This window comes from Euprymna scolopes, chromosome 46, assembly GCF_053919585.1.
Source record: "Euprymna scolopes isolate OS-2025 chromosome 46, ASM5391958v1, whole genome shotgun sequence".
Lineage (NCBI taxonomy): Eukaryota > Metazoa > Mollusca > Cephalopoda > Sepiida > Sepiolidae > Euprymna > Euprymna scolopes.
The window spans coordinates 172,553,529-172,618,363 of record NC_136527.1 but is presented as its reverse complement, the minus strand read 5'-3'; the positions used below and the strand labels follow the sequence as shown (position 1 = coordinate 172,618,363).

Sequence of the window (64,835 nt, the reverse complement as noted above, 5' to 3'; positions counted from 1 at the left end):
AACCGAGCAGACATACAGCTTCCGTAATTAACGCGCTAAAATGAACCAAGCAGAAGAACTGTTTAACATTTCACAAAAATTCTGTTTATATTTAGTGGGAGGCGGTGGAAGTAGGGGGACTGTGGGAACCGGTTGTTGTTGGTGCGTTACTTACGTTAAAACAGTTAATTAAACTGCAGAAGCACCTGTTATAAAACTATATAACTTCAATAATTGTATGTCTGTTTACCTTAAATTATTATAGAAAAGTGATCCTCCACTAGCAGTGTCAGAAATTTCGTGAAAATAGTGAATAATTCCACCCCATCTTTCCAAGCTTATAACTCCTCGAAAAATGTAATTCAAGCCCTAATTTTTTTTTCAATTAAAGGAGCAAGGACCAAGGTTTTATTAAAAAAAAAAAAAAAAAAAAACAATGTGTTTTTTAAAAAAAAAAAGGTTTTAAACTTCGGACTTTACAGGTAAATTTCTAAAAAAGCGATTTTTTTTGTTTTAAATTTGAATATATTATTTATTTACCTTTTCTCTTCAATTTGTGATATATAAAACTCCCCGATATAATTAATTATTTACTTTTTAATAGACATTTCAAAATGAGAGGCGTGAATTATTCGACCCCCTGTCTTTTCAAGCTTATAACTCCTCGAAAAATGTAATTCAAGCCCTAATTATTTTTTCAATTAAAGGAGCAAGGACCAAGGTTTCATTAAAAAAAAAAGACAAAAAAAAGACAAAAAAAAACAATGTGTTCTTATAAAATAAGGTTTTAAACTTCGGACTTTACAGGTAAATTTCTAAAAAAGCGATTTTTTTTGTTTTAAATTTGAATATATTATTTATTGACCCTTTCTCTTCAATTTGTGCGACATAAATTAATTATTTACTTTTTAATAGACATTTCAAATTGGGTGACACTTGGGTGGGGGGCGTGAATTTAAAAAAAAACGTTTGTCTAAAATATTATATTCGGTTTATTGGAAAGAACATAAAATTTCACATTGACCCTGAAAATATCGTAAAAATAGAATCAATAGAAAAATGTTGATAGATTTTTAAAGTTTAAAAATTGAAAAATATTGAGTTCGGAAAATTCATTACTGTTTAAAAAAAAATATTTCTATTACTTTTAAAACAACTGTAATAGTTTATTTTGGAAGTATAATCCATAAAGAAAATAAATAACCCACTTTTAACAGAGAAATTACGAGATTTTTATATTGTATTCGCAGTTTCGTGTTAGGGGTGTCAAAAATTCCTACAAAAATTCTAATACTGCTAATCCTCCACTTTTTTTAAACTAAGAGTTCTTCATATTTTTGAAACTACTCGTTTGCTGTAATTTTGCACGTTTGTTTTCTTTTCAGTCCCCCCCCCCCAAAAAAAAAACTATAAAAATGTTCATTTTAAAGGAATTTTCGAGAGTGGAGTGATTTACCGCCATTTGTTTATGTTTCTTGTTTTAATAGGTTTATCTTTTTTCATGTTTAATAAACGTGTGTAAAAAAGTGTATTCATTCTGGTTGTTTTGAAATGCGTTTATTTGACCGTCGAAATTTGGACACGTTTTCATGAAATGTTTATGCATCGCAATAATAAAAGTGTAGTATATGTTTCTCATTTATATACTCATAACAACTATGTCTCATATTATCATTATCACGGCAATTCAAAGGCATGCTTTGAATGCTGAAATCTGTTATAGTTTGCACGTACCTATTGCTATTGGGATTATTCAAGTGGTTTTCTTTTGTTTTTCAGTAGGGGATAACCAGCAACACATTGGATCCGTAGTTTTGGTGTTGCTAAGTATGGTTTGACTAATATTTAGGATTTTGTAAAGAGAAAACACAAAACCATTTATTAAAATTATTAAAATACTAGCATGGATACCCAGCGTTGCCAGGGTCGACATGAAGTTCGGTTTAGCCACACCTGCCATGCTACGAATATTGACCAGTTTTTCATTATTATGTTTCAGCTCAATCGTTACCCCAACAAAAATTTCAAAAATAAAAGAACGAATGAAAACATGAAAATGTAATCCCCCCCGAAAAAAGCAGAAGTATGTGACAAAATCTTCACCAGGTATTTCGGCAGAAGGGATAGAGAAGCTATTCTCCGGATATTGAGCACCTTTTATAACTACATTCCAGTTTAAGCGAATTTCTTTTATGCTCCCTCAGTCTAGAAAGATTTGTTATTACGATCTGTTGCAACTAAAACAAACTGTAAATAATTCGGTTTCAAAAATACCAAAATAGAATTTGTGTTAACCGAATTTTTATGTTATAAAAATGATGAGTTTTGACTTATTGTTTTTAAAAGGGAAAAAAAATTAGTTTCGATGCCAAAAAAATTGGTGAAAAAACATAAATGATTTTTTTGTTTTTGTTTAAAATGAATCGTAGTTGAATTGGATTGTTTGTTTATTTTAACATAAAAATTAATTGAACCAAAATGTTAACTGCGAAATCACGGAATTATTTTATTTGAACTGATTAAATAAATAATGCTTGAAAGCTTGTGTGAATTATTTTTAGTTTTATTATCCGCCGAAAAAGAAAAGAAAACAATAAGAAGAAAATGAAATAACTCAAAACTCAAAAAACTCAAACTGTTTTATAAAAAAATCGTTGTTGGTAAAAATAAATAAAATTAAATAGGTTATCAATATAAATCAAATTTAAATAATAAACTTAAATAGAACACTTAAAACAATTATCTCACTATAAGCAATAACTAACAAAACGTTATTTAATAAATCGATTTTCCTTAATATAATATGCAAAGTACGCCATCTCTCAATCGTCTATTTTACACGAATAATACTATATATAGGACTGAATGAAGCATTAAAGTAATGGACCTTTTGTATATATTAAGCAAATTGTGAACAAACAAAAAATAAATAAACAAACAGACAGGAATACGAATTTATATATATATATATATATATATATATATATATGTTTTACGAAAAATAGAAAAACCGAATGAAATTATTTAAAAATCAACGTTTCGTCCTTATTTAAGAGGACATCTTCAGGATAATTGAAATAAAAATGTAAGAAAAGAAAAAGTCATAGATCGTGCGAAAAAGACAGTTTTTTGAATACTACCCATGTCGGGAAGGACAAATATGTGTGCGTATGGGAAGGTTGGGTTGTTCGATGTCTATATATACACTTTTAAAAATGCATTAAAATAAATATGTACATTTTTTTTCTTCTGTAAAACTACTCATTTTCCTGAAAGATTCAAGGAAAAACGGCTAGCCAGGATATATATATATACATATATATATATATAGAGATTAAAAAATCCAAAGATCACTTAGCATTTCATAGTAACGGCATTACAGATTGGCTATTAATCAAATTCATCTGAAAGGAGGCCATAATGCATGGGATGCGTCAATTCATGAGACACTAACAAACCATAGTTCATGTCAACAAGCAAAACGTGCATTTAACTTGCAATAATAATAATGATAATAATAATAATAATAATAATAATGATAATAATAATAATGATAATAATGATAATAATAATAATAATGATAATAATAATAATAATGATAATGATAATAATAATAATGATAATAATAATAATAAAATAATAATAACAATAATAATAATGATAATAATAATAATAACAATAATAATAATAATAATAATGATGATAATAATAATAATAATAATAATGATAATAATAATAATGATAATGATAATAATAATGATAATGATAATAATAATAATAATAATGATAATAATAATAATAATAATGTTAAACATGGTTGTTATGAGTACATAAACGCGGCAGATATGACAGAACAAACCAGAAACAGGTACTACACTTTCATTTTAATTTAATGTCAAAATATAGTTTTTTTACAGACGAGTTATTGACAGTGATAAGTAAACAACAAAAACATGAACAAATGAACAGGGATTCCGCTTTGATTTTAATTTATTGTCAAAACAATTATTTGTACACACAAGCTTATTGATAAAGGAAAAAAAGCTATTAAAAAACGGAACATAAAGTTTTTATGAGTTTATGATGCTGTGAAGATTTAACACAAGTTTATTGATAAAGCAAAAAAAAGCCATTAAAAAAACGGAACATAAATAAGTAGTTTTTATGAGTTTATGATTCTGCGAAGATTTAACAAATTTATCGTCTAATACAAAAAATACTTAATGGATGGGGCACTCTCACATGAAAAATGACCGAGAAAGACACGTTGACATAACTTATTTCAATGAAGGAGTAAATGCATGGGAGAATGCAACTCATGACATGTAAAGATTACGTTTATCTCGCCAGAATATCTCGCCAGAATAATGATAACCCCAACTCAAAACAGGAACAGCTACTACACATTAGTCGTTCTTCTCCAGGTTCTGATAGTACGCCTAACAGATAATTAGCAGGATTAAGTTTGAAATCAGAAAAATATCGTATGTTTAACCTGTAGGGAAACATGCGACTTACCTAATTAGCACGTGTGCATAATTCAAGGAGTCGGTCGTGGAATAAACTGAATGAAGAAGAAGAAAGAAACAAAAATGGCTGTCTTATTTCGTTATGCAATGTGACCACCCGATATGCAAATGAGATGCCCCTGGTTGGAGATAAAAGAGGGTTGATTTTTTAGAGGGACGTTCATTTTGAAGTTGGATTTCGAATAAATAAGTTGAACTAGCAGAAGTTCGTTGCGAGTTGAGAGAAGGTGCGTTACGTATATAGAAGTTTGTTTTATGTAATTTAATGTCTTATGTAATACTGTAATACATAATTGTTTCATGTCTTACTTGAATAAATGCAAACTAAGATTGAGACTGTTTTTTTTATTGCAAATGACATTTTCTAATTATGTTTATTTTTTATATGTATCACTAAGCTTGATTTATAAGAGCAAGAATATTCACTTTTGTGCCAGAATATGGCTTTTCCCCAGTACGAGTTCTTACATGAAGCACTAAATTTGATTTGTCAGAACAAGAATTCTCATGTTTCACTAACGATGCTTTTTGAGAACAAGAATAATTACACACTTTACAAGAATGTGGCTTTTCTCCAGTGTGAGTTCTTATATGTGTAACTAAATTTGATTTTTGAGAAAAGGAATATCCACACACATTACAAGAATGTGGTTTTTCCCCAGTGTGAGTTCTCATATGTTTCAGTAACGATGCTTTTTGAGAACAAGAATATCCACAAACTTCACAAGAATGAGGCTTTTCCCCAGTGTGAGTTCTCATATGTTTCACTAAAGATACTTTATGAGAACAAGAATAATTACAGACTTCACAAGAATGTGGCTTTTCCCCAGTGTGAGTTCTCATATGTGCTAATAAATTTGATGTTTGAGAAAAGGAATATCCACATACGTTACAAGAATGTGGCTTTTCTCCAGTGTGAGTTCTCATATGTTTCACTAATGATGCTTTTTGAGAAGAAGAATATTTGCACACATTGCAAGGTTTTGTTCTCATATGTGCTATTAAATTAGTTTTTACAGAAAACGAATATCCACACACTTTGCAAGAATGTGGCTTTTCCCCAGTGTGAGTTCTCATATGTGTAACTAACGATGCTTTTTGAGAACAAGAATATTTACACATTTTGCAAGAATGTGGTTTTTCTCCAGTGTGAGTTCTCATATGTGCTACTAAACTTGTTTTTACAGAAGTGGAATATCCACATACTTTACAAGAATGTGGCTTTTCCCCAGTGTGAGTTCTCATATGCGTTACTAACGAGGCCTTCTGAGAACAAGAATAATTACAGGCTTCGCAAGAAGTTGGCTTTTCCCCAGTGTGAGTTCTCATATGTGCTACTAAATTGTTTTTTACAGAAAAGGAATATCCACACACATTACAAGAATGTGGCTTTTCCCCAGTGTGAGTTCTCATGTTTCAGTAACGATGCCTTTTGAGAACAAGAATAATTACACACTTTGCAAGAATGTGGCTTTTCCCCAGTGTGAGTTCTCATATGTGCTATTAAATTTGCTTTTACAGAAGAGGAATATCCACACACTTTACAAGAATGTAGCTTTTCCCTGGTGTGAGTCTGCATATTCCTTATTAAGTTTGCGTTTTGAGAACAAGACTATCCGAACAAGAATGTGGTTTTTCTACCGTGTGAGTTCTCATATGGATAACTATGATTTTTGAGAAAAGGAATATCCACACATTTCACAATAATTAGGCTTTTCCCCAGTTTTATTTCTCATATGTCTCACAAACGATAATTTTCAAGAACCAGAATATTCATGCACTTCAAAAGTAATTGGCTTTTCCACAATGTGAATGCTCATGTGTATCATCAATTTTGATTTTTCAAATAAAGCATATTTGACATTTTACAGAAACATTTTTTTCATTTTTTTATGCTGAGGATAGGAGTTTCTACCAGATCCAAAAGCTGTTTCGCTCTTTGTTCCTTTTTTTTCTTTGAAGATTGTGATGCTGACTGTGTTTCGTTTTAATCTTTTCTTTTTTTTTATTTTCTTTCTTTGAAGATTGTGATGCTGATTATGTTTCGCTTTAATCTTTTTCTTTTTTCTTTTTTTTCTTTTAAATATTGTGATGCTGACTATGTGGCAGCTAGACCAGCGGTCAAAATTCCCTATTTTTTACTGAAACTAGCCGAGAGCTCTTTTTTGCAAGTGTGTGTTTTCAGATGTATTAGTAAACCCTATTTTGCAGAAAAACAGAATTCCTTAATAGTGTGGCTTTTTTCCAGTGTGAGTTCTCAGAAATGTCACTGATTTAATAAAATCACATATTTTTTCTAAGTTAGATTTCTTCTTTGTCCCAGTTTGTGATTTGATTTCTTATTAACTTTTGAAGATTGGACACATTTTACAAAAAAGATATTTTATGTTTACTGAGCAATTTCATAAAATTCATAAATTTCTTGTATAATAAATCTTCCAAATAATATCGTTATAAAATCCAAATTAGATAACAACTGTTTATAGGATAATGTTTCATGAAAATGATACTCCGTAAATACGCAATTATAATCGTCAAATCAGGAACATCTGCAAAAAATAAATATTTTTATTATTAGTATTCTGTTTTCAGTGGCATCAATAAATTTACTTTGTTTGCATGTAAAATAAATATATAAATTACAAAAAGTGCATTAAGATATTTCCTTTACTTGCCTTATTCATAATTTATATATATATATATATATATATATATATATATATATATATATATATAATTTTACTATAATACTTAAATACCTACAGACACTAGTGTTTCATCCTTTTGGGAATCTTCAGTGCAGAGTATCATGATTAACACTAGTCGACAGATTTGAACTTGGCAACACATTAACTGCATGACATAACATTAGATTTAAATATTTTTCATTTCAAATGTTCTTTATGTCAGAACAGTGATCTAATCGTTATATGATGATCAATTCGTAAGAGCTAAATTGACCGACTTAATTACACTGACAGTGGCCAAGGATAAGCAATGAGTTTCTTAAAGGGGATGTCATAATTATTTTTTTACTATAATAATGAAATACCTAAAGACACTAGTGTTTCATCCTTTCGTATATATATATATATATATATATATATATATATATATATATATATATATATATATATATATATATATATATATATAATCTTATTTGTAGTACTCCGAATTTCACTAGGTTAATATAATTGAAACTTCAGTAATCGTTCATATACCAATAAATTTTAAGCCTAAAAGAGATCAAATATAATTATAAAATTTTGTAGACTGTTGATAATTTATATATATATATATATATATATATATATATATATATATATATATATATATATATATTATCAACAGTCTACAAAATTTTATAATTATATATGTTTAGCACCTCAAAATTTCATTAGTTTGATAACTTTAACAGTTAAATTCTATACATTTTATATCTTCTTTATTTACACTTTTTCCCTATATATTTATTATTATTCTATCTTGTATTAAGGAAATGTATCGATCCATCTTTAAGTAATCTGAATATAAAGTTAATTGTATCTGAAAAAATGTAAATTACTACAAATATTTAATATTTAATTACAATAAATATGTAATATAGGTGTGTAACTTATAAGCATTTTAATGTTTCATCTTTAAATATTTGAACAAAATATTTAAATTACTATACATAATTTATAAACATTATTTACAACAACAGATGTAACAACAACTTGTAAACATTTTAATTTTTCTTCCTTAAATATTTGAACTAAATATTTAAATTACAATAAATATTTAGTAAACATTATTTGCAGACACAGATGTTTAACTTATAAACAGTTTAATGTTCATCTTTTGATATTTTAACTAAATATTTAAATTACTATAAATAATTAATAAACATTGTTTACAACAACAGATGTTTAACTTATAAACATTTTAATGTTTCATCTTAAAATATTTGAACTAAATATTTAAATTACTATGAATATTTAGTAAACATTATTTGGTGCCACAGATGTTTAACTTATAAACAGTTTTATGTTCATCTTTTAATATTTTTACTAAATATTTAAATTACTATAAATAATTAATAAACATTGTTTACAACAACAGATGTTTAACTTATAAACATTTTAATGTTTCATCTTTAAATATTAGAACTAAATATTTAAATTACTATATACATGTTACATGTAATAAACATGTAACCTTGAATTCTCTAGTTGGGAACCCCCCGGGTTGCACTGAGAGTAAACTCCACATGCCTCCTCAACATAGGTTAATGCACAATACATTATAAATTGCACTGTAGAGAACTTACTGTTGTTTTTATAAGATTATTTTTATATAAAATGGCTTGAATTAAAATTTTAAATTCAAATGTCTAGTATTATGGTTTACTTGTGATCTAAACAGAAATATTCTTTTCGAAGCCGATGATGTCATGTCAAAAAACTACTTTTGATTTTATATCTGAGCATATCAACTTGTGTGGTGATAATAGTTTTAATTCATGTTTAAAATGCAAAAATCAAGTATCATGGTTCAATTGTGCTCTAAACAGAAACATTCATTTCGATCATACCCCTGTCAAAAAGCCGACAATTTATTGTCTATGTAGGGCCTTTTTTATTTTTTTATTTTTTACACAGTGATCACCACTTATAAAGGCCCGGAAGCCACTCAGGGATAAGTACATTACGTTAGTGTGGAGATTTGATGAAGTGTTTACTTCAGAGGGCGGTTCATTAGGAATTTGTTAACATTGGACTTGAAGACATCCAAGTTGTAGTCCGGTGGGAAGCAGGCAGACGGAACAGAGCCTTTCTGTTTGTGTGGTAATAAAACGCTTCAAATGAATGTTAGGCTGCATAAGATATTAACCTTTGTTCTATCTTTTGTCGGATTTTTCTATTATATGATAATTACCGAAGACATTTCCATACAAAACCTATCAAAGAACACTGCACAACTCATAAGGTACCTTCATGTAAAAAAAAGGAAACAAAAAAAACAAGCGCAGCTGTTTAGGAGTTCATAAGGAACCAATTCAAACAAAGTTGCATTTATATAAAAGTATATATATATATATATATATATATATATATATATATATATATATAAAAGTATATATATATATATATATATATATATATATATAAAAGTATATATATATATATATATATATATATATATATGTGTGTGTGTGTGTGTGTGTGTGTGTGTGTGTGTGTGTGTGTGTGTGTGTGAAAAATAAATCCATAAACAATGAATTAAAGAATAAAGCTTTAGAATGGGAAATGAGTTTCTTGTATGAATTTAATCTAAAATGATCAACCACTTCAGAACCAATTGTTCGCAGTTTCCTATTTTTTAGGTATAATAAATATATTAATTAGTAAAAGTTATCGTTCGATTTATTTTGTTTTTGTTTTATATAAATTTAATGTAAAATGAGCCCCCATTTAATGGCCAATCGTTTCAGTTTCCAATTTTGTGAGGTATAATAAATATATTAATTAGTAAAATGTGTCGTTCGATTTATTTAGTTTTTGTTTTATGTACATTTAATGTAAAATGATCAACCACTTCAGAACCAATCGTTTGCAGTTTGTCGTTTGATTTATTTTGTTTTTGTTTTATATATTTAATGTAAAATGATCAACCACTTCAGAACCAATCCTTTGCAGTTTCCTATTTTATAGGTATAATAAGTATATTAATTAGTAAGAATTTCGTTTGATTTATTTTGTTTTTGTTTTATATAAATTTAATGTAAAATGAGCCCCCATTTAATGGCCAATTGTTTGCAGTTTCCAATTTTGTGAGGTATAATAAATATATTAATTAGTAAAATGTGTCGTTCGATTTATTTAGTTTTTGTTTTATGTGAATTAAATGTAAAATGATCAACCACTTCAGAACCAATCCTTTGCAGTTTCCATTTTTTATGTATAATAAATATATTAATTAGTAAAAATTATCGTTTGATGTATTTTGTTTTTGTTTAAATGAAAATAGAGAGCGCACCGATTTTTTAAATTTAATTTTTTATCCATTTTATTTTCTGTTCTATTTCAAATAAAATGTCCACCCTCTTTACGAATAACATTATTGTTTTAGAAAACCAGTCCTGACATTGGGATGTCTTTGCCAACTAATCGGTACTTTCACCTAACAATTTAAAACACAAAACGCTCATTTTAAATTTCAGGCAGAAATAAATAAACCCAAGTAAAATAAAACAAACACATAAATGTTAATAAATCTGAAAAAATTACTCTTCTACATACTTGTGGTCATCGAGAGAGTCTGATAATTGTTCAAAATTTGAAAATTAAACAAAATATTAATAAAAAAAATATAAAACACTCAATGTATAAAACGGTTGCACTTTTGCCAAGTTTTGTTAAGCCCGACAATATTCTTACAGTATATTTCATTTATCAAATTCTTAAAGAAAAGTACAGAATAGTAAACACGTGAGTTCTAATACCTCCTAAAACGCAAGAAAGCAAAAATCGACATGAAAGTGATTCCCCCTCTTAACTCTTACATATATTTTTATAGTCCTTCTTTGCTGATATTTTAAAGGCATTTGAATGTCATAGTAAAACAAAAGTAGATTTTTAATTTTTATTGATAGTAAAATATGCAGAGTTAGATTATAAAGATTTACCAATATTTCTTTCTATCCTAGGTTTATACTAATTTGTGAAGACCGATAAACGGGTAAACATTCTAAGTAGAGTTTATAAAAAAGAAAATGACCCATTCTACAATCTAAAATATTGGATAAAACATAAAAACGAAACGAAATTTTATAGCGACATAGGTAAATGTTGATAGATTTTTTTTAATCTGAAAAAAATTAAATATCAAAAAAGTAGTTTTTATGGTTTGTTGTATAACAATTAAACCATCTTTAAATTATTTTTTTTGTGTTTATAGCAAATATTATTTTCTCAGAAATCATGGTTAAATTCACATTCCGTCTCCCTGACTTTATAAAACCATTTGGGCGAAAGTGACACCAGACAAATTTTCAGCTACGGATAACCAAAACACAAGAAGACTCCGAAATCAAACACATTCTATACGAAATTCTATATGTCAGATTGAAAAATACATTTTTAGGAGATTTTTTTTGTATGTGTAAGATCATACTTTTTATTCACGTCTGTTATGAAGCAGTACGAACTTAATATTTTTTTTTGTGTAAGATCATACTTTTTATTCACGTTTGTTATGAAGCAGTACGAACTTAATATTTTTTGTGTGTAAGATCATACTTTTTATTCACGTCTGTTATGAAGCAGTACGAAATCAATATCTTGTCTGTATTTGATTGCAATAAAAATAAACTTAAAAGCAATGTGGGTTTGCATTACTGTACACATAGATTCGAAAAAGTTGTCAAAAAACAAATATATAACAAATAAATGTTATCAAAGGCAAGATAAGTTACTTTTCTACCAAACTGGATATATTTTCGTGTTTTTATTCAATGTAACATATTTATTCAGCTCAAAAAACATACAGTGTTTACCGATGTATTGGAAAATTCAAGATGGCGTCTGATTCTCTCTTTAACACAGTAAGTTTGGGAAAAGGTGTTATAAATAAAAAAAAAACTATACAAAATACTATTAAAAACCCGCCGAATATATGTCAACCTATGTCACGGTAACATATATTGAGCGAGTTTTTAACAGTATTTTATCTGGGTTTTTATTTATAACACCTTTTCCCAAATTTACCGTGTTAAAGAGAGAATCAGACGCCATCTTGAATTTTCCAATACATCGGTAAACACTGTATGTTTTTCGAGCTGAATAAACATGTTACATTGAATAAAAACACGAAAAATATATCCAGTTTGGTAGAAAAGTAACTTATCTTGCTTTTGATAACATTTATTTGTTATATATTTGTTTTTTGACAACTTTTTCGAATCTATGTGTACAGTAATACAAACCCAAAAATGTTTCACGTTATTTAATAAGTTATTGAGTGTAAATTTGTAAAATTTGGATAAAAACAGAAAAAAAAAAGTTATCTTTCATGGATGCAATACGAATAAATAAATAAATGAACTTATTATAATAATTATTTTCAAAGTTATTGAATAGAAGTTTTAAAAGGTGTTTTACAAAAACTTACCTTTCATTCCAGGAATTACATTACAGGAATTCAGTACGAAAAGAAATTCGATTTTTTTTTCAAAACAGAAAATTTGTTTTGTTTGTTTCTTTCGCAAATTGATACAACTTTTGTTTTGTGTGTCCAATTCATTAAGAAATAAAATATATGAAAATATAAAAGAATCCCAATTAAAAGATGAAAAACGCGATTTAAACGTGGAATTATTTAAACAGAAAATCAACTGCTAAGAAACAATGAATTTAGGTCATAGTATGACGGTGTAATTTAGGTGATCGTAACACGGTGAAATCATTATTTCGTTCCTCGTGTCAAAATGTCCATTCATTAGTTAAGTTTGTTTTCATATCAAGTTTAGATTGTATTTGCCAAATGTTTAAGCTTGTATGGATTTCTTTTGGAAATTTCTCTCTTGTTTGTCAAATTTATATATCAAAAAATAAAATATATGAAAATATAAAAAAACAGGTTTATTTTGTAAGACTGAACTTTTGGATTTGGGAGAAAAATAAGTTAAACAATTCACGTGACTTGAGGAAGTTGGAGATCGGTGGAGGGTCGGATTCATTTTAAACTGTGGAAACCTAGTCACGTTTTAATTCTGTGAGAAAATAAAAATAAAAATAAAAAAAGAAGATTGCTTACTTGGTGGCGCCGGCCTCGAGGGCGGAATTCTAATCTGAGTGGTTGAGAGGACGAGTCTTTTATAGACTTGGAGGAGTAGGGGGAGGCACAATTCTTCTGTTATAAAAGAATTGTGTCTCTGACTAGTACCAGTTCTGTTAATGACTTACTGGTGAACGGTTGGCACAACTTAGTTACTCGCTGCTCGCCGTACTACAATACTTGTTACTCGACCCAGTAGGGGGGGGGGTCGCATAGGGCATCCTTTGCAACCCCTCGGAGCTTACGCTATCACCGGGTAATCTACTTTACCCTCTAAATAGTTTTTTTTCCACATCTTGCAAAGGGTTTGCTGCTTACTCTTTCGTCGGTTAACTACTGTCATGAACGTCACGAAAGAGCAGCTCCTACGCAGAAGGGAGTCATTGACTCAGAAGATTCAGGGACGACTGAAGATGTGTCGTGATGGAGTTAGGCCATCAGCGTAGACATTCTTAAGCACAGAGATTCGACAATTCATTGTCGAGTTAGAGACTTGTATCACACAGCTGGAGTTAGGCTCCTTTGATGAGAGTACACCTGCCGAGATTGAGGGTGCTTTGCTTGGCTGCCTCAACTGAAGGATTATTATGAAGACTTGGGCGATTTCGATCAAGCATACCGACAGCCAGAGCCCAGCCCTTACTCGGAATCTGCCTTTGGGTTCTCAAGGGCTTCTGCAACTACCGGGAGAGGTTCTTCCTTCATGGTTAAACCCCCACGTATACAGATCACAGGGCCTACATTTAGCGGACAGGAAATGGAGTCCGACCGCATGAGTTTCAGAAACTTCTTGACTAGGTTTGAGAACTGCGTGATCGGCATGGCCAATGATGCTGAGAGGTTGAATTTCTTGAAGTGTTCACTCTCAGACAGAGCCTTGAGGCTGGTAAATCACCTGAGTTGCAGTTGTACTGACACCAATTACCAGCAAGCCATGGCTATACTGAAGAGGGAGTATCTGGACCTGGATGAAATCATTGACCAAATATTCCAGGATATTCTGGACTATGTACCAAAGAAAGGTGGAGCCCTTTTTGAGCTGGGGGACTTCGTTTCCAGGACGGCATCGCTGTTGGAAGAGCTGGGGAATTCTTTTTCGTGTGACTTTTCTGTGGACGATTCTGGCGGAGCCAGACTGATGGCTAAGATTCTATTTAGGAAATTTCCTCTCGAACTGAAAGGGGAGATAATAGCGCTAACAAATAGACAGGTGCCGCCTTTGTCCTCCATATTGAGACTAACTGGAGAAGCAATAAAGAGATTGCAGATTAAGGGCGGTGTCTCCACTGCAGTTACATCAACAGTAAGACAGAATACGTCTCAAAAGTTTGGTAGGGGGAACGCTATTACTCCTTCTTTTAATGTGGATGTGAACAATGCAACTTCAACCGGGTATTCCCGCACGTTGCCACCCATTCTCTCAGTTACATTCTCTTGTGGACCAAAGACAGTGTCAGTGAATTTCCTACTGGACACGGGTAGCGGGCGGACATATCTGGCGGCAGATGTACTGAGAACTTTGTGCCCAATCGAAACCCTTGGTGTCAATTGTCAGCTGAGATTGTCTACCTTTCTAGGTGAGTGTCAGCGTGGGTTCACAGAGGTAGTCCTGGGAGTTGACTTGGGTTCTGGAAGGACTGTGACATCTCCTGTCTTGGTACCCGATGGTATGGACTTGTCGGTTCGAGTGGCCAACCTGGAATCTCTATTGCGTGTCTTTCAGGATGCAAAATATGCTTTGGCCGGCCAGTTTGAGACCGGAAGGGATTTAATACCGATCAAGAGAATAATTGGGTTAGACCTGATTGAACACCTGGACTCATTGAAGCTGATCCCGTGTTTGAGTGGATGGCCCTTTGCAACCCCGCCTGGATTGGTCCCGTTCGGAGCAGTGGACACTTTTTTCGTGGAAGATAAGCCCCTCTCTGAGGTTACTCACCTCTCGTTTAATTCGGTGATGGAACATACCCCCCAGGTCGATGCATCACATTTATGTTTTGTCCTTGAAACACAATCAACATACCTGGATCCCATGGCGGAGTGCTTTACTGACAGTGTGGTACAAAGAGGACTAGAAAAAATGTTTATGTTGGAATCTCTGGGGCTTCCCAGTCAGGAGGACTTTTCTGATTACGATAAAGTGCAGATAAAGCGATTTGAGGAAACGGTAGAGCTTCGGGATGGAAGCTATTATGTGGAGCTCCCCTGGCATCACGATAGATTAGCCAGAGTTCCCTCTAATCATGCAACTTCCTTGCATGTTTTAGACCGGGTGGCAGCAAACTTGACTAAAAAAAAATATATGATGAATATTTGGAGGTGGTTCGTCAGCAACAGGAGGACGGTATAATTGAAGAGATTTTTGTCTCCCCTCAGGAGTTCGACAAATATGTGTGGATACCACATAGACCAGTTTTCAAGTCGGACCCTACGGCAACTACCAGGATCAGACCAGTGTTCAACTGTAGTTTGAAGACAGGAGATGGATTATCGCTGAACGAAGCAGCATATTCTGGCGTTAACTTAACAGGGGACATCTTAAAGTTGTTGCTGGCCTTTAGAGCCAACAATTATGTGCTACTAGCAGACATTCGCCGAGCCTTTCTAATGATTCGGCTTAAGCTGGAGGCGGATAGGAACCGGTTTTGCTTTTTTCTTAAAGAAGGAGATTGTTTGCGCTGCTTCCGCTATACCACCTTGATATTCGGATTTACCTCAAGCCCATTTGTGTTGGGGTGCATCTTAAAATTGCATGCGGCAAAATACCATCAGGATGCTTGCCGCAGAATGATGGAGGACCGGTTTTATGCGGATAACCTTGTGGCATCCGTGGCAGACGCGAGTGAGCTTACTACATTGTATTCCCTTGTTAGAGAGCGTTTGCTAGAAGGGGGCTTTATTATCCAGTCATGCAACTCAAACAGTCAGGCGCTCCGCACTAGGATGAAGGAGGATGGTACTCTATGTATCCATGAAGAGGAGTGGGAGAGAGTAATGGGCTACCGATACTCCCCACATTCGGAGGAGTTGTATGTCGCTCCAGTAAAGTGCAATCCTGACGTGACAACTAAGAGAGGTTTTCTTTCAGAGTCAGCTAAGGTCTTCGATCCATTGTCCTTATGTCTCCCGGTTACTATCCGCAGTAGGTGCTAATCAGGTCCATGTGGAAGAATGGTGCAGGTTGGGATGATCCACTCCAGCCAGCAATCTTGAGCGATTGGAGAGAACTCGCCAGGGACCTTTCAGGGTTGAGTGATTTCCGTTTTTTGCGCAAGGCGCTTATGGCAGGGCTACCTGGAGATATGTACCTGTTTTGCGACGCGTCCAAGGAAGCATATGGGTTTGCCATGTATATCGTGCAAAATGGTCGGTCATCCTTATTATTTGCGAAAGCTAAGGTGGCACCTATGAAGAACAAGACTTTGCCTGTGTTGGAACTAATGGCCGTCTTCCTCACCTTCAAGTGTCTCCCCACAATCCTGGACAATTGTGAAGGATTTGTTCCCGAGAATTTGTGTATAGCCACGGATGCACAGGTGGTCTTGTCCTGGATTTTATCTCAAAACATGGCTAGCAAAAATGTTTTTGCAAAAAATAGACTTAAAGACATTCTGCAGATGAAAGTGGAGTTGGAGTCTCGCTATGGCTTGAAGACTCTCTTCAGATATGTTGATAGTACACACAACCCGGCGGATTTGTTAACAAGAGGATTAACATTGAGAAAGTTCCAATCTAAGATGGGATTTTGGTGTTCAGGCCCTTCCTGGCTAGGCGAAGGAATATCTCAATGGCCAGGACAGGATATGCCCTGTTTGAGTGAGATATGCCAGCGAATGACCCGCAGTTCAGCGTATTGTTCTTTGATCCATGATCAAGAGTACACTTCCGCCATACCTTTTCAGAGGTTTTCCTCATTCTCTGGTTTACTGACTGTTACTGCCTTGGTGTTTAAGTTCCTAGTCATCCGATTTAATCGACAATGGGACTACAACTCTAAGGCAGCGATCTACCTTATGAAGACAGTGCAACGGCAAGAATTTCCCATGGAAGTGGAGTACCTAAAGGAGCCGAGTGGTAAACCCATGCCAGTTAGGGTTCGTGCTCTGGATCTTTTTCTGGACCCTGACAGTTTGATTTTATCTCGGGGAAGAATCAACCAATCTTCCCACTTTGGTTATGAAGTTAAAAACCCCATTCTGATAGGGAAACATCATCCTGTTACCAGACTCATCATTTTAGATTGTCACGAAAGGTGTTGCCACCTTGGAACTGGGTCAACTCTAGTGGAGTTGAGGCGAAGCGGTTATTGGGTCCCGCAGGGTCGACAAGCTGTGAATAAGGTACTGGCTGTTTGTGCCAGATGTAACCGTTATAATTCAACGCCAGTGACGCCGAATGCTGCTGCTGCCCTGCCGTCGCACCGTACCGATTTTAGAGTCCCCTATCAACACACTGGGATTGATTTTACTTGCCATCTTTGGGTGAGTGACGGGAAACGAGATACGAAAATGTACTTGCTCCTGTTCACTTTCTTGAATATCAGAGCAATACACATTGAAGTAGTTCCTGACATGAGCGTACCCTCTTTCTTCCAGGCACTGGTTCGATTTACTAACCGATATGGCGTTCCCGAAACCCTTTATAGTGACAACGCGAAAACGTTTATCGGAAGTGGAAAGATTTTCGACTGTCTCTCTCTTTTTACGGACTATCAAAGAAAATACGGTCCTTGTAAGTTAAAACTTAAAACTATTCCCTTGTTCTCTCATTGGTATGGAGGAACATGGGAGCGATGTATCAAGACCATGAAGAACTGCCTATTTAAGATTCTTGGCAGGGGTAGATTGGATTACTTTACCCTTCTGACAGTGTTATCGGATATTCAGAGGTCTGTTAATAACCGGCCTCTTACTTACCAGGTGTCAGCCGACAGAAATGCTACTCCAATTACCCCTAATATGTTCCTTAAGCCCAATCAGAGCCCCCGGCTAATGATACGACTGGATAGAGAGGATAGAACAACCTTGTTGCCTCCCAGCAGGGAGAGGCTAATTCAAACCTTGGAGCTTAGGGACCAATGTCTGACAGATTTCCACAAACTATGGTATGAGGAGTACCTGCTAGAGCTGATCCCGACTCAGTACAAGAACCCGCCTCCAGAAGGATGATGTTGTGCTGATTAAGAGTCCTTTGAAACCCAGACCGTTTACTGAACTGATTCCAGGCCATGATGGTGTCGTTAGAGCAGCACGTGTTCAAAAAGGGGAGGGCTTGGAGGAAGTACATTCCCTGAAACATCTGCACCCCTTAGAGCTTTCTAGGACTCCTGAAGGACCTCCTGTTGCGGAGGGAGGGGAGACGTTGGGTTCACCCCCTAGTGTTGAGGAGCAGGTCTGGTTGTGTCCCCTGTGCATCTCTCCGCAGCAGAATCAGAATATGATCGGGTGTGACTCGTGCGACGATTGGTACCATTTCCGATGTGTCGGTATCGACTCAGAACCTCCCAACAAGCAAAAGTGGTACTGCCTAGAATGCGCGCCCCTGAAAAAACGACGGGGTAACCTGCTGCCTGCTTGATTGATATCTGGACTGATCGACTACTGCTATATTGTACTAACAGTTGTTTTTTTATTAAGTATTTTGGTGGTCTGTCGTTTTGATGTAACTTTTTTCTTTTTCTTTTCTCTCTTCTACCTTTTTTTTTTCGTTTTTGTCGGGAGCGTGTGAGAAAATAAAAATAAAAATAAAAAAAGAAGATTGCTTACTTGGTGGCGCCGGCCTCGAGGGCGGAATTCTAATCTGAGTGGTTGAGAGGACGAGTCTTTTATAGACTTGGAGGAGTAGGGGGAGGCACAATTCTTCTGTTATAAAAGAATTGTGTCTCTGACTAGTACCAGTTCTGTTAATGACTTACTGGTGAACGGTTGGCACAACTTAGTTACTCGCTGCTCGCCGTACTACAATACTTGTTACTCGACCCAGTAGGGGGGGTCGCATAGGGCATCCTTTGCAACCCCTCGGAGCTTACGCTATCACCGGGTAATCTACTTTACCCTCTAAATAGTTTTTTTCCCACAATTCTAACAACTCTGCTGCTACTGCTCTTGCTGCTGCTGTTGCTACTGTTATTACTGCTGCTTGAAATGATTGTATATGTTGCTGGTTATTTAAAGGATTGCTTCCATTATGTTAGAAGTAGTGTTCTGATGACGGATACTTCGAGCGACCATTATTTTGTTACCAATACTAGAGTTCAGACGCACGGGTTTGATTTATAGTCTTGTGTTTCTTGACTCCTAACAGAGCTGGGGGTCACGATATTGGAAAATTTCGCAACCGTTTTTTACCAGATCTAATTTCGATGTATCCACTATCTTTGATGTTGGAGAATTTTCGATAGATTTTTTGTCGAATTTGTAAACATCCAAGATAAGAATAGTAGTCCAAATAATTAAAAAAAAATCGTCATTATAATAATTTTAAAAAATCAAAACTGAATATTTCACATAAAAAACTCAAATAAGAGAATAGAATCGTACAATCGGTGACATCAGGAATTTAGGTCATGCAATGCATTAGTTAAGTGTTAAGAATAATGCTTAACAAATGCGAAAAAAATAAGTATTTAAGTGTTAAGAATAATGCTTAACAAATGTGAAATAAATAAGTATTTAAGTGTTAAGAATAATGCTTAACAAATGTGAAATAAATAAGTATTTAAGTGTTAAGAATAATGCTTAACAAATGTGAAATAAATAAGTATTTAAGTGTTAAGAATAATGCTTAACAAATGCGACATAAATAAGTATTTAAGTGTTAAGAATAATGCTTAACAAATGCAAAATAAATAAGTATTTAAGTGTTAAGAATAATGCTTAACAAATGCAAAATAAATAAGTATTTAAGTGTTAAGAATAATGCTTACCAAATGTGAAATAAATAAGTATTTAAGTGTTAAGAATAATGCTTAACAAATGTGAAATAAATTAGTATTTAGGTGTTAAGAATAATGCTTTACAAATGCAAAATAAATAAGTATTTAAGTGTTAAGAATAATGCTTAACAAATGTGAAATAAATAAGTATTTAAGTGTTAAGAATAATGCTTAACAAATGCAAAATAAATAAGTATTTAAGTGTTAAGAATAATGCTTAACAAATGCAAAATAAAAAAGTATTTAAGGGTTAAGAATAATGCTTAACAAATGTGAAATAAATAAGTATTTAAGTGTTAAGAATAATGCTTAACAAATGTGAAATCAATAAGTATTTAAGTGTTAAGAATAATGCTTAACAAATGTGAAATAAATAATTATTAAAGTGTAAAGAATAATGCTTAACAAATGCAAAATAAATAAGTATTTAAGTGTTAAAAATAATGCTTAACAAATGTGAAATAAATAAGTATTGAAGTGTTAAGAATAATGCTTAACAAATGCGAAATAAATAAGTATTTAAGTGTTAAGAATAATGCTTAACAAATGCGGAATAAATAAGTATTTAAGTGTTAAGAATAATGCTTAACAAATGTGAAATAAATAAGTATTTAAGTGTTAAGAATAATGCTTAACAAATGTGAAATAAATAAGTATTTAAGTGTTAAGAATAATGCTTAACAAATGCGAAATAAATAAGTATTTAAGTGTTAAAAATAATGCTTAACAAATGTGAAATAAATAAGTATTTAAGTGTTAAGAATAATGCTTAACAAATGTGACATAAATAAGTATTTAAGTGTTAAGAATAATGCTTAACAAATGTGAAATAAATAAGTATTTAAGTGTTAAGAATAATGCTTAACAAATGTGAAATAAATAAGTATTTAAGTGTTAAGAATAATGCTTAACAAATGCGAAATAAATAAGTATTTAAGTGTTAAGAATAATGCTTAACAAATGCGAAATAAATAAGTATTTAAGTGTTAAGAATAATGCTTAACAAATGCGGAATAAATAAGTATTTAAGTGTTAAGAATAATGCTTAACAAATGCGGAATAAATAAGTATTTAAGTGTTAAGACTAATGCTTAACAAATGCGAAATAAATAAGTATTAATACGAATTAAACAAAGAAACGTTAATTGGGCAAAAATCAGTTTTATTTCGTGAGACTCAATATTTCGTATGCATAACTTAAATAAGCGAAACAACATTTAATAAATAATTAAATAAATAAATAAATGAATGACAGAATAACAAAAGCAAACAAAAGGTTGGGTTTGTATTACTGGTACACATAGATTCGAAAAAGTTGTCAAAACAACAAATATATAACAAATAAATGTTATCAAAAGCAAGATAAGTTACTTTTCTACCAAACTGGATATATTTTTTGTGTTTATATTCAATGTAACATGTTTATTCAGCTCGAAAACCATACAGTGTTTACCAATGTATTGGAACATTCAAGATGGCATCTGATTCTCTCTTTAACACAGTAAGTTTAGGAAAATGTGTTATAAATAAAAAACCGGATAAAATACTGTTAAAAACTCGCTCAATATATGTTACCGTGACATAGGTTGACATATATTCGGCGGGTTTTTAATAGTATTTTGTATAGTTTTTTTTTTATTATAGCACCTTTTCCCAAACTTACGGTGTTAAAGAGGGTGTGAGACGCCATCTTGGATTTTCGACTACATCGGTAAACACTGTACGTTTTTCGAGCTGAATAAATATGTTACATTGAATAAAAACACAAAAAAATATATCCAGTTTGGTAGAAAAGTAACTTATCTTGCCTTTGATAACATTTATTTGTTATATATTTGTTTTTCGACAACTTTTTCGAATCTATGTGTACAGTAATACAACCCCCAAAATGTGTATGCATTTTCTTGGTATTGTTTTGCTACTTGATTGAGTCCTTTGCAGCCGATGTTTATAATAAGTTATTCATTTTTGTATAGATCACAATTGAACCATTAAACTTGACTTTTGCATTTAAAACTTAAATTCAAGCCATTATATAAAAATAATTCGAGTATATGTGAATGAAGAACCAAATCGTAATTCCAATGTTTTATGCAACTGTGTATATAAACATATCTCTTGATGTGTATGTGTGAGTGTTGTTTGTGTTGATATAATGTTCATTGCATGTGTGTGTGTGTGTGTGTGTGTGTGTGTGTGTGTGTGTGTGTGTGTGTGTGTGTGTGTGCAGTGTTAACACATGTAAATAACAGTCAATCTATATGTGGACAATAACGTATACAGACAAAAATGATGGATTAAAGATAGAGGGACATAATTTTGAAAGCCGATTTATCATATTCTTTTGTAGGTTTCCGACTAATTTTTTTTTTATTGTATTTGAAAGACTAAAGACTTAAGTTAATTTCCAAAGGAAAAATAATATTTGTACACGTAAAAAAAAAGTTATGCAAAATATTTTTACGGTGAGCTAACTAATTCAACTAAATTTTGAAGTTGAATACATTCATTTTCCAAATCCTTTGAAAGATACATATTAGTTTTCAATGGGTCGAGTTCAATGATAATTAGTAAAGTAACGTCCTAAGATATTGAATTAAATATAATAAACATATTGATTAGTTTCCAAAAGTGAGAAATTTTTGAAAAAAAGAATAGCTGCAAAAGATTCTCACTTCGTTGAATGTTAACAAAACTGAACTCTCTAAGGTAGATTATACGGAAGCCCAAAATCTCAGACAGTGGAAAGGCTGAATTAAAATGACGTCAGGTGGTTAAAAGGACGTAGGGGGTGTTGGTTTTCTTTCCCCCGCCCCAAAACGTATGTCCATACATTCATATCTTGAATGTTTGTATGGCTTTTACCATTTTTTTTTAATTTAATTATTTTTCCATGACCCAGCTTTTAAATTAAATTATAAAAAATTATTTTTCAAGATTATGTAAAAATAACGTTACGCCAAAAGTTTCACATTCATGCAGCAAGTAAATTATCTTAGATATAAAAACCATGCGAAACCTTTTATTTAAGAAGTGGAAATATTTATTGCAATTATAATTTGTTTGTGGGAAAATATTAAGTAAACAATACTTAATTCAATGATAATATCGGTAGTTCCAGAAATTAATTTTCTTTCAGTTATAGAAAATTGAGTAATTAATTAGAGGGTTTTCTTTTCGTAATTAATTGTTATAATTTACAATGCTTTATTTCCATAAAAAAAGGAAAAATGAATTCATGCATTCTTTACTACTTGAAAACATAATTTTAGTAAAGGAATACAAAATACTAAAATAATACATTTTCACTAAGATTCAAATAAAAATAATGCTTCTATTATATTTCATGATTATTATCTGATAAATACTGAACATTTCATTAAAATTGGTTAATTTCTTGATTTTTAATGAATTTTTAAGTTAAGGAAGGGTTCAAAATGTTTATAGAAATGATAGAACGCAATGGATATTTTATTCTATATTAATAAACAAACTTTATTTGTCATTCACGTTGGTAGATTTAGTAGAAGAGTACAAGACAGAAATGTATTAGTAAGAGAGTTCAGTGTTCGTACGCGCACCTGTTCTTATAATTGACTTGAAGAGTTTGTTGTGTGGAAATGAAGATTAGATATCCGACAGTTTTATACAGGTCAGGCTTGTTGAAGGAGAAAGAAAGAAAGAGACAGGTGCTCAGTGTATATAAAGATAGATTTAATATCATGCTGGCTGTTTGAAGAAGGGAACAACTCAGTGTTCATGCGTCATGATAGAATTAATACATTGCTGGCTTGTTGAAGAAGAGTTTAGTTCATGGTTCGTCCGTCATGATAGAATTAATACATTGCTGGCTTGTTGAAGAAGAGTTTAGTTCATGGTTCGTCCGCCATGATAAAATTAATACATTGCTGGCTTGTTGAAGAAGAGTTTAGTTCAGTGTTCGTGCGCCATTATAGAATTAATATATTGCCGGCTTGTTGAAGAAGAGTTTAGTTCATGGTTCCTGCGTCATGATAGAATTAATACATTGCCGGCTTGTTGAAGAAGAGTTTAGTTCAGTGTTCGTGCGCCATTATAGAATTAATACATTGCTGGCTTGTTGAAGAAGAGTTTAGTCCAGTGTTCGTGCGCTATGATAGAATAAATACATTGCTAGCTTGTTTACAATAAATATTTAGTAAACATTATTTGCAGACACAGATGTTTAACTTATAAACAGTTTAATGTTCATCTTTTAATATTTTAATTAATATTTAAATTACTATAAATAATTAATAAACATTGTTTACAACAACAAATGTTTAACTTATAAACATTTTAATGTTTCATCTTTAAATATTAGAACTAAATATTTAAATTACTATATACATGTTACATGTAATAAACATGTAACCTTGAATTCTTTAGTTGGGACCCCCCCGGGTTGCACTGAGAGTAAACTCCACATGCCTCCTCAAAATAGGTTAATGCACAATACATTATACATTGCACTGTAGAAAACTTACTGTTGATTTTATAAGATTATTTTTTATATAAAATGGCTTGAATTAAAATTTTAAATTCAAATGTCTAGTATAATGGTTTAATTGTGCTCTAAACAGAAATATTCTTTTCGAAGTCGACGATGTCATGCCAAAAAACTACTTTTGATTTTATATCCTGAGCATATCAACTTGTGTGGTGATAATAGTTTTAATTCAGGTTTAAAAGGCAAAAATCAAGTATCATGGTTCAATTGTGCTCTAACCAGAAACATTTATTTCGAACATTCCTTTGTGAAAAAGCCGACAATTGATTGTCTATGTAGGGCCTTTCTGTTTGTGTGGTAATAAAACGCTTCAAATGAATGTTAGGCCTTTCTGTTTGTGTGGTAATAAAACGCTTCAAATGAATGTTAGGCCTTTCTGTTTGTGTGGTAATAAAATGCTTCAAATGAATGTTAGGCCTTTCTGTTTGTGTGGTAATAAAACGCTTCAAATGAATGTTAGGCCTTTCTGTTTGCGTGGTAATAAAACGCTTCAAATAAATGTTAGGCCTTTCTGTTTGTGTGGCAATAAAACGCTTCAAATGAATGTTAGGCCTTTCTGTTTGCGTGGTAATAAAACGCTTCAAATGAATGTTAGGCCTTTTTGTTTGTGTGGTAATAAAACGCTTCAAATGAATGTTAGGCCTTTCTGTTTGTGTGGTAATAAAACGCTTCAAATGAATGTTAGGCCTTTCTGTTTGTGTGGTAATAAAACGCTTCAAATGAATGTTAGGCCTTTCTGTTTGTGTGGTAATAAAACGCTTCAAATGAATGTTAGGCCTTTCTGTTTGCGTGGTAATAAAACGCTTCAAATTAATGTTAGGCCTTTCTGTTTGCGTGGTAATAAAACGCTTCAAATGAATGTTAGGCCTTTCTGTTTGTGTGGTAATAAAACGCTTCAAATGAATGTTAGGCCTTTCTGTTTGTGTGGTAATAAAACGCTTCAAATGAATCAATTAGGCTGTATAAGACATTAACATCTGTTCTTTCTATTACATGATAATTACCGAAGACATTTCCATACCAAACCTATCAAAGAACACTGCACAACTAATAAAGTACCTTCATGCAAAAAAAAGAAAAAAAAAACAAGCGCAGCCGTTTAGGAGTCCATAAGGAACTAATTTACACAAAGTTGCATTTATATAAAAGTAGAGATATATAAAATTTTAGAGAAGGTGAAAAATAAATCCATAAACAAGGAATTAAAAAATAAAGCTTTAGAATGGGAAATGAGTTTCTTGTATGAATTTAATCTAAAATGATCAACCACTACAGAACCAATTGTTCGCAGTTTCCTATTTTTTTAGGTATAATAAATATATTAATTAGTAAAAATTTCGTTCGATTTATTTTGTTTTTGTTTTATATAAATTTAATGTAAAATGAGCCCCCATTTAATGGCCAATCGTTTGCAGTTTCCAATTTTGTGAGGTATAATAAATATATTAATGAGTAAAATGTGTCGTTCGATGTATTTTGTTTTATGTAAATTTAATGTAAAAATGATCAACCACTTCAGAACCAATCGTTTGCAGTTTGTCGTTTTATTTATTTTGTTTTATATAAATTGAATGTAAAATGATCAACCACTTCAGACCCAATCCTTTGCAGTTTCCAATTTTTTATGAATACTAAATATATTAATTAGTAAAAATTATTGTTTGATTTATTTTGTTTTTGTTTTATATAAATTTAATGTAAAATGATCAACCACTTCAGAACCAATCCTTTGCAGTTTCCAATTTTTTTATGAATACTAAATATATTAATTAGTAAAAATTATTGTTTGATGTATTTTGTTTTTGTTTTATATAAATTTAATGTAAAATGAGCCCCCGTTTAATGGCCAATTGTTTGCAGTTTCCAATTTTGTGAGGTATAATAAATATATTAATTAGTAAAAGGTGTCGTTCGATTTATTTTGTTTTTGTTTTATGTAAATTTAATGTAAAATGATCAACCACTTCAGAACCAATCCTTTGCAGTTTCCAATTTTTTATGTATAATAAACATATTAATTAGTAAAAATTATCATTTGATGTATTTTGTTTTTCTTTAAATGAAAATAGAGAGCGCACCGATTTTTAAATTTAATTTTTTATCCATTTTATTTTCTGTTCTATTTCAAATAAAATGTCCACCCTCTTTACGAATAACGTTATTGTTTTAGAAAACCAGTCCTGACATTGGGACGAATGTCTTTGCCAACTAATCGGTACTTTCACCTAACAATTTAAAACACAAAATACTCATTTAAAAGTTCAGACAGAAATAAATAAACCCCAGTAAAATAAAACAAACACATAAATGTTAATAAATCTGAAAAAATTACTCTTCTACATACTTGGGGTCATCGAGAGAGTCTGATAATTGTCCAAAATTTGAAAATCAAACAAAATATTAGTAAAAAAAAAACTCAATGTATAAAACGGTTGCAATTTTGCAAAGTTTTGTTAAGCCCGACAATATTCTTACAGTATATTTACATATATTCGGCGGGTTTTTAATAGTATTTTGTATAGTTTTTTTTATTTATAACACCTTTTCCCAAACTTACCGTGTTAAAGAGAGAATCAGACGCCATCTTGAATTTTACAATACATCGGTAAACACTGTATGTTTTTCGAGCTGAATAAACATGTTACATTGAATAAAAACACGAAAAATATATCTGGTTTGGTAGAAAAGTAACTTATCTTGCTTTTGATAACATTTATTTGTTATATATTTGTTTTTTGACTACTTTTTCGAATCTATGTGTACAGTAATACAAACCCAAAAATGTTTCACGTTATTTAATAAGTTATTGAGTGTAAATTTGTAAAATTTGGATAAAAACAGAAGAAAAAAAGTTATCTTTCATGGAATGCAATACGAAGAAATAAATAAATAAATGAACTTATAATAATTATTTTCAAAGTTATTGAATAGAAGTTTTAAAAGGTGTTTTACAAAAACTTACCTTTCATTCCAGGAATTACATTACAGGAATTCAGTACGAAAAGAAAGTGTTATGAATTCGATTTTTTTTTTTCAAAATAGAAAATTTGTTTTGTTTGTTTCTTTCGCAAATTGATACAACTTTTGTTTTGTGTGTCCAATTCATTAAGAAATAAAATATAAGAAAATATAACAGAATCCCAATTAAAAGATGAAAAACACGATTTAAACGGGGAATTATTTAAACAGAAAATCAACTGCTAAGAAACAATTAATTTAGGTCATAGTATGACGGTGTAATTTAGGTTATCGTAACACGGTGAAATCGTTATTTCGTTCCTCGTGTAAAAATGTCCATTCATTAGTTAAGTTTGTTTTCCTATCAAGTTTAGATTGTATTTGTCAAATGCTTAAAGCTTGTTGGGATTTCTTTTGCAAATTTCTCTCTTGTTTGTCCAATCTATATATCAAAAAATAAAATATATGAAAATATAAAAAAACAGGCTTTGGATTTGGGAGAAAAATAAGTTAAACAATTCACTTGACTTGATGAAGTTGGAGATCGGTGGAGGGTCGGATTCATTTTAAACTGTGGAAACCTAGTCACGTTTTAATTCTAACAACTCTGCTGCTACAGCTCTTGCTGCTGCTGTTGCTACTGTTATTACTGCTGCTTGAAATGATTGCATATGTTGGTGGTTATTTAAAGGATTGCTTCCATTATGTTAGCATTAGTGTTCTGACGACGGATACTTCGAGCGACCATTATTTTGTTACCAATACTAGAGTTCAGACGTACGGGTTTGATTTATAGTCTTGTGTTTCTTGACTCCTAACAGAGCTGGGGGTCACGATCTTGGAAAATTTCGCAACCGTTTTTACTAGATCTAATTTTGATTTATCCATTATCCTTGGTGTCGGAGAATTTTCGATAGATTTTTTTGTCGAATTTGTAAACATCCAAGATGAGAATAGTAGTCCAAATAATTTTTAAAAAATCGTCATGATAATAATTTTTAAAAATTCAAAACTGAATATTTCACATAAAAAACTCAAATAAGAGAAAAGAATCGTACAATCGGTGAAATCAAGAATTTAGGTCATGCAATGCAATTAGTTAAGTGTTAAGAACAATGCTTAACAAATGCAAAATAAATAAGTATTAATACGAATTAAACAAAGAAACGTTAATTGGGCAAAAATCAGTTTTATTTCGTGAGACTCAATATTTCGTATGCATAACTTAAATAAGCGAAACAACATTTAATAAATAAATAAATAAATGACAGAACAACAAAAGCAAACAAAAGGTTGGGTTTGTATTACTGTACACATAGATTCGAAAAAGTTGTCAAAAAACAAATATATAACAAATAAATGTTATCAAAAGCAAGATAAGTTACTTTTCTACCAAACTGGATATATTTTTTGTGTTTATATATTGGGATTTCCCAAACGTTTGAGGTAACAAAGTAATGTGACGACGTCAAGAAGAAAGGAAAAACAAACACAGAGTTAAATGTTATAAAAAAACTGTATTTACAAAAAGGGAAAATAAAGGCGTTGCAAACAATTGGGTTTGCGGGAAACTTATCTCACAGATGTGATGTGTCCGTTTATCAATTAAATCTTTCCTGTGTCCTAAGTTGGTATGAAAGAGAAAAGGTGCGGCCTTGGTCTATGCTGCTATTACGGCTTGGACTCCATGTGCTTCCCGTATTTCTGGTGGCGGAGAGCTGGCGAAATGGATGTACTCGCAATCAGGTCCCAACCGCAAAAGAGGCCGAAAGTTCGAAGGGGCCGCGCAAATAGGGGTCGGGGAGGAAACTAGAATGGCAGCCCGTGATTGGTTGTTTTTCATCCAATCACAGGGCACTACACTAGTGACTCCGTAATAATTCCAATATATATTCAATGTAACATGTTTATTCAGCTCGGAAACCATACAGTGTTTACCGATGTATTGGAACATTCAAGATGGCATCTGATCCTCTCTTTAACACAGTAAGTTTGGGAAAAGGTGTTATAAATAAAAAAAAAAACGGATAAAATACTGTTAAAAACTCGCTTAATATATGTTACCTGACATAGGTTGACATATATTCGGCGGGTTTTTAATAGTATTTTGTATAGTTTTTTTTGTTATTATAGCACCTTTTCCCAAACTTACCGTGTTAAAGAGGGTGTGAGACGCCATCTTGGATTTTCGAATACATCGGTAAACACTGTACGTTTTTCGAGCTGAATAAATATGTTACATTGAATAAAAACACAAAAAAATATATCCAGTTTGGTAGAAAAGTAACTTATCTTGCCTTTGATAACATTTATTTGTTATGTATTTGTTTTTTGACAACTTTTTCGAATCTATGTGTACAGTAATACAAACCCCAAAATGTGTATGCATTTTCTTGGTATTGTTTTGCTACTTGATTGAGTCCTTTGCAGCCGATGTTTATAATAAGTTATTCATTTTTGTATAGATCACAATTGAACCATTATACTTGACTTTTGCATTTAAAACTTAAATTGAAGCCATTATATAAAAATAATTCGAGTATATGTGAATGAAGAACCAAATCGTAATTTCAATGTTTTATGCAACTGTGTATATAAACATATCTCTTGATGTGTATGTGTGAGTGTTGTTTGTGTTGATATAATGTTCATTGCATGTGTGTGTGTGTGTGTGTGTGTGTGTGTGTGTGTGTGCAGTGTTAACACATGTAAATAACAGTCAATCTATATGTGGACAATAACGTATACAGACAAAAATGATGGATTAAAGATAGGGGGACATAATTTTGAAAGCCGATTTATCATATTCTTTTGTAGGTTTCCGACTAATTTTTTTTATTGTATTTGAAAGACTAAAGACTTAAGTTAATTTCTAAAGGAAAAATAATATTTGTACACGTAAAAAAAAAGTTATGCAAAATATTTTCACGGTAAGCTAACTAATTCAACTAAATGTTGAAGTTGAATACATTCATTTTCCAAATCCTTTGAAAGATACATATTAGTTTTCAATGGGTCGAGTTCAATGATAATTAGTAAAGTAACGTCCTAAGATATTGAATTAAATATAATAAACATATTGATTAGTTTCCAAAAGTGAGAAATTTTTGAAAAAAAAAATAGCTGCAAGAGATTCTCACTTCGTTGAATGTTAACAAAACTGAACTCTCTAAGATAGATTATACGGAAGCCCAAAATCTCAGACAGTAGAAAGGCTGAATTAAAATGACGTCAGGTGGTTAAAAGGACGTAGGGGGTGTTGGTTTTCTTTCCCCCGCCCCAAGACGTGTGTCCATACATTCATATCTTGAATGTTTGTATGACTTTTACCATTTTTTTAAATTTAATTATTTTTCCATGACCCAGCTTTTAAATTAAATTATAAAAAATTATTTATTAAGATTATGTAAAAATAATGTTATGCCAAAAGTTTTACATTCATGCAGCAAGTAAATTATCTTAGATATAAAAATCATGCGAAACCTTTAATTTAAGAAGTGGAAATATTTATTGCAATTATAATTTGTTTGTGGGAAAATATTAAGTAAACAATACTTAATTCAATGATAATATCGGTAGTTCCAGAAATTAATTTTCTTTCAGTTATAGAAAATTGAGTAATTAATTAGAGGGTTTTCTTTTCGTAATTAATTGTTATAATTTACAATGCTTTATTTCCATAAAAAAGCAAAAATGAATTCATGCATTCTTTACTACTTGAAAACATAATTTTAGTAAAGGAATACAAAACACTAAAATAATACATTTTCACTAAGATTCAAATAAAAATAATGCTTCTATTATATTTCATGATTATTATCTGATAAATCCTGAACATTTCATTAAAATTGGTTAATTTCTTGATTTTTAATGAATTTTTAAGTTAAGGAAGGGTTAAAAATGTTTATAGAAATGATAGAACGCAATGGATATTCCATTCTATATTAATAAACAAACTTTGTTTCTCATTCACGTTGGTAGATTTAGTAGAAGAGTACAAGACAGAAATGTATTAGTAAGAGAGTTCAGTGTTCGTACGCGCACCTGTTCTTATAATTGTTGTGAAGAGTTTGTTGTGTGGAAATGAAGATTAGATATCCGACAGTTAGATACAGGTCAGGCTTGTTGAAGGAGAAAGAAAGAAAGAGACAGGTGCTCAGTGTATATAAAGATAGATTTAATATCATGCTGGCTGTTTGAAGAAGGGAACAACTCAGTGTTCATGCGTCATGATAGAATTAATACATTGCTGGCTTGTTGAAGAAGAGTTTAGTTTATGGTTCGTCCGTCATGATAGAATTAATACATTGCTGGCTTGTTGAAGAAGAGTTTAGTTCAGTGTTCGTGCGCCATTATAGAATTAATATATTGCCGGCTTGTTGAAGAAGAGTTTAGTTCATGGTTCCTGCGTCATGATAGAATTAATACATTGCCGGCTTGTTGAAGAAGAGTTTAGTTCAGTGTTCGTGCGCCATTATAGAATTAATACATTGCTGGCTTATTGAAGAAGAGTTTAGTCCAGTGTTCGTGCGCCATAATAGAATTAATACATTGCTAGCTTGTTGAAGAAAAGTTTAGTTCATGGTTCGTGCGTCATGATAGAATGAATGCATTGCTGGCTTATTGAAGAAAGGTTTAGTTCATGGTTCGGGCATAATGATAGAATTAATACATTGCCGGCTTGTTGAAGAAGATTCGAGTTAAGTGTTCATGCGTGCACGGGTTTATAACTAGTAGTTGCTGGAACAATGGAAGCCGGTTAAAAGAAAAGAAAGGACAAAGTCTTCAGTGCATTGACGTGTTGTCATTGGTGTGTGAGTTGTATCGACGATGACATCATTTGGGTACGGCACGTGGAAGCAAGTAGGAGTTTGATGAGAAGCGCGTTTTGTACCCACGTTTGGCCTGGGAGGGGCCCAAAGCCCCCCGCTGGCGATCTTGCAGTTGGGCAGACCAACGGGAAATAGAATTAATGGTCTCAGATGGCGCCTTTTACGTCACGTTATTGGGAGCTGTCTTGTGATTAAACAAGCCAGGAGGAAATAGATTTCAAATCTCGAAGTAGCTCCTGTTTGGCGACCGTCGGCTGCTACAAGTTTTTACATTTTAAACATCGGCATTAGTTTTGCACATACCTATTAACAGTAGTTAATTGATGACGTCACTTTTCCTTCGAACTGCCAGCAGTTAGAAATATTTTATTCCTCCTTCTCATCTTCTATCTAGTAGGGGGTACTTGTAGCGATACGCCAGAGACATTAAATAACATTTCAGTTACGTGCACATTTACCTATCCATCCAATCAACTTCTGTGAAAATAAAAAGTAAAACGTTTTCTTTACGTGCGGACGTAAGACAGAGCATACCACGTGACAGGGAATCCACTTTCCATCCAATCAACGGGCGAAGAAAAAGCCACCTAAAACATATTCTCCTTTCCTCTTTTCCAGCTAGTAGTTGTTCCACAAACACACACGGCTCCTCATGGGAGAAAGAAATGTATTGCCGCTAATATTAACATTTCAATATCATTGGATTAATTACCAAGAAAACCTTTTGTCATCTCAGACACATTTATGGAGCAAAATGTACACACATATAAAATACAAAAAAAATTGGCTTATCTTTATTGTTAATCAAAACCTTATTATAAATAAGTTAAATTCTCATTAATTCTGATGCTTTTATAGTTTTTTGTTTATGTTACGGTGTAAGCGATTTTTATCCATGTTCATGTTGTTGATGTGACGTCAGCATCAATAAGGCTCGGCCATTCCTTGTTATCACGCTGGCGACACTTCTACACACACCTCAACCATTATAGCACGTACCAAGTCCCCAGATATTTCATAGGAACTCTTCAGCGATGTAGTTGCAGCCTGGGCGAATCCAGTGGATAGAGAGTGAGGGGAAAGAGGTAATTGTTCTTTGATAGTCTGAGATCCTCCGTTGACTGCTGGTTTGTACCTAATAGGGTTCAATAGTCCCTTAAGGGACATATGGAATCAATGCGCCCTGGTAGCCGACTGGCCAGGGCTTGGTCGTATCATTCAGCAAGGGGGCATTAATTCACAAGAGAAAATAGTCTTTTATGCCACATCACCCCTTGCCTAGGCAGAACGCCGAGATAGAAAGAAAGAAAAAATGAAAAAACAGCAAATAGGAAGGTCTATTCGTTTTACACACATTTTTCTTTTTTATAAAAAATGTTCTGACTTTTCAGTAAAAATTTTATCATTTTTCAAAGAAAAATGTTTATTTTTTGCTTTGTACTTTTTGTTATTTCAGTAAAAATAAGCTATTGTTTTCGATTGTCCGTTTATTATTTGTTTTGGTGGGGGGTATAGGCAAGAATTGTACTAATGTTTTTTCTTATATGTACAGTTTTCCTGAATCTTTTTTTCTTTTGGGCGGGGACAAGATCATAAAAAACCAGAATTAATACATTGCTGGCTTGTTGAAGAAGAGTTTAGTTCAGTGTTCGTGCATCATGATAGAATTAATACATTGCTAGCTTGTTGAAGAAAAGTTTAGTTCATGGTTCGGGCGTAATGATAGCATTAATACATTGCTGGCTTGTTGAAGAAGAGTTTAGTTCAGTGGTCGTGCGTCATGATAGAATTAATACATTGCTGGCTTATTGAAGAAAGGTTTAGTTCATGGTTCGTGCATCATGATAGAATTAATACATTGCTGGCTTGTTGAAGAAAGGTTTAGTTCATGGTTCGTGCGTCATGATAGAATTAATACATTGCTGGCTTGTTGAAGAGTTTAGTTCATGGTTCGTGCGTCATGATAGAATTAATACATTGCTGGCTTGTTGAAGAAGAGTTTAGTTCATGGTTCGTGCGTCATGATAGAATTAATACATTGCTGGCTTATTGAAGAGAGGTTTAGTTCATGGTTCGTGCGTAATGATAGTATGAATACATTGCTGGCTTGTTGAAGAAGAGTGTAGTTCATGGTCCGTGCGTCATGATAGAATTAATACATTGCTGGCTTGTTGAAGAAGAGTTTAGTTCAGTGTTCGTGCATCATGATAGAATTAATACATTGCTGGCTTGTTGAAGAAAAGTTTAGTTCATGGTTCGTGCGTCATGATAGAATTAATACATTGCTGGCTTATTGAAGAGAGGTTTAGTTCATGGTTCGTGCGTAATGATAGTATGAATACATTGCTGGCTTGTTGAAGAAGAGTGTAGTTCATGGTCCGTGCGTCATGATAGAATTAATACATTGCTGGCTTGTTGAAGAAGAGTTTAGTTCAGTGTTCGTGCATCATGATAGAATTAATACATTGCTGGCTTGTTGAAGAAAAGTTTAGTTCATCGTTCGTGCGTCATGATAGAATTAATACATTGCTGGCTTATTGAAGAAAGGTTTAGTTCATGGTTCGTGCGTCATGATAGAATGAATACATTGCTGGCTTATTGAAGAAAGGTTTAGTTCATGGTTCGTGCGTCATGATAAAATTAATACATTGCTGGCTTGTTGAAGAAGAGTTTAGTTCATGGTTCGTGCGTCATGATAAAATTAATACATTGCTGGCTTGTTGAAGAAGTGTTTAGTTCATGGTTCGTGCGTCATGATAGAATTAATACATTGCTGGCTTATTGAAGAAAGGTTTAGTTCATGGTTCGTGCGTCATGATAGAATGAATACATTGCTGGCTTTTTGAAGAAGAGTTTAGTTCATGGTTCGTGCGTCATGATAGAATTAATAAATTGCCGGCTAGTTGAAGAAGAGTCGAGTTCAGTGTTCATGCGTGCACGGGTTTATAACTAGTAGTTGCTGGAACAATGGAAGCCGGTTAAAAGAAAAGAAAGAAAGGACAAAGTCTTCAGTGCATTGACGTGTTGTCATTGGTGTGTGAGTTGTATCGACGAGGACATCATTTGGGTACGGCACGTGGAAGCAAGTAGGAGTTTGATGAGAAGCGCGTTTTGTACTCACGTTTGGCCTAAGAGGGGTCCAAAGCTCCCCTGGCGATCTTGCTGTTGGGCAGACCAACGGGAAAGAGAATTAATGGTCTCAGATTTCGCCTTTTATATACTCTGTCACGTGATTGAGAGCTGTCTTGTGATTAAACAAGCCGGGGGGGAATGAATTTCAAGTCTCGAAATTGTGAGAAGTAGCTCCTCGCTGTTCGGCGACCGTAGGCTGCTACAAGTTTATACATTTTAAACATCGGCATTCGTTTTGCACATACCTATTAACAGTAGTTAACTGATGACGTCAGTTGTCCTTCGAACTGCCAGCAGTTAGAAATATTTTATTCCTCCTTCTCGACATTCTATCTAGTAGGGGTACTTGTAGCGATACGCCATAGACATTAAATAAATAACATGTCAGTTACGTGCACATTTACCGTATCCATCCACTCAACTTCTGTGAAAATAAAAGGTAAAACGTTTTCTTTACGTGCGGACGTAAGACAGAGCATACCACGTGACAGGGAATCCACTTTCCATCCAATCAACGGGCGAAGAAAAAGCCACCTAAAACATATAAAACCCAATTCTCTTTTCCAGTTAGTCGTTGTGCCGCAAACATACACGACTCCTCATGGAAGAAAGAAATGTATTGCCACTAATATTAACATTTCAATATCATTGGATTAATTACCAAGAAAACCTTTTGTCATCTCAGACACATTTATGGAGCAAAATTTACACACATATAAAATACAAAGAAATTTGGCTTATCTTTATTGTTAATCAAAACCTTATTATAAAGAAGTTAAATTCTCATTAATTCTGATGCTTTTATAGTTTTTTGTTTATGTTACGGTGTAAGCGATTTTTTTTGTTCATGTTGTTGATGTGAGGTCAGCATCAATAAGGCTCGGTCATTCCTTGTTATCACGCTGGCGACACTTCTACACACACCCCAACCATTATAGCACGTACCAAGTCCCCAGATATTTTATAGGAACTCTTCAGCGATGTAGTTGCAGCCTGGGCGAATCCAGTGGATAGAGAGTGAGGGGAAAGAGGTAATTGTTCTTTGATAGTCTGAGATCCTCCGTTGACTGCTGGTTTGTACCTAATAGGGTTCAATAGTCCCTTAAGCGACATATGGAATCAATGCGCCCTGGTAGCCGACTGGCCAGGGCTTGGTCGTATCATTCAGCAAGGGGGCATTAATTCACAAGAGAAAATAGTCTTTTATGCCACATCACCCCTTGCTTAGGCAGAACGCCGAGTTAGAAAGAAAGAAAAAATGAAAAAAATAGCAAATAGGAAGGTCTATTCGTTTTACACACATTTTTCTTTTTTATAAAAAATGTTCTGACTTTTCAGTAAAAATTTTATCATTTTCCAAAGAAAATTTTTTATTTTTTGCTTTGTACTTTTTGTTATTTCAGTAAAAACCATAATTGTTTTCGATTGCCGTTTTTTATATATTTTTTTGAGAGGGGGTATAGGCAAGAATTGTACCAATGTTTTTCTTATATGTACAGTTTTCCTAAATCTTTTTTTCTTTTGGGCGGGGACAAGATCATAAAAAACCAGCACTGAGCAACAATATTCTATATTTTCAAATGAGAATACGTGTGATTTCCTTGTAGACTATTTGTCAAAATCAATTTTTATCTTACAATGATAATTTTCTCATAAAATTAAAGGCTCATACCTTTGCGCTATTACAGTGTGGCATCCCTGTCTATATCGTTAAATACTCCTGACAAAGGTCATCCAAGAACTGTCCTGTCTTCGTGAATTCTCAAATGTATAACAAAACTTGATTTCTTATAATTACTCAATCGTTTTTACAAATTATTTATTTTTTATATATTATTTAGTTTTATAAATTGCTTGCACTTTATTTATGAGACCAAAATATTTATAGTGTTCCAAAATAATGTTTCCCCTCCTATTTATACATCAGCAAAAAATCAATTGTCTTTTCTTTTTCACATCAGAAAGCTTTAATGAATCAAATACTTCGCTTTTGCAGATGACATTCTTAAATATAAAGTAGATTGTTCTATTAAGTGTGAACGTACTCCTACAGCTGTGATCTGTTTCAGAGATTGTATCTAAGAATTTATTAAAATTTTGATGCAATTTAATTCAACTACAACTGGTATGTTTATATTATTCAGAGACTATGTGGTATAGAACAATTCTGTAGCTTCTCACATTAGAAGTTTTTGTAGAAATAAATTTTACAACAATAGGGTTTACAAACTGTGTCTGTTTTTCATATGTATCGATAAACTAGATTTATAAGAACAAGAATATTCACATACTGTGCAAGAATATGGCTTCTCCCCAGTGTGACTTCTCATATGAGTAACTAAATGTGGTTTTTGAGAATAAGAATATCCACAAATTTCACAAGAGTATGGCTTTTCCCCGGTGTGCGTTCTCATATGTTTCACTAAATTTGACTTTTCAGAACAAGAATATCCACACACATCACAAGTATATGGCTTTTCTCTGGTGTGAGTTCTATTATGTATCACTAACGTTGATTTTGAAGAACAAGAATATCTACACACTGCACAAGAATATGGCTTTTCGCCAGTGTGAGTTCTCATATGTTCTACTAACGTAGATTTTTGAGAAAAAGAATATCCACACACCTCACAAGAATGTGGTTTTTCCCCAGTGTGAGTTCTCATATGTTTCACTAAATTTGATTTTTCAGAACAAGAATATCCACACACTTCACAAGAATGTGGCTGTTCCTTAGTGTGACGTCTATTATGTACCACTAATGTTGATTTTGAAGAACAAGAATATCCACACCTCGCACAAGAATATGGCTTTTCGCCAGTGTGTGTTCTCATATGTTTCATTAATGTAGATTTTTGAGAAAAAGACAGTCCACAAACTTCACAAGAATATGACTTTTCCCCAGTGTGAGTTCTCATATGCTTCACTAACGTAGATTTTTTAGAAAAAGAAAATTTACAAACTCCACAAGAATGTAGCTTTTCCCCAGTGTGAGTTCTCATGTTTCACTAGCGTAGATTTTTTTTAGAAAAAAAGCCCACAAACTTCACAAGAATGTATTTTTTCTCCTTTTGTTTTATTTTACTTCAGGCGAAGTTCTAAGAAATCAAGGAGCCTACAACCTGGGGATAACACTTAAACTCTATAAGAAATACATAAATATATGATATACATAGATATTCGATTGTTCTATTTAAGTTTTTCATTTCTCAAACACTGAATTAGTAAAGAAATTGAGAACATAATTTTCCTCTCCCCAAATTAACCATTTTTATACGTTGTAGTATATCTTTAATTTTGGTCTCTTGGTCTTTATGGATTTCAGGACAAGAATTTATCAAGTCTGGATGTGTCCGGCTTCGTGCTATTACTTGAGGTAATATCACTTGGTGAAGATGCATCATTCCTCGGAAAAGCTAATGTGGGTTAGCCACAGTGAAGAGATCTTATTTGGGCAGCGAATACTATTTGATTTTGAATATTTGGTCAGGGTTTACTTCTATGGAAAAAGTATTCTCATATGTGTCACTAAATCTGATTTTCCAGAACAAGCTCCACAACTGCACTAGAATGTTGTTTTCCCCAGCGTGATTTCTCATTTCTGTCACTAAAATTGATTTTTGAAAGTATATCTGCACACTTCATAGGAATGTGACCTTTTTTAATATGTACTTGCTGTTTTAATAAAGCTGATACTCGACCAAAATAATCAACACTTTGTTATAAAAATGTGTGACGTTGCTATTTCCATTCGCTTAATCTGTCAAATAAAACACATCTCCACACAAATGTCTAAATAAAGTTTTTGTTTGTTGTCTTCCACGAAAAGTAATAATATAATCCATTGAAATTCAATAAATACGTAAAAGCTGGAACGTCTGAAAAAAATAAACGAAATTTCAGTACTGCATATTGTTTATTTTAATTAGTTTAAACAAACACGCCGCATTAAATACATATGAAAATAAGCTGATATTTGTAACTTAACACGGAACTAGTTGATACACGTGTTGCTTATGACAGAGACAATTATACCCGGAATTTTAATGAATTAATTGTGGCAACAAAACAATACACGATAGGCCCTGAACTGGCATCTAAGCTTCAGCCTCTGTCCCATCGACGAAATGTTGCATCCCTCTGCCTTTTCTACAAGTATTTTAGTGGTAAATGCTCTGACGAACTGCAATCACTTGTGCCCCCACGACGTGAGCACCCTCGACAAACCCGACAGGCTGCTAAATCCCACCCCCACACTGTAGAGACCCCTAGATGTAAAAGATCTTTTTACTCCAATAGTTTCTTCCCCAGAACCGCTAGACTCTGGAATTCCATTCCAGGTCCCTGCTTCCCCAACAGTACTGACGTGCAAAAGTTCAAGTGTAACGTGAACCGACACCTTGCTGCCCAAATCCCTACATAGTACCCCAGTAGTTGTTGCCCCTGATAGTAGCCCCCTACACCAAAGTAGCAATTTGCTTTGTTTGGGGTGAAAATGTAATAAAAAAAAATACACATTGATATATATATATATATATATATATAGATATATATATATATATATATGTGTGTGTGTGTGTGTGTGTGTGTGTGTGTGTGCATCTTAATGTAATATTATAGTAAGATATAAGTTTTTTGCATACAATTGTTTCAGCCTTCCTCAAGCACATGACCATATTTGACATAAGAATATGTATTTACTTCGTTATCTGATGATTTATTGGATTATTAAACACACATTGTTCACAAATATAAATATCTTCATGATGTGTGACGTTTTTATCACTATTTGCTCAATCTGCCAGATAAAACAACTCTCTACACAAGCATACATAAAGTTTTGTACAGACGTCTCTGTTCTCTGCTACATAAGGCTTTAATAGTCTATAGAATACTGTGGAAAGAAAATTATGGCCCATTAAAATTCAATAAAAGCGCTTAAGCAGTAACATATGAAAATAAAACAAATAAACGAAACTTGCTATTTTTAGTATTGCAATTCATATATTATTAGGGATCTGTTTATTTTTGTTGTCAATATTATTGGCTTAAACTTACAAGCTTTTGATTAATTTAAACCAACATGCAACACATGAAACAAGTTTGAAAAATAAACTTATATCAAAACTAGTTAATAAAGGTGTTGCTTATGATATGGGCTTGAGACATTTATACTTGAATTCTTTACGAATAAATCAGGGCAACAAAACAAGACACACACACGCACATATATGTGTGTCATTGTTCTAATGAGAGAAATCTCTCAAGAATTTTTTTTATTGCATACAATTGTTTCTGCCTTCCTCAAGCTCTGTTACAAGAAAGGTTTCCCCTTTCTTTTAAGTAAGAAAAACATTAAATAAGTAAAAATGAGATATGATAGACCGAGGTTCGAACCTTTTAAGCAAGGTTCAGGAATAGATTCAGGAAGAAATTCGCATTGTTCAAATTAATATAAAATAGTAGATATTTTTGAGTAAAAGGAATTTTGATTGTTCAATTCTTTTTCATGAAAACTGAATTAAAACAAGGTCAATTAGAAGAACGAATAATAGCAAATTTAAATATGTTGAAAAATAAGTTAGGTCGAAAAATAGGTTAGAGAAAATTAATTGTAGTTTAGGCCACATGGATCGATCACGTGGCCAAATACACGTATGACGTCATGTAGAAATGAATTGCCAATATAGTTTGCTAGTTTGAGACAGGAGGAGAGTCGAGTTAAAGAGAGAGCTGACATTGTCAGAGAATGCAGTTCCCTTTGGAAGCGAGGGAGAAAGTTTTAATCATGTAGTCGACTTGAATTCCTGGATGTGAAATCATTGCAACCAATCGTATGTAATAAAGGAACATGTCTCCTCCCTGTTATAAATGCCACTCTCCTTAACATCAGTGTTATATACATGTCCCGTCTCTCTCCAATATGAACCACCCTATTATGCAACAGCACATACACACATATTTTATATCAGAATATGTAAAATTATCAAAACCATCAGCATTTCCCGAAAATGGGACTTCTTTAGTTACTAAAAGAAAAATAATTCAGGTAAAAGAAAAATAATTCAGGGAAAAGTCTATTTTAAAGTTAGTTTATTTCTCTTTTCATTTATTTCTCAAATTTTAAAGCATTTGACTTTGTAGATTTTTAAAAAGAATATCTCTTTATCGCTAATTCATCTTACCGTACATGTGTTTAAATTATCCGCGAGTAAATGTTATATCCTGAACTATTAGTTAAAATAAAATTGTAATTTACTAATTATTAAGTACACTATTACCATAGTGAGAACATTACTAACGAGGTGGGAGTTACTCAACTCCACTAGAAAAATAGTTAGACACGAAAGAATCTTATACGTCTTCAAAGAAAATATTACCATCTGCATTGTGTTCTGTTTGAAAGATATCAAAGATTACCAAATGCATTGTGTTCTGTTTGAAAGACGTCAAAGATTACCATATGCGTTGTGTTCTGTTTGAAAGACGTCAAAGATTACCGTATACATTGTGTTCTGTTTGAAAGACGTCAAAGATTACCGTATACATTGTGTTCTGTTTGAAAGACGTCAAAGATTACCAAATGCATTTTGTTCTGTTTGAAAGACGTCAGAGATTACCAAATGCATTGTGTTCTGTTTAAAAGACGTCAAAGATTACCATATGCATTGTGTTCTGTTTGAAAGACTTCAAAGATTACCAAAGGCATTGTGTTCTGTTTGAAAGACTTCAAAGGTTACCAAATGCATTGTGTTCTGTTTGAAAGACGTCAAAGATTACCAAATGCATTGTGTTCTGTTTGAAAGACTTCAAAGATTACCATATGCATTTTGTTCTGTTTGAAAGACGTCAAAGATTACCAAATGCATTGTGTTCTGTTGGAAAGACGTCAAAGATTACCATATGCATAGTGTTCTGTTTGAAAGACATCAAAGATTACCAAATGCATTGTGTTCTGTTTGAAAGACATCAAAGATTACCATATGCAGTGTGTTCTGTTTGAAAGACTTCAAAGATTACCAAATGCATTGTGTTCTGTTTGAAAGATATCAAAGATTACCAAATGCATTGTGTTCTGTTTGAAAGACTTCAAAGATTACCATATGCATTGTGTTCTGTTTGAAAGACTTCAAAGATTACCATATGCGTTGTGTTCTGTTTGAAAGACATCAAAGATTACCGTATGCATAGTGTTCTATTTGACAGATTTCAAAGATTACCATATGCATTGTATTCTGTTTGAAAGACTCCAAATATTACCATATGCATTGTGTTCTGTTTGAAAGACTTCAAAGATTACCATATGCATTGTGTTCTATTTGAAAGACGTCAAAGATTACCAAATGCATTGTGTTCTGTTTGAAAGACATCAAAGATTACCAAATGCAGTGTGTTCCCTTTTTGGAAGACTTCAAAGATTACCAAATGCATTGTGTTCTGTTTGAAAGACATCAAAGATTACCAAATGCATTGTGTTCTGTTTGAAAGACTTCAAAGATTACCAATTGCATTGTGTTCTGTTTGAAAGACGTCAAAGATTACCATATGCATAGTGTTCTGTTTGAAAGACATCAAAGATTACCAAATTCATTATGTTCTTTTTGAAAGACATCAAAGATTACCAAATGCATTGTGTTCTGTTTGAAAGACTTCAAAGATTACCAAATGCATTGTGTTCTGTTTGAAAGACGTCAAAGATTACCATATGCATAGTGTTCTGTTTGAAAGACATCAAAGATTACCAAATGCATAGTGTTCTTTTTGAAAGACATCAAAAATTACCAAATGCATTGTGTTCTGTTTGAAAGACTTCAAAGATTACCAAATGCATTGTGTTCTGTTTGAAAGACGTCAAAGATTACCAAATGCATTGTGTTCTGTTTGAAAGACTTCAAAGATTACCAAATGCAGTGTGTTCTGTTTGAAAGACTTCAAAGATTACCAAATGCATTGTGTTCTGTTTGAAAGACTTCAAGGATTACTATATGCATTGTGTTCTGTTTGAAAGACTTCAAAGATTACCATATGCATTGTATTCTGATTGAAAGACTTCAAAGATTACCATATGCGTTGTGTTCTGTTTGAAAGACATCAAAGATTACCGTATGCATAGTGTTCTATTTGACAGATTTCGAAGATTACCATATGCATTGTGTTCTGTTTGAAAGACTCCAAATATTACGATATGCATTGTGTTCTGTTTGAAAGACTTCAAAGATTACCATATGCATTGTGTTCTGTTTGAAAGACATCAAAGATTACCGTATGCATAGTGTTCTATTTGACAGATTTCAAAGATTATCATATGCATTGTGTTCTGTTTAAACGACTTCAAAGAGACTCAAATATAAGTCCTGCCTCAAAGCTAAAACCTGTCGCACCGAATATATGTCAACCTATGTCACGATAGCATATATTGAGGGAGTTTCAATATTGTACTAATTATCCTCTTTAGTGAGAACTGCCTTTGTTTCACAAAGCATGTCTTAATGAACTGTTGAAACATGTTGGAATTAAACTTGAATCACGAGTATTATAGATTTTACAAAAAAATTTTTTAAATTGTTCAAATTGAAGAGAAGTTATAAATTGATATAGTGTAACATATTACGGACCATATGTTGCTGGCGATAAAGTTAGCTAATATGCAGGTTGCCGAAGCTTATTTCTAATTTTTCAGCTGCCACTTTGCACATGGGTTATGAGGTTCAGGCCGGCTGGGGTGACGTCATCAAATTAATAATAATGTATGTTTAAAAAATAGACCAATAGTATCTTGGATAAATTGTATTATGTGTAAGGAGTGTGTAACAACTTACCTGCCAAATCGATTGGCCTTAAAATGTTTATGTGTTGTATGAATACTTATTTATCTTCACATAATAATCAGCCTGTGGTTGTACTTCTCCTTTATGTAAGAATAAGAATTGTATTAGATAGACTTATCAAACATTTCTGAGCTGGAACTATCCATTTTGTGTGTGGTTTATAAAGTACAGACTTAAGTGTTATGAAGTCATTTAATTAGTCGTGGAGCACACGTTGTACTTCCCTGTAAATTGAGGATTTGATTAGATAAGCTTATCTAACATGTCTTAGCTGGCACTATCCATTTTGTGTGTGCTTTATAAAGTGTAGACTTATGAGTTATGGAGTAATTTTATTAGAAGTTGTTTACTCAACATATTTTTCATTTTTCAAGTTGAAGAAATGTTTTCTAAAACTATCTTTGGACATCTTTTATTCCTAATATTTATAAATGACCTCCCTGACAAAATTGTCTGTGATATGGGTATATATACTGACCACACCACACTCTATAACAGACACAACAGGAAAACAAATGAACACATCTAAAGAAATGGCAGAAATACTAGAGGATGACCTCTGATCTGTAGTGGAATGGGGACAAAAATGGATGGTCACATTCAATGCTGCCAAGACTAAACTTGTTTCCTTCAATAATTACAAAAAGCCTTCCCTACCGCCAATAGCAATGGCCAATGACTCTTTATCTGAAAGTACATTTTTTAAACTCCCTGGCCTTACGTTCGCAGGAAATATGAGTTGGAACAATTACATTGAGAACATTGCCAGGACTGCTGCAAAGAAGGTGGGTTGTCTCTACCGTGCTAGAAAGCTATTAACGCCTGAAAGTATCTTATACCTCTCTGAGGCCACCATTCGCCTATGTATGGAGTATTGTTGTCATATTTGGGCTGGTGCATCTGCCACTTATCTCTCGCTCCTAGATAAGGTTCAAAAGAGAGTCGCCAATCTGATAGGTCCTGAACTGTCATCTAAACTTCAGCCTCTGTCCCATCAACGAAATTTTGCATCCTTCTGCCTGTTCTACAAGTACTTTAACGGTGAATTCTCTGACAAACTGCAAGCACTTGTGCCTCCTCGACGTAAATACCCCTGACAAACCCAACAAGCAGCTAAATCCCACCCCTTCACAGTAGAGTTTCCTAGATGTAAGAGAGCCTTCTACTCCAGTAGTTTTTTCCCCAGAACAGCTAAACTTTTGAATTCCCTTCCGGGTCCTTGCTTTCCCAACAGTACTGACGTGCAGAAGTTCAAGTATAACGTGAACCGACATCTTGCTACCCAACTCCCTACACAGTACCCCTGATGCTTATGCCCCTGATAGTAGCCCGATACAATAAAGTGACAATGTGCCTTGTTTGGGGTGAAAATGTAATAAAAAACAACAAAAAAACACCACAGTTTTTTACCCATTAAAAATTCTACTTTTTTACTAGTGTATTACGACAGACTTAAAAATATCTACAGTTACTTACTTAAAACATATAGGGCTGAGGCGTACGTTAAAATAAGTAAACACTGACATGAGGTAATCATTTTAGACTCAATAATCGCTTAAAAATCGAAAATTAAACAACATACTGATAGAAAGCAACCCAATAAATATCAGTTATATATTTTTTAAGTTTGTTATGCCAAACGATATTTTACAGTATATTTTGTTTATTAAATTGTTAGGTGAAAGTACAGAGTTATAAAGAAAATGTGGTCTACACCTCCAGAAAAAAAAGCAAAAACCTTTACGAGTCTATATCCCCTTACTAAAATATGGAAAATGTACGATTACATATATTGTTGATCGTTAACTGACCATGAAGTGGGTGCTCATTCTACGTTAAATTTATATAGGAAAGTGATCCCAACTGGGAAATCTTAACTATTTATTATTTAGTTGTTGTTTTTTTTTTATATTATTACTTGGCCGATTTTTTTAAAGGAGTTTAAGTGTAATAGCACAGAAAAAAGGTAGATTTTTGATATTTTTAGTGAATGAACTACGCTGGGTTTGATTGTAAAAATTTAACAATATTTTTTTACATTAAGTTCCTGCTAATTAATAATGGATGTTAATTTTATGTAAACTTCATAAAAGGAAATAATCTCCATTCTAAAATCTGAAACATTTGATAAAATGGTGCTGGTGCACTTACTGATCCGCATTAGTTTTTAAATCGTATTTCCAAGTTTAATTAAAGTTTTATGATATATTTTTTTAATTCAATTGTAACGTTAAAGATCAGAATAGGTACAAAACACGCTCCCCTCCCCATGTTAAGAATGGCTTTTTAAATAATAACGTTATTATTTCAGCACGGATCACTCTCTGCATGAGTATCAAAAAAAAAATATATATATATATATATATATATATATATATATATATAAACGGGATTTTATAGCTACATAATATTGGATAAAAGAACAAAACAAACAGAATTATCTATCCACATAAAATATAAGTGTAGATAGAAAATATGTTTTTAAAACAATTTAATACTTAAAAAGCAGTTTTTGTGCTCAGTTGTTTAACAATTCAACCAACTTCGAATTAAATTATTTTGTTTATGGTAAATGTTATTATTTTCTCAGAAATCACGTAAATTTAACTTAAATAAACACATTTTTGGCAAAATCTTATTGTCAGATTGAATACGATATTTTAAATTTTTAAATAGGATATTCATTGTTTTATATACATCTGTTATAGAGGCGAAAACATTATTTCTTTATTGGAAAGCAAAAAAAAAAAAAACTTTTTTTATGTTTAAGATTGATTAAAACGTTATTGAATTTAATTTTTTAAGTGTGAAAAATAAATCTTACCTTGCATGCCAGGAAAAAAATAACGGGATGAATTCGTTTTTTTTTTTTTTTCGTTTTCAACACAGAATATTTGTTTTGTTTGTTAAAGTTTTTTTTAGTCAATGTAACAATTTGGTTTTGTGTGTGAAGTTAAGAAATAAAATATATGAAAACATAAAAGAATCAAAATTAAAAGCTGAAAAAAAAAACACGATTTAAACGTGAAATTATTTAAAGAGAAATTCAACTGCTAAAGAACAATGAATTTAGATCACCGTAACACGGTGTAATCATTATTTCGTTCCTCGTGTAAAAATGTCCCTTCACCAGTTAAGTATGTCAAATTATTTTCCTATCAAATTTAGATTATAATTGGCAATGATTAAGGCTTGTGGGAATTAAACAAAGATACATTTCATTAATGGAAAAAAGAATAGTGCTTCTCTAATTTTCTGCAGAGCGCTACCGGAAGCGGTGATAAAGCACACCAGTTTTATGCTATTTCTACTGTGAACCTAGATTAAAATAATATAATACTTCTATTCTAAACCGATTTATTAAACACACACACACACACACACACACACACACACACACACACGCACGCACACACACGTGTATATTAGGACATTATTGAAAATTCTACAATCAAATTCATGAACCTACATTCAAAAATAAAATAGTTCTATTCTAAAGCGATTTATTAAAAAAAAATGTACCTGTTCTGTTTAATCAACGCATAAACAAAATGCAAATATCGAAAAAAAAAAAAAAAAAAAAAGAACGTTATATTGTACGTAACCGTTTTGAACTGATCTCCGAAAAAAAAAAAATCACTTAATTTCATCGAGTTGCTATTTTTTTTTTTTACAGCGGAAAAACACATTTTTATGATAGCACATTCAAGGCAGACACCTTGGAATTAAAAAAAAAAAATTGTATTTTAGAAACGCCACGGGGAGATAACTCAGTTTAAAGCGATGACACTCCGGGAGTGTCACACTCCCTCCTCATCTTTAATATTAGAGTTTCTACCTAAAAATCGAATCTTTTGTTCGGTCTCATAAAAATTGTTTTTTCGTTGTAAAAAAAAAACAAAACAAACTACTTGATGAAATTAAGTGAATTTTTTTTTCTTCATTCTATGACGGATACGTACAATTTAAACTATTTTCGATAGTTTCATTTTTTCAATGTCTTGATTAAACTGTACAAGTACCACAACAATATGTAAGGACATTATTGAAAATTATACAATAAAACTTAACAAAATTGTGTAGATAAAAATAACACAATTAGTCTTTATTCGCAATTTTTAATAACAAAATTTAAAATATAAAAGTTTTTTTTTATTTCATTTGAAATTTTATAAGAAATATGTTTATGATATTTAAAACTAAAAGTATTGTTGTTTTAAAAATAAATTTTTGTTTTTAATTTTAATAAATATATGTTTATGAAATATTAAAATATTGAAAGCAAAATAACGTATGAAATTATGTAAATCAAAATAACACATAAAACAGCATAAAAACTATTAAAAAAAATAAGAAAAGCAGCGGAACTGTTTTGCCTTATCACCGATTCCGGTAGCGCTCTGCAGAAAGTTAGGAAATACGTTAGCTGACTATAATCATCAAAATAACAAAATCAAACAATTTCTAAAAGCCTGTTTGGTGGAATTGTGTTGCTACTTAATCGAGTCCTTCAAACTGAGTCCTTTGCAATATTATGGCGGTTTTTATTTAATTATTTTCGGGTGATTAAAAATTAGTTGAAGACAACCCGCACCCTTTTTTTTTCACGTAGTATTCATATTTTATTAAATTTTGACATACCTAACGTAACTGATTTGCCTTACTCTCCGCAGAAAAATAGGTAGCACTTAAGCTAACTATAACCAACAGAACAATAAAAAAAAAAAAACAAATGGCGAAATTGTATTGTTACTTGATTGGGTCCTTCCTTCGCAGACGATGTTTGTAATATTATGTTTCTTTGCGGAGGAGTCTTGCAGTTAAGTCCCGGCAAAGTTCGACAACTCAGTATTTTACATCGTCATATTACGAAGTATTAGTTTTAAAATAAAAATAAAAATTATTAAAGTTAAAAAAAATGTAATTAATATAAAAAATATTTTAATATTTGAAGGAAGCACTTGATTAAATAAAGTAAACGAAGAAAATATACATTTTTATATATTTATAACTTATAACTATTTATTTAACAGAAAAATGAAACAATTTTAAGAAAGTGTATTAAAATTGTCTTAAAAGAAAAAAAAACAACAAAATAAAATCTGAAGTAATGAACCAGAACCACTAGGTGTATTAGAATCGGCCATTAAACTTACTACCTTTCGAGGCTTATAACTACTTGAAAAATGCTAATCAAACCCTAATTTTTTTCAATTAAAGGAGTAAAGACTAAAAATTAAAAAAATACCAAGTTAAATAGCAAATTATGCAATATTTGTTTTTTTTTTTTCAATTCGGTTTTCTTTTAAAAAAAGATTTAAAGAAAATCAACGAAATTTTACTTACTTCGATTATAAAAATATATATAAATTAAAAAAAGACCTTACCTATAAAAAAATTCTATTCAATGTGTACTTCCTTTATTCATTGTAAAGAATTTATCCATATTTATAATTATATTTCAATGCCCTTTTTAAATAAAATACTTCTTTAAACAAGGATAAAAGATACCCTATTTTTTACTGTTCAAATAAAGGGAGACAAATCTCTGATTTTTTTCGCGATTATCTTACGGTGACTTATAAACGCCATCAACAATATCTCTTTTATTTGTGTGTTGTTAACCAAAATTAGTATTTTGGGGCCACCGTCGATGAAAAAAGCAGACATTCACTTATAAGTTTTTTGCTGTTAAACAAAAAACACAGTCGACCGTTTTTTTTTAATTCTCTTAATGAAAAACACGACTTTTAGAATATTATATTTTATTTCTACTTTATCGGGTGATTTTTTTTTAGTATCTAAAAAAGAAAACATTGAATGAAATAGAAAAAAATCTCGGCAGCGTCCGGTACTGATTTGAGTATTTATTTAAAAAAAATAAACATGGTTTAAAATCAAAAGGGTTTACACTTTGGACTTTACAGGCACATTTCAAAAAACGCTTCTTTTTTGTTTTAAATTGCAATATTTTATTATCTTCAATTTGTGATATATAAAACCTTGGTTAGTAAATTGATTGTTAAAATTTTATTAGACATTTCAAAATAGGGGGATGAATTTTACAAAAACGCTTGGCTAAAATATTATATTTAGTTTATTGTAAAGAGCATAAAATTTCACATTGACCCTGAAAATATCATAAAAATTGATCCAATAGAAAAATTTTGATAGATTTATAAAGTTTAAAAATTGAAAAAAATTCACTCGTAAAATTCAAATGATTTCACATGTAAAAAAAAAATGGTTGGTTGAACGCGCACCGGCACTTTGTAAACACTGTTTGTTTTTTTTTAAATAAAAAATAATATTTCTATTATTTTTTAAACATCTTTAATAGTTTATTTTGAAAGTATATTCCATACAGAAAATAAACAACCCACTGTAAAAAGAGAAATTACGAGTTTTTTAAATATTTTATTCACAGTTTTCTGTTGGGGTGTCAAAAATTACCCCAAAATTCTGATACACCCAATGAACCACGTAACAAAATATAAATTTATAAAAAATAAAACAACTTTGAAAATTAAACATTTCTTAAAATGTGTATTGTTGTCTTAACTGAAAATTTCGGACACTAACCTTACTTGTACTTAATTTGCATTTATCAAGAAATAAGCAAATAGATTTTTTTTTGTTTTTTTAAATAAAAATGAAAATTATAAAAAGATTTGTATATTGTGATATTACTATTTTTATTACATCTTTTACATTTTTTTCCTGTTGTTTTTGTTTTTAAATGTTTTCTTGTTGCTTTCCGAAATCGCAAAGGCAAACTCTCTATCCACGTCTCACCGTTTTATTTTATTAACTTACATTCCTTTGTTTATTTTTATCAACTCAATTTTAACCATTATATTTTATTTTGTAACATACTTCTGTCATCGCTGCCCGAAAGTCACAAAATGAAACTTCTTTTAATTTACTTAACTTAGTTTTAAAATATCAAAGTTATTTATTTATTTATTCACTTACTTTTAAAATATAAAAGTTCTTTCTTTATTTATTTATTCACTTACTTTTAAAATATAAAAGTTGTTTTTTTATAATTTACTTACTTTTAAAATATCAAAGTTGTTTTTATTTATTGACTAAGTTTTAAAATATCAAAGTTTTTTATTTATTTATTCACTTACTTTTAAAATATAAAAGTTCTTTATTTATTTATTTATTTATTTATTCACTTACTTTTAAATATAAAAGTTGTTTTTTTATAATTTACTTCACTTAAAATATCAAAGTTGTTTTTTATAATTTACTTCACTTAGTTTTAAAATATAAAAGTTGTTTTTATTTATTGACTAAGTTTTAAAATATCAAAGTTTCTTTTATTTATTTATTCACTTACTTTTAAAATAAAAGTTTTTTTAAATTTACTTCACTTTGGCCTTCGGGACAAGACCAAAGTGTAGTATCTGTTCTTCAGATGCTGCACTTCTATTTCTTGTTCTCTTTCGGTGGAGGATAAATCCTTCAGGACTGAGACAATTTTTATTTTTGTACCTTTTCTCCACGTTAAAAAACGACCCTGGTGTCTAACTCTGTCCCGTGGGGAGGCATAGTAAATAGGTACACTTCTCATCTTGGATGTTAACAGTAGTTTGAGTAATTCAATTATTAATGAAATGTTCAGTCTTCAAAAAATAAATAAATAAAAATAAAATAAAATAAACCTGATTTTTAAAGCTTCATGTATCGTTTTTATTTTAATACAAAAAATGTTTTAAAATATCAAAGTTTTTGTTAGTTATTTATTCATTAGTTTTAAAATATCAAACCTTTTTATTTATTGATTCACTTACTTTTAAAATATCAAATGTTTCTTTTAATTTACTTCACATGGTTTTAAAACATCACAGTTTCTTTTATTTATTTTTTCACTTAGTTTTAAAAAATCAAATGTTTCTTTTAATTTATTTCACTTAGTTGTAAAATGTCACTTTTATTTATTTATTTATTAGTTTTAAAATATTAAAGTTTTTTTATTTATTTATTCACTTAGTTTTAAAATATCAAATGTTTCTTTTAATTCATTCATTAGTTTTAAAACATCACGTGGAATTTTTTTAATGTACATCACTTAGTTTTAAAATATATAAGCGGTTTATTTATTTATTCACTTAGTTTTAAAATATCAAATGTTTCTTTTAATTTATTCACTTAGTTTTAAAGTATAAAAGTTTTTTTATTTACTTCACTTAGTTTTAATATACCGAAGTTTTTTTTTATTTATTTATTCACTTAGTTTCAAAATATCAAAAGTTTCTTTAAATTTACTTCACTTAGTTGTAACATATCAAAGTTTTTTTTATGTATTCACTTAATTTTAAAATATCAAAGTTTTTTTAAAAATTTACTTAAAATATCAAAGTTTTATTAATTTATTCATTTAGTTTTAAACTATCATTTATTTACTTAGTTTTAAAATATCCAAGTTTTTATTAATTTATTAACTTAGTTATAAAACATCAAGTGGATCTTTTTAATTTATTTATTTAGTTTTCAAATATCAATTTTTTAAAAATTTATTCACTTAGTTTTAAAATATCAAGTGTTTCTTTAAATTTTTCACTTAGTTTTAAAATATCAAGTGTTTTTTTTTAATTTTTCACTTAGTTTTAAAATATGAAGTGTTTTTTTAAATTTTTCACTTAGTTTTAAAATATCAAGTGTTTTTTTTTAATTTTTCACTTAGTTTTAAAATATCAAGTGTTTTTTTAATTTTTCACTTAGTTATAAAATATCAAGTGTTTTTTTAAATTCATTTCACTTAGTTATAAAATATCATGGGACATTTAATAAAATTTTTCCTCACTTAGTTTTAAAATATCAAGTGCATTTTTTATTTTTTCACTTACATTTAAAATATCAAGTGGATTTTTTGAATTTTCTACACTTAGTTTTAAAATATCAAGTGGATTTTTTATTTTTTCACTTACATTTAAAATATCAAGTGGATTTTTTGAATTTTCTACACTTAGTTTTAAAATATCAAGTGGATTTTTTAAAAATTTACTTCACTAAGTTTTAAAATATAAAGTGGATTTTTAAAAATTTTACTCTACTTAGTTTTAAAATATCTAGTGGAGTTTTTTTAAATTCATTTCACTTAGTTATAAAATATGATGTGGAAGCTTAACAAAATTTTCTTTACTTAGTTTTAAAATATCAAGTGGATTTTTTTAATTTACTTCACTTAGTTATAAAATATCAAGTGGATTTTTTAAAAAAATTAATTTCTTTAGTTATAAAATATCATGTGAAATTTTAAAATAATTTTCTTCACTTACTTTTAAAATATCAAGTGGATTTTTTAAAATTTTCTTCACTTAGGTTTAAAACATCAAGCGGGTTTTTTTTAATTTACTTCACTTAGTTTTAAAATATCAAGTGTTTTTTTTTTAATTTACTTCACTTAGTTTTAAAATATAAAGTGGATTTTTTTTTAATTTACTTAGTTTTAAAATATCAAGTGTTTTTTTTAATTTACTTCACTTAGTTTTAAAATATCAAGTGTTTTTTTTTAATTTACTTCACTTAGTTTTAAAATATCAAGTGTTTTTTTTTAATTTACTTCACTTAGTTTTAAAATATCAAGTGTTTTTTTTTAATTTACTTCACTTAGTTTTAAAATATCAAGTGTTTTTTTTTAATTTACTTCACTTAGTTTTAAAATATTAAGTGGGTTTTTTTTATTTACTTCACTTAGTTTTAAAATATCAAGTGGATTTTTTTAATTTACTTCACTTAGTTTTAAAATATCAAGTGGATTTTTTTAATTTACTTCACTTAGTTTTAAAATATTAAGTGGATTTTTTTTAATTTACTTAGTTTTAAAATATCAAGTGTTTTTTTTTTAATTTACTTCACTTAGTTTTAAAATATTAAGTGGATTTTTTTTTAATTTACTTAGTTTTAAAATATTAAGTGGATTTTTTTAATTTACTTCACTTAGTTTTAAAATATTAAGTGGATTTTTTTTTAATTTACTTAGTTTTAAAATATTAAGTGGATTTTTTTAATTTACTTCACTTAGTTTTAAAATATTAAGTGGATTTTTTTTTAATTTACTTCACTTAGTTTTAAAATATTAAGTGGATTTTTTTTTAATTTACTTAGTTTTAAAATATTAAGTGGATTTTTTTAATTTACTTCACTTAGTTTTAAAATATTAAGTGGATTTTTTTTTAATTTACTTAGTTTTAAAATATTAAGTGGATTTTTTTAATTTACTTCACTTAGTTTTAAAATATTAAGTGGATTTTTTTAATTTACTTCACTTAGTTTTAAAATATTAAGTGGATTTTTTTTAAATTCATTTCACTTAGTTATAAAATATCAAGTGTTTTTTTTAATTTTTCACTTAGTTTTAAAATATGAAGTGTTTTTTTAAATTTTTCACTTAGTTTTAAAATATCAAGTGTTTTTTTTTAATTTTTCACTTAGTTTTAAAATATCAAGTGTTTTTTTAATTTTTCACTTAGTTATAAAATATCAAGTGTTTTTTTAAATTCATTTCACTTAGTTATAAAATATCATGGGACATTTAATAAAATTTTTCCTCACTTAGTTTTAAAATATCAAGTGCATTTTTTATTTTTTCACTTACATTTAAAATATCAAGTGGATTTTTTGAATTTTCTACACTTAGTTTTTAAATATCAAGTGGATTTTTTATTTTTTCACTTACATTTAAAATATCAAGTGGATTTTTTGAATTTTCTACACTTAGTTTTAAAATATCAAGTGGATTTTTTAAAAATTTACTTCACTAAGTTTTAAAATATAAAGTGGATTTTTAAAAATTTTACTTCACTTAGTTTTAAAATATCTAGTGGAGTTTTTTTAAATTCATTTCACTTAGTTATAAAATATGATGTGGAAGCTTAACAAAATGTTCTTTACTTAGTTTTAAAATATCAAGTGGATTTTTTTTAATTTACTTCACTTAGTTATAAAATATCAAGTGGATTTTTTAAAAAAATTAATTTCTTTAGTTATAAAATATCATGTGAAATTTAAAAAAAATTTTCTTCACTTACTTTTAAAATATCAAGTGGATTTTTTAAAATTTTCTTCACTTAGGTTTAAAACATCAAGCGGGTTTTTTTTAATTTACTTCACTTAGTTTTAAAATATCAAGTGTTTTTTTTTAATTTACTTCACTTAGTTTTAAAATATTAAGTGGATTTTTTTTAATTTACTTAGTTTTAAAATATCAAGTGTTTTTTTTAATTTACTTCACTTAGTTTTAAAATATCAAGTGTTTTTTTTAATTTACTTCACTTAGTTTTAAAATATTAAGTGGGTTTTTTTTAATTTACTTCACTTAGTTTTAAAATATCAAGTGGATTTTTTTAATTTACTTCACTTAGTTTTAAAATATTAAGTGTTTTTTTTTAATTTACTTAGTTTTAAAATATCAAGTGTTTTTTTTAATTTACTTCACTTAGTTTAAAAATATTAAGTGGATTTTTTTAAATTCATTTCACTTAGTTATAAAATATCATGCGGAAGTTAAATTTTTTTCTTTTCTTAGTTTTAAAATATCAAGTGGATTTGTTATATTTTCTTCACTTAGTTTTGAAATATCAAGTGGATTCTTTTAAATTTTACTTCACGTAGTTTTAAAATATCAAGTGGATTCTTTTAAATTTTACTTCACGTAGTTTTAAAATATCAAGTGGATTTTAAAAAAAATTACTTAACATATCAATATAAATATCAAGTGGACTTTTTTAAAATTCATTTCACTTAGTTATAAAATATGTGGAATTAAAAATAAATTATCCACTTAGTTTTAAAATATCAAGTTTTTTTTCTTCACTTAATTTTAAAATATCAAGTGGATTTTTTTTATTTTCTTCACTTAGTTTTAAAATATCAAGTGAATTTTTTTAAATTTTCTTCACTTAGCTATAAAATATCAAATGGATTAAAAAAAAATTTCAATTAATTTTTAAATATCAAGTGGATTTTTAAATATTTACTTCACTTAATTTTACAATATAAAGTTTTCTTCATTCAGTTTCAAAATATGAAGCGGATTTTTAAATTTATTTCTTCACTTAGTTTTAAAAGTCAAGTTGATTTTTTAAAAATTTACTCACTTAGTTTTAAAATATGAAGTTGTTTTTTTTTAATTTTCTTCACATAGTTTTAAAATATCAAGTGGATTTTTTAAAAAATTCATTTCACTTACTTTTTTAATATTAAATTGATATTTTTAAAATTTATTCACTAGTTATAAAATATCAAGTGGATTTTTTTAAAATTCACTTCGCTTTGTGTGAAAATATCAAGTGAATTATTTTGAAATTCACTTCACTTAGTTTTAACATATCAAGTGGATTAGTTTTTTAATTTACTTCACTTAGTTTTAAAATATCAAAGGGATCCCTTATATATAGAGACCTTTCATTGTTTCCAAGTATTCTTAAGAATGTTTATTAGACAAGTTGCTCTTATCACAAAGAGACAATGTCGTTTTATAATCACAACAGGTGTGTTTCCTTACAGTTTGCTCCTCCATGTATGATTAAGATCTTTTTTATTAGTTACTCTTATCACAACACGATGAAATTTATTTGATTCAACTCCATTAATAGCAAATTCATTTGGAATAATGATATCAATAATGCCCAGTTTTGTTTCGTCCAATCTTACCATTTCTGGCTTATTATGTTTCTTCCCGGCTGTATATAATTGAACACTGCTTCCATTTAATGCTATCAGTGGCAGTTCATGGTGTTGTAAAAACCATCTGCTAATAAAACTAGACAGTGACATCGATGAGTGCAGTTCTTTCAAATTTTTGTTCCAGATTACTGTATCTGGCTTGATGGCATTGTCTTTTATATATTGGAATAATGATATCAATAATGCCCAGTTTTGTTCCGTCCAATCTTACCATTTCTGGCTTATCATGTTTCTTCCCGCTCTTAGAGAATGGACCAAGAGAGAGAGAGAGAGAGAGAGAGAGAGAGAGAGAGAGAGAGAGAGAGAGAGAGAGAGGGGGGGGTTTAAATCATATAGTTAGACATGTTGACCGGAAGTTAAGATCAGCTGATTGGATTGCGTATGAGTCACGTAATCAGGTTAGCTGAATCGGGGAGATTTGGTTTGGACTTAGAAGAGAACGGACGGCTTCCCGTTGTCTCCTCCCCTTCACTGGGAGGGGGGGGGGCGAACGCTGATGTGTGTAGAAGAAGAACCCACACAGGCTGGATTTACTTTCCACCTTCTGCAAGACATCTGGGAAAGTGAAATAAACTATAGAACCAATTCCTTGTCTTGGAGTGATTGAATCTTCATCCAAAAACAGATATCAAGTCTCCCTCCAGGACGAGAAATTCCAGATGGTCCAATATCGAAGAAGCAGAGGTAGGTTCTGAAAATACATGTCACTCACACACGACACTAACTCTGACTAGACGATCACATACGATTCCCCTTATGATACAACATAAATATATAACACGGAATCTCTTCTAATCAATTATTAGAGATAACGCAACAAACACTCATATCCTTTATGATACGACATTACAACACCGCTTGTATGACTATAATTGAACATTGCTTCCATTCAATGCTATCAGTGACAGTTCATGGTGTTGAAAAAACCATCTACTAATAGGACTGGACAATGACATCGATGAGTGCAGTTCTTTCATGCTTGTTCCATATTACTATATCTGGCTTGATGGCACTGTCTTTTATATATATGCTTGGCTGTATGCCTTTTTCATAGAACACTGTCACTTTTCCATTTGATGTTATCAATGGTGGTTCATGTTCCCAGATGTTCGACGACCTGTAAACTTACATTTCTTTGTAAATCTTCCAATGTAAGTATGTGGTGGGCAGTGTAATGATCCTCGGCTAGAACGATCTTGCATCCAGACATTAGGTGGCGCGGACTTTCAACAGCCGAGTGACAGAATCTGCATTGGTCAGATTTTTGAATATCAAACATTTTCTTAAATTCATTTGCGAGTAAGCCTTAATCTTGTGAAGTAATAATTACTCATTCATCAACTAGAAATTCACTAAATTTGAATTTTGAAAAAAATATCCACACACTTAATATGAATGTGGCAATTCCCTAGTGTGATTTCTCATATGTTTAACTAACTTTGAATTTTTCGGTTAAAAATGTGGCATTTTCCCTTTTTTTCAATTTTCTTCCTTTAAGTATGGGGCAGCCACATAAGCTGCCAACATTGCCCTGCTTTTTATTGAAACCAACCGAGAGCTCTTTATCGTATCCTCACTGTACCCTTACATGCAATTGTCATGATCTCTTTTTCACTTCGTTCCACAGGAATATTTGTTAGGTGAGACTGCAGGTGTTTTATAAGCTCTGGTGTCTATAAAAATGATATCATTGATATCATCCTAAGATTCCAGTTTCTTTTCATATCATACATGAGACCTTGATATTTGGTCTGTTTCTCATTTTCAACTGTGTTCAGACCTCCAACATTAAAAACATTCACTTCAAATAAGATTGCCACTCTCTCTGACTTATTCCAGTAACCTATGTCAGGTTTTACAGAAGCATTTTTCAGGTTCGTGGCTAGGGATTATATGGTCCAGTGTGAGTTTTCATATGTTTCACTAAATTTGATTTTTGAGAACAAGAATATCCACACACTTCACAAGAATGTGGCTTTTCCCCAGTGTGAGTTCTCATATGCCTCGTTAACATTGATTTTTGAGAACAAAAATATCCACACACATCACATGAATTTGGCTTTTCTCCAGTGTGAGTTCTTATATGCCTCACTAATTTTGATGCTTCGGAAAATGAATATCCACACACTTTACAAGTATGTGGCTTTTCCCCAGTGTGAGTTCTCATATGTTTCACTAAAGATGATGTATCAGAACAAGAATAAGCGCACACTTCACAAGAATATGGCTTTTCTCCTGTGTGAGTTCTCATATGTTTTTCTAAAGATGATTTCTCAAAACTAGAATATTTACACACTTCACAAGAATATGGCTTTTCTGCCGTGTGCGTTTTCATATGTTTCACCAAAGAGTATTTTTCAGAACAAGAATATCCACATAATTCGCAAGAATGTGGCTTTTCTCCAGTGTGAGTTTTCATATGTCTTACTAACTTTGATTTTTGAGAACTAGAATATCCACACAGTTCACATGAATGTGGTTTTTCTCCGGTGTGAATTTTAATATGTGTCACTAATTTTGATGCGTCAGAAAAAGAATATCCACACACTTCACAAGTATGTAGTTTTTCCCCAGTGTGAGTTCTCATATGTTTCACCAAAGAGTATTTTTCAGAACAAGAATATCCACATAATTCGCAAGAATGTGGCTTTTCTCTAGTGTGAGTTCTCATATGTCTTACTAACTTTGATTTTTGAGAACAAGAATATCCACACAGTTCACATGAATATGGTTTTTCCCCGGTGTGAATTTTTATATGTGTCACTAAATGTGACTTTTTAAAACAAGAATATCCACAAACACCACAAGAAAGTGTTTTTTTCTCAATGTTAGTTCTCATGGTTACCTGTCAATTCTCATATGTTGCACTAAGTCTGATTTTTTTAGAACAAGAGTATCTAAACACTTCACATGAATGCTGTTTTTCCTCCAATGTGAGTTTTCATATGTGTAACTAAAGATGATTTTTCAGAACAAGAATGTCCGCAAACTTCACAAAAATATGGATTTTCTCCTGTGTTAGTTCTCATGTTTTTCTCAATCGGATTTTTGAGAAGAAAAAAATACGTCACAAGAATATTGTTCTTATATGTTTCACTAAGCATGATTTGTCAGAACACTTTATAAGAATTTAGCATTAACACAGTGTGAATTTTCATATCTATCATAAAAGATGATTTTTCGTAGCAAGAATTTCCACAAACTTTAAAAGGTTGTGGTTTTTATCCAGTGAGAGTTCTATTATGTAATACATTTGATATCGTAAAACAACAAAGTTCACACACTTCACAAGTGTGAGATTTCATATATAACCAAGTGTTATTTAAAACAAACTTCACAATGTCAGTTTTCATATGTCTTTCCAAAAAATATTATTTATATCATGAGAACAAGAATATCCATACACTACTGGGTTTCCTCAAGTGTGAATGATGTTTAAGTAAATCTGATTCTTAAGTAAGATATTTACATACTTTACAAAATGTCAATTTTCCCAGGTGTGAGAGTTAATATTTAACAAATTATATAATAGTATCCAATATATTAAGCCTCTCAAATAAGGTAATAAATGTTTATAATATATAAATAAAATGAAAGACCATAAAAATTCAATGATAGCGTTCAATCAGGAACATCTGAAAAAATAAATGATATACAATAGTTTTAGTAGTCGTATCTACATAGGAATATAATATTTGTTAATTATTATAGGGATGTTACAACCTCACGAATAATTTAATCTACAAAGTCATATGATATACAGTAGAAAATGTTATTTCATTATTATGGTGAAGTTATAATCTAATGATTAATTTGATCAAAAAAGTCATACGATATACAGTAGAAAATGTTATTTCATTATTATGGTGAAGTTATAATCTAATGATTAATTTGATTAAAAAAGTCATATGAGATACAGTAAAAAATGTTAGTTCATTATTATGGTGAAGTTATAATCTAATGATTAATTTGATCAAAAAAGTCATATGAGATACAGTAGAAAATGTTATTTCATTATTATGGTGAAGTTATAATCTAATGATAATTTTGATTAAAAAAGTCATATGAGATACAGTAGAAAATGTTAGTTCATTATTATGGTGAAGTTATAATCTAATGATTAATTTGATCAAAAAAGTCATATGAGATACAGTAAAAAATGTTAGTTCATTATTATGGTGAAGTTATAATCTAATGATTAATTTGATCAAAAAAGTCATATGAGATACAGTAGACAATGTTAGTTCATTATTATGGTGAAGTTATAATCTAATGATTAATTTGATTAAAATATCATATGAGATACAGTAGAAAATGTTATTTCATTATTATGGTGAAGTTATAATCTAATGATTAATTTGATCAAAAAAGTCATATGAGATACAGTAAAAAATGTTAGTTCATTATTATGGTGAAGTTATAATCTAATGATTAATTTGATCAAAAAAATCATATGAGATACAGTAGACAATGTTAGTTCATTATTATGGTGAAGTTATAATCTAATGATTAATTTGATTAAAATATCATATGAGATACAGTAGAAAATGTTATTTCATTATTATGGTGAAGTTATAATCTAATGATTAATTTGATTAAAAAGGTCATATGGGATACAGTAGACAATGTTAGTTCATTATTATGGTGAAGTTATAATCTAATGATTAATTTGATTAAAAAAATCATATGGGATACAGTAGAAAATGTTAGTTCATTATTATGGTGAAGTTATAATCTAATGATTAATTTGATTAAAAAAATCATATGAGATACAGTAGAAAATGTTAGTTCATTATTATGGTGAAGTTATAATCTAATGATTAATTTGATTAAAAAAATCATATGATATACAGTAGACAATGTTAGTTCATTATTATGGTGAAGTTATAATCTAATGATTAATTTGATTAAAAAAGTCATATGAGATACAGTAGAAAATGTTAGTTCATTATTATGGTGAAGTTATAATCTAATGATTAATTTGATTAAAATATCATATGAGATACAGTAGAAAATGTTATTTCATTATTATGGTGAAGTTATAATCTAATGATTAATTTGATTAAAAAGGTCATATGGGATACAGTAGACAATGTTAGTTCATTATTATGGTGAAGTTATAATCTAATGATTAATTTGATTAAAAAAATCATATGGGATACAGTAGAAAATGTTAGTTCATTATTATGGTGAAGTTATAATCTAATGATTAATTTGATTAAAAAAATCATATGAGATACAGTAGAAAATGTTAGTTCATTATTATGGTGAAGTTATAATCTAATGATTAATTTGATTAAAAAAATCATATGATATACAGTAGACAATGTTAGTCTATTATTATGGTGAAGTTATAATCTAATGATTAATTTGATTAAAAAAGTCATATGAGATACAGTAAAAAATGTTAGTTCATTATTATGGTGAAGTTATAATCTAATGATTAATTTGATTAAAAAAGTCATATGAGATGAGTAGAAAATGTTAGTTCATTATTATGGTGAAGTTATAATCTAATGATTAATTTGATCAAAAAAGTCATATGAGATACAGTAGAAAATGTTAGTTCATTATTATGGTGAAGTTATAATCTAATGATTAATTTGATTAAAAAATCATATGAGATACAGTAGACAATGTTAGTTCATTATTATGGTGAAGTGATAATCTAATGATTAATTTGATTAAAAAAGTCATATGAGATACAGTAGAAAATGTTAGTTCATTATTATGGTGAAGTTATAATCTAATGATTAATTTGATCAAAAAAAGTCATATGAGATACAGTAAAAAATGTTAGTTCATTATTATGGTGAAGTTATAATCTAATGATTAATTTGATCAAAAAAATCATATGAGATACAGTAGAAAATGTTAGTTCATTATTATGGTGAAGTTATAATCTAATGATTAATTTGATTAAAAAAGTCATATGAGATACAGTAAAAAATGTTATTTCATTATTATGGTGAAGTTATAATCTAATGATTAATTTGATCAAAAAAATCATATGAGATACAGTAGAAAATGATATTTCATTATTATGGTGAAGTTATAATCTAATGATTAATTTGATTAAAAAAGTCATATGAGATACAGTAGAAAATGTTAGTTCATTATTATGGTGAAGTTATAATCTAATGATTAATTTGATCAAAAAATGTCATATGAGATACAGTAGAAAATGTTAGTTCATTATTATGGTTAAGTTATAATCTAATGATTAATTTGATTAAAAAAGTCATATGAGATACAGTAGAAAATGTTAGTTCATTATTATGGTGAAGTTATAATCTAATGATTAATTTGATCAAAAAAGTCATATGAGATACAGTAGACAATGTTAGTTCATTATTATGGTGAAGTTATTATCTAATGATTAATTTGATTAAATAAGTCATATGAGATGAGTAGAAAATGTTAGTTCATTATTATGGTGAAGTTATAATCTAATGATTAATTTGATCAAAAAAGTCATATGAGATACAGTAGAAAATGTTAGTTCATTATTATGGTGAAGTTATAATCTAATGATTAATTTGATTAAAAAGATCATATGAGATACAGTAGAAAATGTTAGTTCATTATTATGGTGAAGTGATAATCTAATGATTAATTTGATCAAAAAAAGTCATATGAGATACAGTAGAAAATGTTATTTCATTATTATGGTGAAGTTATAATCTAATGATTAATTTGATTTAAAAAGTCATATGAGATACAGTAGAAAATGTTAGTTCATTACTATGGTGAAGTTATAATCTAATGATTAATTTGATCAAAAAAGTCATATGAGATACAGTAGAAAATGTTAGTTCATTATTATGGTAAAGTGATAATCTAATGACTAATTTGATTAAAAAAATCATATGAGATAGAGTAGAAAATGTTAGTTCATTATTATGGTGAAGTTATAATCTAATGATTAATTTGATTAAAAAAGTAATATGAGATAGAGTAGAAAATGTTAGTTCATTATTATGGTGAAGTTATAATCTAATGATTAATTTGATTAAAAAAGTAATGAGATACAGTAGAAAATGTTAGTTCATTATTATGGTGAAGTTATAATCTAATGATTAATTTGATTAAAAAAGTCATATGAGATAGAGTAGAAAATGTTATTTCATTATTATGGTGAAGTTATAATCTAATGATTAATTTGATTAAAAAAGTCATATGAGATACAGTAGAAAATGTTAGTTCATTATTATGGTGAAGTTATAATCTAATGATTAATTTGATTAAAAAAGTCATATGAGATAGAGTAGAAAATGTTATTTCATTATTATGGTGAAGTTATAATCTAATGATTAATTTGATTAAAAAAGTAATGAGATACAGTAGAAAATGTTAGTTCATTATTATGGTGAAGTTATAATCTAATGATTAATTTGATTAAAAAAGTCATATGAGATAGAGTAGAAAATGTTATTTCATTATTATGGTGAAGTTATAATCTAATGATTAATTTGATTAAAAAAGTCATATGAGATAGAGTAGAAAATGTTAGTTCATTATTATGGTGAAGTTATAATCTAATGATTAATTTGATTAAAAAAGTAATGAGATACAGTAGAAAATGTTAGTTCA

At 30.4% G+C, this 64,835-nt stretch overlaps 1 protein-coding gene across 2 annotated transcripts; it reads right to left on the bottom strand.

Annotated features, from left to right (window-relative positions):
- Positions 1 to 4,106: 4,106 nt before the first annotated feature.
- Positions 4,107 to 27,979, bottom strand: LOC145270425 (uncharacterized). Of its 2 annotated transcripts, none has more exons than XM_080126065.1 (2): positions 27,756 to 27,979; positions 4,107 to 7,057 (listed from the first exon to the last, which is right to left on the bottom strand). In XM_080126065.1, the coding sequence occupies exon 2, from the start codon at positions 5,919 to 5,921 to the stop codon at positions 4,902 to 4,904; it is 1,020 nt and encodes a 339-aa protein (XP_079982191.1). In that variant the 5' UTR covers positions 5,922 to 7,057; positions 27,756 to 27,979; the 3' UTR covers positions 4,107 to 4,901. The 2 variants fall into 2 exon arrangements, with proteins under 2 accessions (XP_079982191.1, XP_079982190.1); XM_080126064.1 differs by lacking the exon at positions 27,756 to 27,979 and adding an exon at positions 12,666 to 12,994.
- Positions 27,980 to 64,835: the final 36,856 nt, after the last annotated feature.

Coding starts and splice junctions, on each gene's coding strand:
- LOC145270425 (XM_080126065.1), bottom strand. CDS start 5,921: ATGAGAACTCACACTGGGGAAAAGCCACATTCTTGTAATGTGTGTGGA.